This window comes from Somniosus microcephalus, chromosome 13 (genome assembly GCF_052327205.1).
Source record: "Somniosus microcephalus isolate GS21.2 chromosome 13, FLI_Smic_1.0, whole genome shotgun sequence".
In the NCBI taxonomy this organism is placed as follows: domain Eukaryota; kingdom Metazoa; phylum Chordata; class Chondrichthyes; order Squaliformes; family Somniosidae; genus Somniosus; species Somniosus microcephalus.
Genome location: NC_140999.1, coordinates 102276236 through 102346344, shown reverse-complemented (window position 1 = coordinate 102346344; position 70109 = coordinate 102276236). Strand labels below are relative to the sequence as shown.

The window sequence follows — 70109 nt, the reverse complement described above, 5'->3', positions numbered from 1 at the left end:
AATAAGATCCAAGAACTCCATACCCAACTAAACAAAATGACGGAGGCCGTAGAAAGGCTCAGCAGGCAACACAAACCTCTTAAGGTCCAAAAAACAACACACACAAGGACACAGAACCCGTCGGATGCCACCCCACACGAGGACACACCGAAAGCCACAAACCCCGCTCCTGCCACACAGCTCACCACAGAAACCCAGCCAACAACCAGCCCTCAGTCGAGTCCTGCCCAGACTACCGCTACCCAGTCCTCACACACAGGGACGCAGAACCCGTCAGATGCCCCCCCACACGAGGACACACCGAAAGCCTCAAACCCCGCTCCTGCCACACAACATATCCCAGAAACCCAGCCAACAACCAGCCATCAGTCGAGTCCTGCCCAGACTACTGCTACCCAGTCTGAAAAACCAGCCCCTCAGGCGGTCCTGCTGACCGACTCCAACGGAAAGTTTCTGGACCCCCAGAGGCTGTTCCCAGGTCATCAAGTCCTGAAAAAATGGTGCAGCAACACAGAACATGCAATGAAGATCCTGAACAAAGAATCCCTTGGAAGCCCCAAATGGCTTGTGATCCACACAGGCACAAACGACCTACGCACCCTACGGGAAGGCACTGCTAGGGCGGTGAGCAGGATGGCGGAAAAGGCCAGCAAGGAATTCCCCGAGGCGCGGATCGTGATCTCCACACTACTGCCCAGAAAGGACACCCCAGCCTATATAATCCACAACACCAACAGGGAGATCGACACGAGATGTTCTGTCTTCCCCAACGTCTACCTGGCCCATCATCCAAACATCAACACAAGGGACCTCTATGACGAAATACATCTACTCAAACAGCGGATGTGGGTCTTTGCAAAAAACCTCATAAACACTGCCAAAAGACGCAGCCCTCCCACCCCCTCTACCATTGGGAGCCGTAACCCAAACAGGACCACCAATGTCCCCCACCCCCCTTTACAAAACCAACAACAGAACCCAAGACCCCCCTCTAGACCACAGACTGTAGACCAAGAACTGAGAAAGATCATGACGATGCTGAACAGCCTGATAGAAAGCCGGAGAAATTATTAATATTGTTATTTATCATTATCATTATTGTTATCTTATCAGTATTATTACTACTATTAGATAGATATATGTGCATGCCTCATGAAATTTATACTAAATCATCATTTAGCATTATAGAAAATAGTGTTTCCACACTCATCCCACAAAATAGGTCCATTTTATTTCGTTTTATTGAACTATATAAATGCGTTCTTTCCACATAAGCTGCTGGAATATCCAGGGCCTCCGCTCCTCAACTTTTGGGATGAAGAGTACAGACCCTGAATTCCTAAAAGCTATAAAAGACATTGATATAATTGTGTTAACAGAAACATGGTGCCAAAAGGACATGCCGACCCACTGTCCCCCAATGTACCATGAAATTATTGTGCCTTCAGTAAAGAACATTAAGACACGCAAGGGCAGAACCTCCGGGGGAATCCTGGTGTGGTATAAAGGAGAACTGAACAAACACATCTCACCGATAAAACAGGGAAAATCACACGTATGGCTAAAATTAGATAAAAATATAGGAATAGAAAAAAACGATGTTTACTTATGTGCGATCTACATACCTCCAATAGAATCGCCATATTTTGAAGAGGAGATATTTGACACTCTCCACATGGAAATCAGCCATTTCCAGGCCCAAGGAAAGGTGCTACTATGTGGGGACCTAAATGCAAGGACAGGATGTGAACCTGACTTCATAGACCCACAGGGCAACAACCATGTGTTTGGCCAGACCCCTCTATATGTCACACCAGCCATCGCAAACCGAAACAACCTCGATTGTGAAATAAATAAAAGCGGTAGGGAGGTAGTGCAACTCTGCTGAGCCTTAGGCCTGTACATAGTTAACGGTAGGTTCAGAGGGGACTCCTTAGGGAGACTCACATATTCCTCAACTCTTGGGTCTAGTGTGGTGGATTATACAATCACTGACCTGGACCCCTGCGATATCAACGCATTCACTGTCAGGCAGCAATCCCCCCTCTCAGACCATAACCAAATAAATGTGTACCTTAAACTTTCTGCCCAAACTACAGACACAAAAAAGGAACCCAGTAAGCTACATAAAATAAACCAGACATACAGATGGGCCCCAGACAGTGGAGATAAATTCATCACAGCACTAAATTCACCTGATCTCACAAGTAAAATTTCAAAATTTAAAGAAAATCTATATGAGATCACCAGAGATGGGGTAAACATGGCCATAGAGGATATAAATATGATCTTTCATGAGGCAGCTGTAAAAGCCGACCTCGTGAAACAGAAGAGGAAGAGTCACAAAAGACAAAATAAAAATAAGAAATGGTTTGACCACGAATGCAAAAATGCCAGAAAAGACCTGAGAAAAATATCAAACCAAAAGCATCGCCAACCAAACAATCCGGACCTACGTACTAGATACAATGAAACCCTCAAAAGATATAAACACACCATTAGGAACAAAACACAAAACTATACCCACAAAATACTAGAAGAAATTGAAAACTCCACCAACCCAAAACAATTCTGGGAAATGTGGAATAACCTGAGTACAACACAATTGCAAGCATTACCAATCCAAGATGGCGACATCTGGAGAACACATTTTGAAAACCTCTACAAAGACATCCCAATAAACGAAACAAACCCAAGTCAACATCAGGTCACAGAAAAACTCCACACATTAGAAGCAACAATCAAAGACAACCAAAACCCTCTAGACTCCCCAATCACATGGAAAGAAATGGCCACAAAAACAAAATCTCTCCACCTAAAGAAAGCCTGTGGCCCAGACAACATCAAAAATGAAATGCTCAAGTTCAGCAATATGGAGATGCAGGGTGCGGTACTCAAATTATTCAACATCATATTACGTTCAGGCTGTTTTCCCGATATCTGGTGCCAAGGACTAATCTCCCCCATATATAAAAGCGGAAACAAATCAGACCCAAATAACTACCGCGGCATCTGTGTCAACAGTTGTCTAGGGAAGTTATTCTGCAGTATTCTAAATAGTAGATTACTTGATTTTCTTAACAAACATAATATCCTCAGAAAAAACCAAATAGGCTTTCTTCCAAAACACCGCACCGCCGACCATATCTATACCCTTCACACCCTCATTGAAAAACATATACACCAAACAAAAAATGGGAAAATATTCGCCTGTTTCATCGACTTCAAGAAAGCCTTTGACTCTATATGGCACGAAGGGCTCTATTATAAACTCCTTCAATGTGGAATAGGGGGCAAAGTCTATGACCTTATTAAATCAATGTATCTGAAAAACAAATGCGGGGTCAAAATTGGAGACAAACGCACCGATTTCTTCACCCAGAGAAGAGGCGTCCGGCAGGGCTGCAATTTGAGCCCGACCCTGTTCAACATATACATAAATGAATTAGCAGACATGCTGGAGCAAAGCGAGTCACCAGGTCTCCGTCTCCTAGATGGAGAAGTGAAATCCCTGTTCTATGCGGACGACCTGGTTCTGCTGTCTCCCACAGAACAGGGATTACAGCAACAACTAGACCTACTCGACAAATACTGCCAAAATTGGGCTCTAACAGTAAATCTAAAGAAAACCAACATCATGATTTTTCAAAAAAGGCCCAGATGTCAGGAAAACAAATACCAGTTTACCCTCAGTGATACCACTATAGGACACACTATGAGCTACACCTACCTTGGTCTAACTATTACAGCATCAGGGAGCTTCAGCATAGCAGTGAATGCACTAAAAGAAAAAGCCCGAAGAGCCCTATATGCAATAAAAAGAAAATTCTACAACATCCAAATCCCAATCAAAATCTGGCTCAAAATATTTGACAGCATAATCCTGCCCATTGCACTGTACGGTAGTGAAGTATGGGGCCCGCTAAATCACCAAAGCTACACTAAATGGGAAAAACATACAATAGAAGCCCTACATGCAGAATTCTGCCGAAGCATCCTTCGCACCCAAAGGAAAACGCCAACAAATGCATGCAGAGCCGAACTAGGCAGATACCCACTGATAATAAACATCCAAAAACGAGCACTAAACTTCCTAAATCACCTCAAATCTAGCTCCCCAGACACCCTTCATTTCAAAGCCTTTCAGACCCAAGAGCTAAACCCAGAAAAGAGTCCCCTGAGTCAGCTGCTACGGAAACTAAGTACTCAGCCGGACCCTGACCAGCCCCAGACCAACACAGCCGTCCAAACACCAATCCGAGTGAACCAAATCATTAAAAAATGCAAAGAAACCTACCTGGAACATTGGAACAAAATAACCGAAAGCCAAAGCAGATTAGAATGTTACCGGGCCCTAAAAAGAGAATATAAACTGGCAGACTACCTCACGACCATCAGAGACACAAAACAGAGACAGACCCTCACCAGGTACAGACTAAGCGACCACCAACTGGAAATTGAAAAAGGCAGATACAAGAAATCCTGGCAGCCTAGAGAGAATAGAATATGCGATCAATGTCTGGCTGGCGAGGTTGAAACAGAAATGCATTTCCTCCTAAAATGCGAAAAATTCAACACATCAAGAAACATATTATTCAACAAGCTAAGCCAAACAACCCCAGATTTCAAGGAATTGGATGATCTGTCAAAATTGAGATTAGTCCTAGGAGAAGGAGACAGACCATACCTTGGGGCCAAATATGTAACAACATGTCACAACCTGAGGACTGTTTAAAATTAAGACTGTTTAAAATTAATATTGAACGTACCAAATGAAGTACAAAGACTGTTTAAAATTAATATTGTTTAAAAGTAATATTGTATGTACCCAACAAATGTCAAATCGATTGACACCTACAGAATGTTGGAAAACTGTACCTTTTTGCTATGTAAGCTTTGGCAATATGGTTCTCTGTAAACTTTCATGCCAATAAAGCATTTTAATTGGAATTGGAATTGGAATTGGAAGGAGAGAGAGAGAGATGGAAGGAGAGAGAGAGAGAGAGATGGAAGGAGAGAGAGAGAGAGATGGAAGGAGAGAGAGAGAGAGATGGAAGGAGAGAGAGAGAGAGATGGAAGGAGAGAGAGAGAGAGATGGAAGGAGAGAGAGATGGAAGGAGAGAGCGAGAGAGAGATGGAAGGAGAGAGCGAGAGAGAGATGGAAGGAGAGAGCGAGAGAGAGATGGAAGGAGAGAGCGAGAGAGAGATGGAAGGAGAGAGAGAGAGAGAGATGGAAGGAGAGAGATGGAAGGAGAGAGCGAGAGAGAGATGGAAGGAGAGAGATGGAAGGAGAGAGCGAGAGAGAGATGGAAGGAGAGAGATGGAAGGAGAGAGCGAGAGAGAGATGGAAGGAGAGAGCGAGAGAGAGAGGGAAGGAGAGAGCGAGAGAGAGATGGAAGGAGAGAGCGAGAGAGAGATGGAAGGAGAGAGCGAGAGAGAGAGAGATTGGGAGCGTGAGAGAGAGATTGGGAGCGAGAGAGAGAGAGAGAGACTGTGAGTGTGAGTGTGAGTGTGAGTGGTTGGGAGTGTGAGAGAGCGACTGGGCCGCCGCGGCCGCTCACCTGATGGCTTTGGGTCGGGCTCTCGGGTGGGGCTGTTAACGTCGCGGGGAAGTTTTGTGCGCGGCAGCTCCTGGCACGGCCCGCCGCGGCTGGTGTCCTGATGGCTTTGGGTCGGGCTCTGGGGCAGGGCTGTTGACGCCGTGGGGCGGTTTTGTGCGCGGCAGCTCCCGGCGCGGCCGGTGACCTGGTGGCTTTGGGTCGGGCTCTGGGGCGGGGCTGTTGACGCCGCGGGGAAGTTTTGTGCGCGGCGGCTCCCGGCACTGCCCGCAACTCAAGGCCCAGGCTTCCCGGGCTGCTCGGTCTAGCCCGGCGCCGGCACAGCCGCTCGAAACGGCCGTCAAGGTAGGCGAGCCTCCGGGCGAAGGGCAGGGGATCACTTCATTTCCTACTGTTGCTTAATACAATTTAAAACTCAAATAAATTGTTATTTTCCTTAGTTCCCTAACACACAGAAAGTGTGGAGGAAAAAAATGGTGAAGAATCAAGATGGCGGCCACTCACCTCGGTTCAGAATGATAAGGCCCGCCCACACACGCACCGATTGGTCGACCGCAAGGTCACCGAAGCGTAGGATTGGTCAATCGTCAAGTCACTCAACACTCAACTGTAGGATGGCCCGCCCGCACGCATGCACAATGAACCCGCCCCCGCGACGCAGCAATTGGTCAACCGTCGGTCAACTGTCAGGTCGCTCGACCGCACGATTGGTCAACCTTCACGTCACTCAATGCTAATGAGCAAATGAGCGGAACTTTTCCCATTTAATGAGCGGAATTTTGAACGTTTTTTGGATATCGTGGGCACGATTTTTGTCTGACGGAAAAGTAAATACGCCTGTGACCGGTCCGTAATCGTAAGCTTTCTTTTGACGTGACGCGTGTGTAGGTACGCTCTATAACTTTCGAACATATAGAGAACAGACAGACAGGTCTTATATAGATGTAGAAGATGCAGCTTTTGGATCATAAAGGGAAAGGTTCGCTTACAGGAAGTTTTGTGAAACAATTGAAAGAGAAGGCGATACATTTGAAACCTGAACGTAGCAGGTCCTTTAATTCAGTTTTGTTGCCATTGAAACAGCTGATGGTTGCCTCCCATAAAAGAGATACCTGACTGACATGCCTCCCTCACCTCTGCATTTACAATCTAGGTCAAGTTATAAAAGGTTTGAGAAGTAGTCCACTGTTACTGTGATTATCATTTGTGACCTGACTGATTTCCTTACAGATTTTGCTACCTCCGTGCCTGTGGCTGTGTATTCTCGGACCGTGCTATGAAAGAGATAAAGACTGAAGTTTGCCACAAGGTAGGAAATTAGAAGGCTGTGCTCCAATAGACTGACGTCTTGTTAAATGTACACAATGTCAGATTTGCATCACAGGTCACACACAGATTACCCAAAGGGTCTTGGGAGTTGTAAGGCTTTTTATTATCGAGTTACGCTTTAAGTATAATCAGATACTACATGCGATTGAAATAGATATAGTAGACATACAACCCGTGACAGGTGAGGGCCCTGCGATGGAACGGACTGAATGAAATGCACGGATGTTGATGAATGTTGACGGATGTCTCTGTCCGCAACAGCGGTAGCTTCTGTTGGGTCTCTCCTCGAGCTGTTGGAGGTGTTAGACTACCAGCCAGCTCCTGCTCCTATGTTACTATAATTCAGTATTATTTCCTCAGCTGAACTCTTTACATTTGTTCACTGAAGAACCTTGGTTATTGATTTGAGTTTCTGCAACCCTTTTTCTCGTGATGAATTATTACTTGAATTTGTTGTAGTGTAGCCTTCTCCCTTCCGTTCATTCAGCTTTACTTCTTGATCTGTTTTTGATCTTTTTCAAGTTGATCTCAAAGCCATATCTTGATATAATCAGTTAATACACCATTGATATTACAGTAATGTCTCCAAAGGCATCCTTGTAATATAAATTAAGTTGCATATGGAAGTAACTGTAAGTGAGCCTGTATCTCGGCCTGCCTGACTGGCCAGCAATACGATATTTATATTGCTAGCCTGTACATGCCTTCATCCAGCATTGAGGAGGTCTTCAGCCAGAAGCATGAAATTGCAAATGCTAGTTTGCAAACACTGGTTTAAAGTTCATTGATGATGTTTGAACAGACGCGCACACATGGATCTTGCAAGAATGGAGTTATTGCAGTGTTGTGCCAGTAGTCTGAACCTGGTAAAAGTATAAAAAAGGGTGAATTGGAGATGCAGGCAGACATTGCATTTTCTTTATTCATTCCTGAGATGTAGGTGGTGCAAGCAAGGTGAGTGGCTTGTTAGGCTACCTTACAGGGCATTGAGTCAACTGCTTTGGGACTGGAGTGACATGCAGGCCAGACCGAATAGGGCTAGCATGTTCCTTTCCCCGAAGGATGTTCGTGAACCAGTTGGGTTTTTAAATCAGTTTGGCATCTTTCATGGTTATTTTTACTGATACCAGCCCACAAATTACTATATTTATTGAATTCAGTTTCATAGCTTGCCATGGTGAGATTTGAATGAATGAACTCAGGGTTGCTCATCCAGTATCTTAACCGCTACACTACTATGCATGTTGGAAGTAATAATGCCATGTAAGTGGTATATGAAATAGGCTTTGAGATAGATATCTGTATATGGATCAGTTCCTAGGAGTCATAACATCTATACCTTGAGAATGGCAGCCACCAACATCACGTGGTGAACAGCCCAGATCAGCTACAAAGTGAAAAAGTGGGGGTTCTTGCATCAATCGACAATCGGAGGAAATGGGATAATAAGCTGTGTGTGTTAATGAATCTCTTTTCACAAGTCCTGGACAGTCAGTGCAGGCAGACTGTTTGATCACATCCAGTACTGATCCTGTACTCACCTGAGGAAGGGATTGGGATAGCCTATGAGGACTCCCCATTCACACCTTGGTCCACGGGTGCTATATTGTATAGTGCCTTTAACTTAGAAAAAAATGGACACTGAGCAGAAATGGAATTAGGCAAGGTGTTCCAGAGTGTGGGACGAAAGCAGCTCTGCTGCTGGAGGTGGAGCAGAAGGAGGAGGATATATTGGAGTCCATAATTGGAAGAGCAGAGGGTGCGGCTGGGATGTTGACCTAGAGGAGACTGCTGGTGTATGTAATGGGTGGAAGGGGGTGGGGGTGGGTTTGCTATGAAGCCATGGAGGTCCTTTATAAATAAGGACAAGGATTTTGGATTGGGGATGAGGAGTGAATAGAAGTGAGTGAGGACAGGGGCAGTAATGGGGATTAGTGTGGGAAAGGATGTGGGCAGCAGCGTTTTAGACAATTTGGAATCTATGTTGGGCGTACTTGGGAGGCCAGAGTCTAATCATTGTAGCTCTACCACTGCTCTTGCTGAGATCAGCTAAATCGGCATAGAACCCAGGGATAAAACATGGGATCTTCCATATTTGAGCCAACAGCAGAGCTATTCAGTACTTCTAAAGTTTTGAATGAGGGAGGCACCCCTTAGTAATATAGGCGTAGAGCATTAAAACAAAAGCAAGTCGTATAGGTTTTAAAATATTTTTATTTTAATACAACCAAACACATTTAGGAAATGCAAACATTTCAGTGCTGGTTTCCATTGTTGCTGCATCAGTATTATAATGAACTGAGCACGTAATTAGCCTTGAATTTTTCGGTTTTGAAAATCATCCATCCTGAATTTTGCATTGCATTTTTCTGTCATTATTGGGCTGACTTTTTAAATGTTTCATTACCACCTGCATCATGGTGGTGGGTGGATTAACATTTGGCCTGTCCTGCTCCCGTAATGACAGTTATTTCCTGTGATCTGCAGCTTACATTTTCCCTCTGCAAATGTAGCAGGCTTCCCTCTCAAAATCCTCATAATAGGCCGAAAGCATTAGATTCCTGGAGCTGCTGCAATGCCAAATGCTATGACAAGTGAGTCTCAAAGCCACTGCGAGCAATTGTCTATATTTCACTCATAACATTCACTCATGTTAACAGGGTAAAATACCGTACAACAAAATGTAACATTATGACTCATCCAAAGACGAATTAAAGTCTGTTGCCAAACTTGCTTTTGCTATTACTGTACAGTTCCATATACAGTAAGTGCAGACTTCTCAGAGGGTGAATGCAGCAGATCCTTCTCTACAATTGGATAGAAGGGCAAGTGGTAGTCCCAAACCCAAAGTCATCTTGCGGTGTGATAAATTTGATCACTGAATTAATAATAATTGCTTCATTCATTTTGCTACCAGTTGAATAAATTGAGGATGTACTGTGGAGCAGCAATGAAGGATGACAAATATTTATGTAATATAAAGCATAGTTAGTCTTGTGAATGGTGATATGTATTGTATTTCCTATTTACTCCAATTACTTTAAAACGCTTCAAGGCAAACAATGTCACTTGCATGGAAATACCTCTGCAGTTTCCAGTCATAGATGTGCTATAGCCAATAATACTGCACCTGCATATCAAAGGAGCTATGTCTCCACCTACACTCTCACTAGCCATTACTGATGGCCAAAGCATTATTACTAGAGTTTTAAACAAAACTATCTATTCACTGTTTATTAATACCATTGTCCAAGATAATCTATGCACCAAACATAAAATTCTGCTGCTTATTTTGAAAAGAAAAAACTTGCATTTATATTGCACTTTTCAGATCATCCGGACCAATGAATTACTTCTTGACATGTCGTCACTGTTGTTATGTAAGCAAACATGGCAGCCAATTTGTTCACAGCAAGACCCCACAAACAGGCAGTAAGGTAAACGACCAGTTAATCTGTTTTGATGATAGTTGAAGGATAAATGTTGGCTGGACACTGGGAGAACTCCCTTGCTCTTCAACAATTCAGCACTCCCTCAGTACTGCACTGACTGCCGGCCTAGGTTTTGTGCTCAAATTCTAGAATGGACCTTGAATCTACTGCCTTCTAACTTTGAGGTCAGAGTGCTACCAAGGAGGTAAGCTGAAGCTGACCCCAGGCATGGAATTGCTGAATTCTGGAAACCCCGTTTACAGACTATTATCTCCCGCTGTAATTTATCCTTTTCAGGCTTATTATCCACTGAGTGTACATGCATTTAATGGAATTGCAGATTTAACATTAGAAATACTAATTAAGTTTAATTGTATATACATTCATTTTTAAAATGTGATAATTTTAATAAATGCATGTATATAAATATTAAGACCAGATATAAATACCAAGATTCTTTATTGAAAAATTAAAATTACAGCTTGCATGTGAGCCATCCTAAATAAAAGTGTAGAAATTGTCCCAAATGGCATGTACTATTTACATGGATCATAAGGAGCTAACTGGTCACTCACCCAGTTATACATTTGCATTAATCTTCATGATACCCGTGAACAGAAACAGCTACCTTCTAAGATGAAGCTGGATGTGCACTTGAAAACTGTGGCAGTGTATACAGAATATGTTTCAGAATGCCCCTGAGATTAATTTCAATTAGTTGCTTTTGGAGCAACTTTCCTCCTTGTTTGAATCTTCATCTTCATATCAAAATGCCTTAGTCCTGGAGGTACCAGTGTGGCTGTATAGTTGCTGAAGTTTGATTAAGTATCCGATCTCTGTACCATTGCTCCATACACCACACAGTCGGAGGGCACACAGTCAGTTCAAACTTATTGGCAAACATGGCTGGTTGTTGAATGATCCATTTTAGATCTCCGAGGCCATACACACAGATATCTCTGATATAATGCCCTGAAAAATAAAGACATCCTATTTTACAGTACAGATATTCACTACAATAAAACTGATGGTCTGAGACTAGTTGCTCCAGCATTATTTACAGCCAGGCAGTACCTTATTTCTATCTGCAGTTCTCCTCCATAAGAGATAGCCTTGCACAGTGTGAGCTTGCACTCATGTGCAGAGTTCCTCTCCCAACAGTTAAAATTTTAATGTTTTAAAAAGACTGGCAGGGAGTGTCCACATAAAAGCAACACCAAATGAATTAAAAAAGTGTCCAAGGGACCCTGTGAGCACTTCATATTCCAGGTAGAAACATAGAAACATAGGAGCAGGCCATTCGGCCCTTCGAGCCTGCTCCGCCATTCATTATGATCATGGCTGATCCTCTATCTCAATACCATATTCCCGCTCTCTCCCCATACCCCTTGACGCCTTTTGTATCTAGAAATCTATCTATTATCTCCTTAAATATATTCAGTGACTTGGCCTCCACAGCCTTCTGTGGTAGAGAATTCCACAGGTTCAGCACCCTCTGAGTGAAGACATTTCTCCTCAACTCAGTCCTAAATGTCCTACCCCGTATCCTGAGAATGTGACCCCTCGTTCTAGACCCCCCAGCCAGGGGAAACATCCCCCCTGCATCCAGCCTGTCTAGCCCTGTCAGAATTTTATACGTTTGGTACTGGAGTTATACTCCAGGCAGTATTAAGCCCAGCAATTCAATACCATTTGCTCCAGGGATCTTGCACTGCCTTACCTTGAACTGAATCATAACTCCAGAGCTATACTGTAATTTTATTTTAGTGATATGAGAAGTGCTTTATAGTGATGCTCTAGTGGAAATATAAAAATGCCCTTACTCTTACTAATGTTGTCATAATCTGGTAGTTATATTAAGAATAAAATAACAGTTGAAACAGTTTGAGACTAAATGAGAAAGGAATACCTATTTGTGTGCATGTCACTACAAAAGGCATATGCCTGTTTTTCTTCAAACTTAAAATAGCAGCTGAATGGGTAGTTACTCCTTCTGTTACCTTTTCATTTATTGTGAGTTCTCTGATATTTAAACTTAATTTTAAAACTAAATTTGCTCTCCCAGTTCTCCTCCCTTGGCTCAGTAGGTACAGTACTAAGGTACATAAGCAGTACAGAGTTAGTTTTCAAGCCCTGGTCCATGATACGTTTAGCTGATTCAGCCAGGGCAGTAGTGAGAGATGTAGTTGGGCTCTGTGTTCTTGTTTTAGGGAGAGAAAAATCTGCTGCAAGGTCTGCTTGGCTGCAATGTGTTGCGTGATCAGATAATCTGCTACTGCTCATTGTCTTGAGTTTACATGGCTGAGCTACTGTGCCTTTGTGGCACAGTACTCCAATATGAGCCACTGCTGTCTGCAGAGGAGGGGAGAAATTTGGACTTAAAAAAAAAAAAAGTTGCTTTGTAAGCTACAGTCCTCCCACTCTCAAAACAGTAAGTGACTAAAGACATTAACTTTAGAAGTGATGAAGTGGAATTGCAAAAAAAAAATTAAAAGGAGGGAAAAATGCCTGTTGACTGGACATCTAATCTTTGCTCTGGCCGCCAAATTAGCAGCACACTGACCTAGGGAAATCTGATTATGAATCTTGCCCAAAACCGTATTTTCTACTGCAAGGGCAGCTTGTTGATTTTTTTTTTAGGTGTACCTGCGCTGTTAATTTACAATTCAGTGGAGGCATTGTTTATATACAAGCACACACCAGAGACATGTGTGCACACATGCACAGAATCAGGTGTTGACAATAAAATAGGGATATGCATTCTCTGCTGCTTACCTTTACAGCCATCAAATGATGGTCCTACATGGGGTGCCCATTTTACTGCCCGTATATTGCCTTCCCATGTAAGATTTGGGGTTGTACCAGGTGCATCTGGAAAGAAAGAAATATATAAGACGGTTTTCTTTTGTACAGTATATACCCCAAGAAGCCCTAAAAACATGATGATTATTTAAAGAACATATGTTGGCAGCAAACACAGTGTCGATAAAGCCAGATGCAGTTGTTCTATAAGATGGTCAGGTATACCCGAAAGGCAATGAAGAACTTTTTTCCAAAGATGCAAGGATTCAAAAAGTAAGCTGTCCTGCAAAAGTCACTGGAGGATAACTGAAATCAACAGAGAGTGGATCGACAACAGCAGCCAATGGATCTGAATGAAGAGTAAACATGGATAGGGAAAGGCCACTGAACCCATCAACTGGGTTCCTTCCACAAACCATGTGCGATCCACTCTCATTGTGACTTATACCTAACCTAGTCAGTCTTCCAAAGAAAGTTTCTCCCTGGCCCAGCAAAGATAAATGAAGAAAAACATTTCCATTATCTATCATCCTTGAAGTGACAAGTTCCATGATCCCATCAGCTCAGGAACAATCCTATTCCATAAAATCCTTCAATTCTTAGCATCCATATCTTAATGGCCTGGATTTTCAGTAGTAATGACGACAAAATTGTCAGTGTTCGTCGTCATTACCCTGTTAAGTGCGAAAATCCATAAGTTTCTGTCAGTGATTCCCTGCTCCTCCATGGGACATGCTGTTGAAGACCCCGCACTAGGCAGGCTTTCAGAAATCACTGAACCGATGAGAACTTTTACGCTGTAATATCGCAGTTAAAAAGCCTGCATAAGTTGAGCCTTGTTCAACGAGGTGTAACTGTGTTTTAAATGGCATTCTAAGCCATAATAACTGCTTAACAACCACTCTGGTCCTGAAAAACTAATTTTATATTTGTGGAATGTCAATTTTTTCTATAATAAAAATTCCATATTTAATATAATTATTTTTTAACTTTGTTTATGATATTTCAGCTTCTATTTTAATCTCATGTGTATGTCCCAATCTTTATTTCGCTCTCTGTAAAATTTATAAAAAGTGAAGGATGCTCTGCATTTACTTCCTGGTTTGCAGTCTGAGAGAATTCCTCAATGGGCCGAATATTCCGACCCCCCACAGGTGCGTAAGAGGTGTGTACGCACCCGTAGGGGCCTCGCAAGTGCCGGTTTCAGGCATGTGAAGCGCATGAACTAAAACCCGGCACTTACAATCTGTCAATAATTCTGCCCGGGAGATGGGCCTCTGCGGGCAGAGAGTTCTGCTTTCTGCACAACCTCTGCCTGCTGAAAACCTTTAAAAATCTTGCGCCTGGTAAAAAGCAGGCGTAAGGCCTGCTTTTACCAGCATAAGAGTTTAAAAAAAAATGTTTTTTTCACTCCGTTGTAATTTTAAAATACTTTTTTTTAAAAAGGTAAGCTTATTTTAGCCATGTAAAAATAATTTTTTTCAAAAAATTTAATTTTTGTTTAAAATATTTAATTTAATGTAATTTTAACGAATTTTAAATTCGTGATTTAAAAAAAATTATTTAATGTTTAACTTTAAGTGATCCCCATTCATACTTTTGACCGATCTATGCGGAGAGACCTGTCAAAAGTGTGAAGGGGGATTCCCTTCTTTGATTGGTTCCCCATGGCCCACGTGATCCCCGTGGCGCTTGCGAACCTCCTGCGCCCCTGGGATACCTGGGCCTCTGCACGCGCACCAGGATAGGCCCAGGATCGGAAGTCTCGGGACTGCTTAGCCTGCTTGATGACATCTCTGATGCTAGAGATCCCCTAGATTTGGCGCCAGAATCAAATAATGTCGGGAAAGGTGAATTGATGCCACAGAGATCACGAGATCTTTGTGGGCAGCTTTCTGCGCGGTCAGTGGTGAGCGCTGTCTCTTCGCCGCTGACTGCAAAATCTGGGCCAAAAATTAATTTCTGTTCCTAACCAGATGCTTATCTTTTTTTAAAAAAAAAGGTTTTAAATGACTTAGCATTGACTGTAGTTCATCTATCAACTACTCTGACCATAAAGCTATAGGACATGAGCTTCAAGCTAAAATAGAGTGCAATGTTCCCTTCGCTCTGGAGCTCTCGCGCAGCCGACTTTTAAATGGGAAAAACCGTGCATGAATGGGCCACGCACCCAAAATAAATTGAAGGCAACACTGATGGAGAGTTGAAGCATTTTTCCTGCCCCCTCCAAACGCAAGCACAGTAAAACATTTGTGCAATAAACTGTTTAATGAGTTGTTGGAAGAATATCTAGTTACAAAAATTACTGAATGTAGATGAAAATACTACATCAGACTGGAGAGACCTGAGCAAGAGTTTGAATCCTGCCAAGACTGACGGGCCCGGAATTAGCTGGGCTGTAGCGCCACAGTAATGGTGAAATAACGGAGAAGGCCATTGCGATCACCACTGAAGTCCCAGGATATTATGGCATTAGTGAATAATGGCACAGTTCTAGCAACATCATAATTTGCTGAGTTAGTACCGTTCTGCCGGAACCAGCGGCAAAACCGGGAAAGGATAGCAATGTAAGTTCCGCACAGCAGCAACACCCCCCCCCCCCCCCCCCCCCCCCCATTGAAAACAGTGGCGAGGGCCAATTTGCTGTATTTAGGCCTGTTTTATCACCACTTGCGGGAATGTTGTTTCAGAAAGGCACTCGAGAGTCAGGCTCAATAAATCGGTTACTATTGGGACAATTATGAGATAGATAATTGATTAAATTTAACACAGTGCATCAAATGATGCCATAGCAATACTGCAGTTCTTTCAACGACAAGATAGTGTATGCATAGTCTAAAAGTACAAAAATTATACACTCTCCATGGGCTCTTTTTAAAAATGATAATTTACTTTATTCATACGATGGCCAACCAAGACATTGCAAGTAGTGGGCTTTGATAGGAATCAGAATTAATTTCAGATTTACAAGAGATGTTTTTGAACCAATAAGAGAGGTACAGTTAAATTCTAATTACACTTGTGATTTACCCATGATCTTTGAGGATTTATGAATTAACAACATCCTGGATATAACTGCAAGAATATTACAAGGCAGTTTGATGGCTGTTAATTTAGAAGGGCTGCTGTTTTCTTACTGTTTTATAAACTGCAAAAGGATTCCCATTGAGCAGTAGCACCACTGTCTTATACAGCTGGTCTGACTGAGCGCTAGCACCGCTTTAAAGCTCTTTGGATCACTACTATTATCACTATGGCGTATGATGATAAGTTTATCAGGAAATCTTGGCTTTGAATCAGCGCTGGAGGTTTAGGGTGAAGAACGGTCTTACGTGTGGCAATCATCACCAATAACGCCATTGCAGGAAATTCCATGCCATAATATTGAAGTCTCCTGTCTGCACTGGCTAAAAGGGCCCCAAGTGAAATGAATGCTAACCTAGTTCCTAAGGGGCAGTTTGTTAACGATACAAATCTGTTACACATTGGTAGGATCAGAAAGAGAGGACAGATGTAGGAAATAAAAATATTTTTGTATTCATCAAGTTGAGGGTGGATGTTACTGGGGAAGCAACACCTGTCCACTTTGGGCACCAGGCATGCGTAACTCTTGGATTAGGTATAGTACAGACTAGCTATAGGGTAAAGCCACATTGCTCAGCATTACATATCCCTGCTTACCATCGGGGAATTCTTCTTTCCTGCATTTGATCTCTCTTTCTGAAACTACCCGCTTTGTGCCAATTTGTACCAGTTTGGTGCTATGAACAAATTGCCTATTAGGGACTTGGTCCCCTTTATGTAGCACAGAGAATAGACTTTGATGTCAAGCTTTGGTGTTTTATCTTTTTGGTAACTGCACCCCTATGTACAGGCTGAATAATTTTCTTTCAATAGTTTTTCCTCTCCTGAATAATGAGTTTTCAAGAGAAGAGGGAAAAATATTTGCCTTAACAAGAGACAAAAAAACCCTGTTTCAATTTGGACATTGAAGTTGAATTTTGACTATTTAGTAAAATTTCCGAGTGTGTGCTGGTGAGATTACCCATCCACGGCTGATGTGTATTCTGATATGTGGTGGGTAGAATACTTTGCTGTTGGTGCAGATGTAAAAAATTTAGGCTTATAGCTTGAAAGAAAGTTGCAAGTTATTGACCCGAGTTTTCTATTTATCATTTCACATAGATGAGAAACATCAGTGGCAACCAATAGTGTCTCCATTATGGACAGAAAGTTTGTCGGGCTAGAAACTGGGCACACTACCCTTCAGGGCCAATTAGTGTTCCTGGGGTGCATGAAACCTGGGAGGTGTTTCTAAAATGTACCCCATTGTGATCAACTTCATTAATCATGAGAGACCTTTCGCTTAATGTCAAATTAGCTTTCACTCGAGTTGAAGTTACTGATCTTACCCTTTAAGCGATTCAGTGTCACCCAGTAATGTTCATCGGGGCTGTATGTATCTCGGGACCACTCGAGAAGAGCTTTTGCACGCGCATCTTCCAGTACAAATTGCACAAATTTTCTAGTGAGTGTGTAGTATGCACTTCCGAAATAAATAGTGAGCTCCAGTGGTGGTGCAGTTTTCTTCTTGTTAAGTCGATAAATGTGGGCGTTGCCATTATCTATCTGCTCTTTGTGAATGTACTCTGTCCTGTATTTCATATGTGGTGGTTGCTGCATTCCTGGTGTGATATTCTTGCCCTTCCATTTGCTCTTTAAGTACCAAATGATTTCCCTGTTGGTTTTAATTGGGAAATCTTGTCCACAGAGGTTGATGACGTTCTTCCAGTCGACCGCTGAGTTTACAAGATCTTTCATACAATTTATGTCTGCTTGCAGGCGTGAGAATCCACCATAAACTACATGTTCCAATTTTGAAGCTATAAAGATGTTATCAAAGCAGTCAGCCAAGCTCTTTATCTTTCTCTTGTAATCTTCTGGTGACTTTTGGTCAACATGGATGCAATAAACATTCTGTGGACTATAAATTGCTCGCAGAAGTTTTACAAACAGTTCAAGCTCTTTGTGGATAGTGATAATGTAAGCCAGGGGATAGCTGGCTTCTTCTTGTGACAGATAACTTGTTATGAAGTGATGTTCTAGTACGATTCTGGAGCAGTTAACTGGGTCCTGAATGTGGAATGTTTCTGGCTTCTCCTTTTGGCAGACATCTCCAAACTGGCATGCTTTCTCTTCACTGTTTAAAATTGCACTACAGCATATGCTGAAATTATGCTGGAATCCATTTTGCACAGTAGGATCCTTAATGTAATATGAAATTTTGTTCAAGTATACAAGTATGCCCAGAACTATTAAAATAGTGAATATAAAGTACCATTTCACTGCACCAAGTTTGATCATATTAGAATTTTAACCCTCTTGTCACAGATCATGCAGCAATTGAGATTTCAGCTTTCCTGTCCATTTATCTGCAAAGAGTAATAACAGGGTTAACGGCCTGATTTTGTTTGGAATAAAGAATTAATGAAGAACTAATCTTTAATATGAAATATAACAAGTTAATTGCTACTGATTTCAAGGCAATGTATTGTGTTGAATTATCTGATCTCAGCCAGGGTAGTATTCAGGTGCTACAATTCCCCTCGGTGCTCGGGCTAGGGAAATCTTGCAGGGTTCCTGCTATTCAGTGATCTCTACTGGAAAATATGCTCTGTGATATAGTGAGGACAGGATTTGACTCTGTTGTGGTCCCCTGCCCCATGGTAAAATAATCCAATGCCTCTCGGTGGCTAGATTTGGATGAAGAAAGCCCACTTGTGTGAGACAGTGAAGGATGTCAACATTCATGGTACTGTACCCAAGTATGAGTATTCACCTTCAGGAAAAGAAGTGAGAAAATTGAGGGGTGTGCAGCAGAACTATGACGATCGGCTCTTTATTCCAGTTTGCTATATCCGTCTAAATAGATGATGTACATTTCTTTAGAACTGCAAATATTTAATATAAATTTTGCAAGACTTAAGCTCCATTTCTAGTGAATAACATTTTCTATCTCCAAATTATTGAAGAGACCAGCCGCTGTTGTAGAGAAGCTAATTATTCATGTGCAATGGTCTTCCCCAAAAAACGTGCTATATTTTTGCACATTGGTATATCATGAATTAGAGCAAATATCATTCAGTTACCAGCAGGGCTGCATTCTGTACTTGGCCTATGTTCTTGCATTTAAAGGGATCAGAAAGTTACCATATTGATTGACATTTGCTTCATTGCAGTGAGAAGAAACGTAATGAATGACTAGTTGGGATAAAGGTCTTTTCCTGCCTTCAGTAACTGAAGTCTTTGCTCTTCGAAGTTTCAACATTCCAATGTTCAAACCTTCCATAATAAAATGGAGATGAAGATGCAAAACTGGAAATTACTGATTAATTATTAGTCAACCGTATTGGTAGCATTGCAATTTTTTTGGGAGGGGAATATGAAAGTGTAGAAGTATGTGTGATATATGTTTGTCTGTTCAAGTCTCAAATTGACATGATTCCAGAATTCACACAGTGACTTGCAAAATTAGTTAGCCACTATAGTTAAAAGATTGTTGCAGTTGTCAAACAGCCAGCAACTTTTTTTAAAAGCTGAACTTTTGCATAGATCTGTGGGATTTACATTTAGGAACTTTTGCCTGTTTCTGCTTAAAATATTTAATTTTTAAAAATGCAGCAAACTAGAATATTCCTCCTGATCAACAGTGGAAAAAGCTGAGTGAAATACTTGGAAAAACTATATAAAAGCCATCCTTCCCTGCTGCGTGTTGGAAATAGCCCTCGCGGAGCTGATTTCAAACCTACATTGATTTTAGTTATTGCAAAGAATGGGAGGTGCTGAGACCTTTTGGTGAAGATATTTGTAATTTGAAGGGCAACTACAAATTTGGTTTTGCAATATTGACTTCTGTTAATGTCAGGCTTCTCCCTTTTAGTTTCCAAGAGTTAGTGAGCAAGGAATGGAAATCTGTCAATAAGTGAAGAAAACTCATCCTGAAGGGGGTGCATTTAAGGAGCACCTCAAAGTACATCAGAGAGAAAGGATCGAAGGATATGTTGATAGGATGAGATGAAGTAGAGTTGAAGGAAGCTGGTGTGGAGTATAAATGCCAGCTGGGCTGAATGGCCTGTTACTGTGCTATAAATTCTATGTAACCTTTGTGTCACCTTACCATTACAGGTAGACTATCCTTTATCCGAAAACCTCGGGACCAGCCGTGTTTCGGTTTTCGGAGAATTTCGGATTTCGGAAGGTGGGTCGGCAGGGGTCCGCGGGGGGGTCGGCGGAGGGTCGTGCGCACGACCCCCCGCCCGGACCCCCGCGGACCCCCACCGACCCCCCCCCCCCCCCCGCGGACTTACGGGCGGGGGTCGGGGCCGGCGGGGGGTCGTGCGCACGACTTACGCTGACGCTCAGCGTAAGTCGGCGGGGGTCCGCGGGGGGGTCGTGCGCACGACTTGCGCTGACGCTCAGCGTAAGTCGGCGGGGGTTGGGGCCGGCGGGGGTCCGCGGGGGGGGGGGTCGGCGGGGGGTCGTGCGCACGACTTACGCTGACGCTCAGCGTAGGGGGTCGGGGCCGGCGGGGGTCGTGCGCACGACTTACGCTGACGCTCAGCGTAAGTCGGCGGGGGTCGGGGCCGGCGGGGGTCCACGGGGGGGCCGGCGTGGGTCGTGCGCACGACTTATGCTGGACTTACGCTGACCGAAAAAACCTTCGGTTTTTAGAGGGTTTCGGTTTTTGGAAGTCCGGATAAGGGGTAGTCTACCTGTACTACCAAAATAGAACCATCTGTAACACTAATCTTACCAAGTATGTACAGTTTGGAATGTTTAGTTTTGCCCTTTTCATAGGACCTTAAATAGCAGCCAAAGAAACCCAAACAATTATTGAAGGAAGGATCACTCACGCAATGTACAGGCTTAACTGTTAAACATAAGATTACATAGAATGTACAGCACAGAAACAGGCCATTCAACCCAACCAGTCCATGCCAGTGTTTATGCTCAACTCGAGCCTCCCCCTGTCTTTCCTCATCTAACTATCAGTATAACCCTCTATTCCCTTCTCCCTCATATGCTTAGCTGTAAGAAGTCACACAACACCAGGTTATCGTCCAACAGCTTTATTTGAAATCACAAGCTTTCGGAGCGCTGCTCCTTCTTCAGGTGAAGTGGAGAAATGCATTTCTCCACTTCACCTGAAGAAGGAGCAGCGCTCCGAAAGCTTGTGATTTCAAATAAAGCTGTTGGACTATAACCTGGTGTTGTGATTTCTTACATTTGTCCACCCCAGTCCAACTCCGGCATCTCCACACCATATGCTTAGCTAACCACCCCTTAAATGCATTTATACTATTCGCTTCAACTACTCCCTGTGGTAGCGAGTTCCACATTCTCACCACTCTCTGGGTAAAGAAGTTTCTTCTGAATTCTCTATTTGATTTCTTGGTGACTATCTTACATTGATGGGCTCCAGTTTTGCTCTTCCCCACAAGTGGAACCACTCTCTCTCTATCTACTTATCAAAACCTTTCATGATTTTAAAGAACTCTATTAGGTCACCCCTCAGCCTTCTCTTTTCAAGAGAAAAGAGACCCAGCTTGTTCATCCTTTCCTGGTAGGTGTACCCTCGCATTTCTGGTATCATTCTTGTAAATCTTCTCTGCACCCTCTCCAGTGCCTCTACATCCTTTTTTTAATATGGCGACCAAAATTGTACACAGTACTCCAATTGTGGTCTGACCAAGGTCCGATACAAGTTTAGCATAACTTCACTACTTTTCAATTCTGTCCCTCTAGACATAAACCCTAATGCTTGGTTTGCTTTTTTTATGGCCTTGTTAACCTTTGTTGAGAAGGCAGGGACAGGGTACTGAATTTGGATGATCCGCCATGATCTCATTGATGCCTCGAAATTTGTTGCAGTCCTCCTCAGTATTAACTATCCCCACCAATTTGGTGTCATCTGCAAATTTAGAAATTGTGTTTCTGATTCCAAAGTCTAAATTGTTAATATAAATTGTGAACAACAGTGGTCCCAGCACTGATCCTTGTGGAACACCACTTCCCACCCTCTGCCACTCTGAATAGCTACCCTTTACCCCTACTCTCTGCTTTCTGTCTTGAAGCCAGCGAACTATCCATTCTAACCATCCATGCAGAGTATGCCATATTGAATGTGCGTAGATGAAGTGAAGCTAACTTAAGAAGAGTGCATCAGCAGTGTTTGCTGAAAAAATATTTCAGATTGTAGCTTTGTCCTGCTAAAGGCCTCACTTTAGAAAAAAGAACAGGATGGTCAGTCGCCGTGGATAAGTTCCTCTTGTGACAAGGATTATGTTTTGCATGGAGAAGAGAGTGTTTAATTTTTCAAGCACAGGAAAGACTAATGCGCATTGACTAGGGATTAGAATGTATAGCCTTTGTTCTGACGGGAAATAATTTGACATAAGAAATAGGAGCAGGAGTAGGCCATATGGCCCCTCGAGCCTCCTCTGCCATACAATAAGATCATGGCTGATCTTCTACCCTATCCCCATATCCCTTGATTCACTTAGTGTCCAAAAATCTATCAATCTCAGTTTTGAATATACTCATCGACTGAGCATCCACAGCCCTCTGGGGTAGAGAATTCCAAAGATTCATAATCCTCTGAGTGAAGACATTTCTCTCATCTCAGTTCTAAATTGTTGACTCCCTTATCCTGACGTTGCATTTTTTCTCGAACTGTATACTGAACTCCTAAGTTGAGGCGAAGTGATGTTTTCTATGCAATATTTGTACTGGCAGGAAATTACAGTAAATATAATTCAGTGACTTTCACAGCACTGGTCAGCCTTGCCAAGGCAGAATGATAATCATATCATAGAATCATAGACATTTATGGCACAGAAGGAGGCCATTCAGCCCATCGTGTCAGTGTCGGCTGAAAAATAGCTATCCAGCCTAATCCCACTTTCATTAGCTCTTGGTCCGTAGCCCTGTAGGTTATGGCACTTCAAGTGCATATCCAAGTACTTTTTAAATGCGGTGAGGGTTTCTGCCTCTACCACCCTTTCAGGCAGTGAGTTCCAGACCCCCACCATCCTCTAGGTGAAAAAAGTTCTCCTCAACTCCCCTCTAATCCTTTCACCAATTACTTTAAATCTATGCCCCCTGGTTATTGACATTTCTGCTAAGGGTAGTATGACCTTCCTATCCACTCTATCATAATTTTATACACCTCAATTAAATCTCCCCTCAGCCTCCGCGGTTCCAAGGAAAGCAAACCCCAGCCTATACAATCTTTACTCACAGCTAAAATTCTCCAATCCTGGAGAACTTAACGTTATAAATTCTACCGGTTTGTGCTTTGGAAAGTATATCCGTCTGAGCAGCATCAAATCTGGTCCCAATCTTGAGGTTCTGATGTAAGGGAATTAATATATATCCCCATATATATGATGATGTGGTTTCACAAACTTGCTGGTATGGATAACATGCCCGTCACTATCTTGCTTTCCCACAGATATTGGCCCAGAAATTCGGGTCGGGGGCTTCCCGCGGGTGCAAGCCCCCGATCTGCACTTACCTTGCGCGCCGGCCGTTGAGCTGTGGGCCCCCGTGGAATTCCGATCCGGGGCCTGGTCCAGCTGCCGGCGTGCAGTGCTTGCGTATCCCAGGGGCGCAGTTAGTTCGATGTGGGCCATGGGGAGCCAATCAGAGCAGGGAATGCTCCATTCATAAGTCTGACAGGAAGTGCTGTCAAGACTTCTAAATACTACGGCCCCAAAACATCACTAAATCTTCAAATAAATTTTTTTTTTTAATCACATTTTTAAAATAAACTATAAATTACATGAAATAACTATTTTAAACAATAATTTAAATTTTTTAAATTTTTTTTAAATTTTCTAACGTGGCTAAAAAAGTATTTAAAAATAATAAACCTGTGGAAAAAATGTTTTAATTTTAATTAATTCACCACTTACCTTGCCTTTTTACATTTCTAACTTCTGGAGACTTACCTTCCCGGGAAAACCTGTATTTAAAAAAAAAAAGACCGAAGTTCGATGCACACGCGCAGCCTCTCCTGCGCACGCGTTCGACCTCTTAACCCCTCCTTTCAGGGGAACGGAAGTGCCGGTTTCCCGCGCATGCAGGAAACCGGCACTTCCATTGGGTGTACGGGTGAGTACCCCGTGCGTACTCACCCGCGGAGACCCGAATTTCTGGGCCAATATGGTGACACTCTTGTAGTTGGGTGTGGCAGTTTTCTTCAGAAACAGTACATCAATACTGGCCCCCCAACATACTCACTTTCATGCTTGACTACATACATCTTTGAGTTTGAAAAACAAAAATCTGTTGAACTTTTCACACAGCCTTCCATTACTGCTGTTTACAAATGAATATTGGTGTTGAATTTGTCTAAATAGTTACATGAATCTGACACATCCCTTTCAGTTGGCCCTGGCCACCTCTCCCCATATATGATGATGTGTTTTCACAAACCTGCTGGTGTGGATAACATGCCCATCACTATTTTGCTTTCCCACAGATATTTTGAAAGATATTATGGTGACACTCCTGCAATTGTGTGCGGCAGTTTTCTTCAGAAACATTATTGGCATTTTTCTCCCCTTTTTTTTTAAACCTGAAGGTACTGACTCCAGGGATATGGGTTCACGGACACTAGTTGCCATCTAGTACCTCGTCCAAGTGGCCACACTTTGTTTGTGAATCTATACAGTAGGTTGGCAGACCATGGAAGAGTCACAGCTAAGCCTGATCCTGTTGTGGTCCCATGTGCACACATCCACTTTCCAGCAGGAACCTCTGATATCAATCAGGAGGGGGAAAGGAACCCTAGCCATTCAGAAATTTAAATGCTGCCCAACTCGATATCTTAAAAATAAATTCACCCTTTTTTTTGAATATTTTATTAAAACACTGAGGAGGAAATCTGGGGGAATGTAGCCTGTATGGAGGGGTTTGTGTTAGTGGCATGGAGGAGCTGAATTAATATATACACACTTGTAAGAATAATCTCTGAAGTATCCTTGGTTAATGGTCATTCACTGTTCTTTCAATCCCCTCTCGCAAACATGCTCAGTAGCTTCTCCAAGTAGGTATCCTCTGATGCTGAAGCTCATAATTTCAACAAAAGGATACCATAGGAAACACTTAACAATTTAAAAAAAATTGTTGCATTAGGAACTATATTTTTAAAAAGTAGCCCTGAAGGTGAGTTTCTTTTTAAACCTACTACTAAAGTGTACTGTAGTCCTAAAGTACAGTAAAAGTGTTTATACTTTACTATTACATGACCAAGGGTTAAAATCTAGCACCAAATATTGCTGGCAGAGCAGATCCATGTCTGCATAACCTAGAAAGTGAACCTGTTCAATCATTACGTCAATTTATTATATCTATATAAAACATTCCTTAAGTAAAAAAAATAAAATCTTCAAGCACTTAACAAGATAGTGAAGTTGTCACTGAGTAGAACAAGGAGAGAAATTTTGTGGAAGGGAAAAAAGCCCAAAACATCAGAGGCACAGGCCCTAAAGAGGTTTTTAAGACAGGGTGGTAGCAAGATGCATTCGCTTACGGAAAGAATTTCTGAGGAAAAGGTGCCTGAATCAAGGGAAAGTGATGATGGTGGTTTTGAAACGAGCTGGGGAACCCTGTCAGAGGTTGACGGTGTCTGTGAGCATGGGGCTAAGAATGGGATGTTTTTCGAAGGTTGAGAGTCCAAATAGTTGGTGTTATGTTCATTAATAACTAGACATTCTTATTATGAACACAGCTAGCTTCTAGCTAGTCATTTATTCAGTACACGTTCTCTAGGTACAGTATCTGTAGAGATGCAGCATGTGTGCTCCTGTGTGCAGGCTGCCATCTTGACTGTTGCCTTGTGGGTAGCCTAGTGCCTCATGGGTAATGTAGTCTTAATGTATATACAGCTGGGTAGTGTAGTCTTATACATACAGCTATATACAGCTCTACGGCTCCACCTAGTGTCCACTATAGAATGACATGTTATTGATCGTTACAGTTGCGACATCGTGGAAGAGATTAGTTTGATGATCCTGAGAAGAGATAAAGTAGGTGGTGGTAGCGGTATCTCTGGATTGCTTCAGTTTTGAAAACTAAGTTGTGAGCTCTTTGCTTTTAGATGGGCAGTTCAGAAAGTCCCGCATAGGAGACTGGTCAAGAAGGTAAGAGCCCATGGGATCCAGGGTGCCTTGGCGAGTTGGATCCTAAACTGGCTGAGTGGCAGGAGGCAGAGGGTGATGGTCGAAGGTTGCTTTTGTGACTGGAAGCCTGTGTCCAGTGGGGTACCTCAGGGATCGGTGCTGGGTCCCTTGTTGTTTGTGATCTACATAAATGATTTGGATGAGAATGTGAAAGGTATGATCAGTAAGTTCGCAGATGACACGAAAATTGGTGGGGTGGTAAATTGCGAGGAGGAAAGCCTCAGGCTACAGGACGATATAAACGGGTTGGTCAGATGGGCGGAGAAGTGGCAAATGGAATTTAACCCTGAAAAGTGCGAGGTGATGCATTTTGGATGGACAAATAAGGCAAGGGAATACACAATGAGTGGTAGGACCCGAGGAAGTACAGAGGGTCAGAGGGACCTTGGTGTACATGTACATAGATCCCTGAAGGCAGCGGAACAGGTAGATAAGGTGGTTAAAAAGGCATATGGGATACTTGCCTTCATTAGCCGAGGCATAGAATATAAGAGCAGGGAGGTTATGATGGAGCTGTACAAAACGCTGGTGAGGCCACAGCTGGAGTACTGTGTGTAGTTCTGGTCGCCTCACTATAGGAAGGATGTGATTGCCTTGGAGAGGGTGCAGAGAAGATTCACCAGGATGTTACCTGGGATGGAGCGCCTCAGCTATGAAGAAAGACTAAACAGGCTGGGGTTGTTTTCCTTGGAGCAAAGAAGGCTGAGGGGGGACCTGATTGAGGTGTACAAAATGATGAGGGGCATAGATAGGGTAGACAAAGAGGAACTTTTCCCCTTAGTAGGGGGGTCAATAACAAGGGGGCATAGATTCAGGGTAAGAGGCAGGAGATTTAGAGGGGATTTGAGGAGGAACTTTTTCACCCAGAGGGTGGTTGGAATGTGGAACTCAATGCCTGAAAGGGTGGTAGAGGCAGGAACCCTCACAACATTCAAGAAGCATTTGGATGAGCACTTGAAATGCCATTGCATACAAGGCTATGGACCAAATGCTGGAAAATGGGATTAGACTGGACAGGGATGGATGGGCGGCGCAGACACGATGGGCCGAAGGGCCTCTTTCTGTGCTGTAAAACTCTATGACTCTCTAAACTCTATGAGGGTGTATATAATCTAGAATGTGGTCTTTTATGAATGACTGACTGAAAAATTTATGCTCAACCATGTTGAATCGTGCAATACATTGTTCTCTTCAGCCAAAATCGTCAACTGCTCCAGGATCATCCTGGAAGGCAAGGCCAATCCTAGGCTCTTGTTTTTCCTCATGACTAACTGCCTCCTTAAATCCTCTCCCTCTTCCTCTGGCCTTCAAACACCAAATGCGTGCTTGTGGATTTCTTTGTTTCTAAGATCCAGACCACTTTCTTGCCTCCTCCCAGTTCCCAATGTTTTCCCAGTCTCGCTCTGAACTTGTATTTTTAAGATTATCCCCATCTCTTGCTCTCCACACTTTACAAGGTCATTTCATCTTGAGACCCACCTGATTCTTCCTCGATTTTTTGCTGACCCAATGCTTAACCACTCAATTATCCTAGCTGGTCTCCATTCTAGTTGACATGTTTGGTGTTTCCCTTTCCAAGGGCATCACCCCACTCCCTTACAAACCAGCATCATCACACTCCTCCTGAAAAGCCCACCCTCAACCCATGAGTCCTCTTCAACTACACCCCGTTATCCAGTGTTCTATTTTTCTCAAGTTCATGAACATGTTGTTGACTCCCAGCTGTGTGCCCATCTCATCCATAACTCTCTGTTCAAAAACCCTCGTGTCTTGCATCCTTCTCATAGCACCAAAATAGCCTCCACTAAAGTCACAAATTACATCCTCTGTGATTATGACCATAGTGTAGTGCAGTATCTCCTCTTGTCCTCCTCATTATTTCTGCAGTACTTAATACAGTTGACAATACCATCTTCTTCCAATGCCTCCTTTCCATCATTTGGCACCATGGGACTGCCTTTGCATGGTTGCGTGGCAGGCATAGAGTCAGCTCTACGTCCCCACCATTTATCTCAACTCCTTGACTGCCTCTACACTGTCACATTCCTTGTCCAACATCCAATTGTGGATGAGTTTCAAGTTCCTCCAGCTCAACATCGAGAAGACTGAAGCCATCTTCTTTGGTCCTGTCGCAAACTCTGCTCCCTTGCCACTGACTCCATCCTTCACCCCCAGTTACTCACTCAAGCTGAATCGGACCAGTAACAAATTAAGTGTTCTGTTTCTACTGAGCTTCGCATTAAACTCGCATCCCATCTGTTTTCTCCACCTCTGCAATATCGCCAACCCCTTCCCTATCTCCGTACCTTTGCCCCTGAAACCTTTATCCATGCCTTCAGACTTGACTACTTCAGTGCTCTTTTTGCTGGCATCCTATTCTTCACGCTTCATACACTCAGACAAAAATGCTCCCCTTTTCCTGTCTTGCACTGCATTCTGTTTGTTCTCTCTGATCTGCACTGGGTCCCAGTCCACAACATGTCCAATTTAAAATCCTTCTCTTCATCTGAAGATCCTTCCTCGACCTGTCACTGACCAGAAGCATAACTGGACCAACCATATCAACACAGTGACTGCAAGAACAGGGCAGAGGCTGGGTACTCTGCGATGAGTGGCTCATCTCCTGACCCCTCAAAGCCTCTCCCATCACCTACAAGGCTCGAGTCAGAAAGTGTGATGCAAAACTCACCTGGATGAGTGCAGTTTCAACAATACCGAAGAATCTCAACACTGTCTAGAACAAAGCGGTCTGTTTGATTGGCGCTTCTTTCACTGGGCTTAAAGAAAGCAAGACCTGCAATTATATAGCACCTTTCACGACTTCAGGACGTCTCAAAGCGCTTTGCAGCTAAAGAAAGCGCTTAATAGCCATTCATCACAAGCAGACTGTGGCTACAGTATGTACAATCTACTGGATGCACTGCAGCTATATTCACCAAGGTTACTTGAACAGCACCACCCTCCCCTGCAACCTCCACCAGTGAGAAAGACAGGAGCAGCAATGTCATAGGAACATCCCCTCCAAGTCACACACTAACCTGCTTAGACATATATCGACATTCCTTCATTGTCGCTGAGTAAAGATCCTAGAATTTTATGCCTAATACAATCATGGGAGCACAATCGCTACAAGGACTGCAGCTGTTCAAGGAGAAGACCCACCACCACCATCTCAGGGCAACTAGGGATGGGCAATGAATGCAGCCTTGCCAGCGTAACCCACATCCTGAGAACAAATAATAAAATATCATGTTTGCAGCTTTTGAAGTTAAGTTAATGGACCTCTTCAGAGTGCTATGGGAAGGCATTAATATGATGCAGAGTTAACAGGAAATCCATTACTGAAATTGGAAACTAGCTGTCTGGAACACATTAAGTACTTCACATCCAAGGTATTGATCTCTGCTTTTAGCTGTGTGTTGGCTGACTGGATTGGCTAAATAGTACAATTTAATCAGTTGAGAGTAGGAAGATTGCATTGTAAAATGAACTGTGCAGTGTCTTAGCATAGACTTACAGATCTCTACAATAACAATAGTACTATAAGAAACTTAGTTTTCAACTCTACGTGTTGCCGAGAAAGTACTTAAAAGCCCAAGATAACCTCTTCGGAACAAAGCCATCTTGTGGTTGCAGGTGATGAGAGTTTTTGCACACCAAGTCAAAAAAGGTTGACCAAAGTCTTTTCAAAACACTGACTGGAAAAATAGCAATTCCACAGTGCACTGGGCAGGTACACTGGCTCGGTAAAATAAATCCCTTGGCCTGGGATTAAAAGCAATTGAGACTTCCCTTGTAAGTAAAGCTGAGATTGCTAATGATCTGTGCGAAGCTGCAACATGAAATTCGATAAAAGTTACAGTGTGGGAAACTGTAAATCCTTGGGGAATCCATTTGGATGCAGCATTAACTGACCAGTCTCCAGCAAAATGCAGTCACTGTCTCTGCCCATTTAATGAAGGGTGCAGCCATTGCAGTGTTTCAGTAAATGGAATTACTCAGTGCAATGGCCATTTAAGCATCAGTAAAAGAGTCACACATTATCCTGATTTAGATGTAGGATAGGGTGTGTTGTTAGGTATGATATCATTGCTATGAAGAAGGAGCAGAGTTATACAACAGCATCCTGATAAACTTCTGAGTTAATGGGAAAAGAGTCTGATAAACCATCAAACATAGCACATTGATGAATTTGAGAGAAATCAAGACATTCATAAACAAAGCCTTGTTAGGAGGCTGTATGATGATTTGTTTAGAAATGCACATGCCACACTGTCAAGGCACGTCAAAGACAATGACCGATTCACTAAAGAGCTTGAGAGTAGAGTTTCTGAGGTGCGGATCAGCAGTAGAAAGACCATGCTAAAACTGTCCTGGATCAGGCCAGGTTTTTTAAATGATGGGCAATTTGGGAGGTAACAGCATTACGGCAGCCTCAAAAAAAACTTTAGCAAGTACAGGGCACTAGGAGGTAGTTTGAAAAGTTAATGATCTTTTTTCCGATATGGTGAATATGATCAAACTGCCAGTAAGGAGAGACTTGAAACAAGAGAGATTGAAGTAGTGGTACAGCATAGGTGTAGGGACAGTGGAATGATTCTAGCAGGACAAGAGATCTTATTGGGGTCCAGGGAGCAGAAGATCTTACAGATCTCAAGGAAATGAAACCTAATGTCTGTCATAATTGTCGAACAAAATAGAATAGAATATGAAGGGAAGTTCTTAACCAAGATTACTTCAAGCTATGATTAGCAAAGTAAGACAGAAATGCCAAAGGATGGGTAGGAGGATTCATAGAAGTTATGCGAATCCAAAATAAGAGTGAAAGTAGCATTTAGACCAGGGACAGGCAGCAAAGAATTATTCACAGAATGTTTGTTTATATTTCCTTGCTGGTTAGCTCATATAAACCATTTCTGAATACTAGTTAATATAGCTGTTAGTAAGATTTTCTAAATGTTATGATAGCAATTATTTAACAAAAGCAGCGCAGGTTTCTCTGCTCCCTCTGCTAAATGTACTGTCTGGTGTACTGATGATACATATAGGCCAGGAATATTGCAGGTTCAATCTCTGCTCTGTTAGCTGATCTCTATGCTCCTGTGTGAAGGAGGGAAAACATAGGGTTTCCCCTCCTGATAACTATTGAGCGACTTCTGGACAAACGTTTGCGTGTATGAATATTAGTGAGGACAAGGTTGGACTGTGTTGCCTTCACGGCTGAACAGTTTGATGACACTCACTACTATGGCAATGGATTCCTTGGGCCTCTTTCAGAGACTTTGATACACAGGTTGATTTGTCCTCTTCTATTGTCATGTAATTTCCCAGCACCATAGCAACATATGTGTTATTGTCATTGTCCCTTCCTGTTACATGATATGATACACTGGAGGTTCTCTTGCCCCACCTATCCTATTGCCATCAGAAAATAGCTGTAATCAAGCATTGCAACTACTCTTGGTTCAGAGAGGCAATACAACCTTGTGCTTTAACTAGCATTCACTGATTGATTTTTACTCTTGGTTTCGTCATCCAAACTTTTCTATTGGTATAGTCCATGTGTGCGTGATGCTTCAAGAGTCTGTGGGCCTGGATTCAAAGCCTGCCAAAACCAATATATCCTTCCTGAGGTTCAGTACATAAGAACATAAGAAATAGGAGCAGACCATTCGGCCCCTCGAGCCTGCTCCGCCATTCAATAAGATCATGGCTGATCTGATCTTGGCCTCAACTCCACTTTCCTGTCTGTTCCCCATAACCCTTGATTTCCCTGTTTTTCAAAAATCTGTCTATCTCCGCCTTGAATATACTCAATGACTCAGCCTCCACAGCTCTCTGTGGTAGAGAATTCCAAAGAATCATGACCCTCTGAGAGAAGAAATTCTTCCTCATCTCTGTTTAAAATGAGCGACCCCTTATTCTGAAACCATGTCCCCTAGTTCCAGATTCCCCCATGAGGTTAAATATCCTCCCTGCATCTATCCTGTCAAGCCCCCTCAGAATCTTACATGTTTCAATAAGATCACCTCTCAATCTTCTAAACTCCAATGAGTATAGGCCCAACCTGCTCAACCTTTCCTCATAAAACAACCTCTTCAACTCAGGAATCAACCTAGTGAACCTTCTCTGAACTGCCTCCAATGCAAATATATCCTTCCTTAAATAAGGAGACCAAAACTGTACGCAGTACTCCAGGTGTGGCCTCACCAATACCCTGTACAGTTGTAGCAAGACTTCCCTACTTTTATACTCCATCCCCCTTGCAATAAAGGCCAATATTCCATTTGCCTTCCTAATTACTTGCTTGTATCTGCATGTTAAATTTTTGTGTGTCATGTACGAGAACGCCCAGATTCCTCTGTACCGCAGCATTCTGTAGTTTGTCTCCATTTAGATAATATTTTGCTCTTTTATTGTTCTGTGGATAACCTCACATTTTCCCACATTACACTCCATTTGCCAAATTTTTGCCCACTCACTTAACCAATCTATATCCCTTTGCAGACTCTCTGACCTCCTCATAACTTGCTTTCCCACCTATCTTTGTATCGTCAGCAACTTTGGCAACAGTACACTTGGTCCCTTCATCTAAGTCATCAATATAGATTGTAAATAGTTGAGGCCCCAGCACTGATCCCTGTGGCACCCCACTAGTTAAAATTTGCCAACCTGAAAATGACCCATTTATTCCAACTCTCTGTTTTCTGTTAATTAGCCAATCCTCTATCCAATCTAATATATTACCCCTAACACTGAGAGCTTTTGTGCAGTAACCTTTTATGCAGTACCTTATCGAATGCCGTCTGGAAATCCAAATACACTACATCTACTGGTTCCTCTTTAGCCACCCTGTTCGTAAATGTTGGTCCCTTAGAGGATGAGACCGGAAAATGAATGGTGGGAAATATGGAGATGGCAAAAACACTGAATATTTTGTATCAGTCTTTACAGTAGAGGACACTAAGAATATCCCAACACTGGACAAACAGGGGGCTATAGGGGGGAGGAGCTAAACACGATCAAAATCACTAAGGAAGTGGTACTCGGTAAAATAATGGGACTCAAGGTGGATAAATCACCTGGACCGGATGGCTTACATCCTAGGGTCTTGAGGGAAGTGGCGGTAGGGATTGTGGATGCATTGGTAATCATTTTCCAAAACTCCCTGGACTCGGCAAAGGTCCCGGCAGACTGGAAAACTGCTAATGTAACACCCTTATTTAAAAAGGGCAGTAGACAGAAGGCTGGAAACTATAGATCGGTTAGCCTAACATCTGTGGTAGGTAAAATTTTGGAGTCCATTATTAAGGAGACAGTAACAGGACATTTGGATAATCATAATTTAATAGGACAAAGTCAGCATGGTTTTATGAAGGGGAAGTCATGTTTGACAAATTTGCTGGAGTTCTTTGAGGAAGTAACATATAGGGTGGATAAAGGGGAACCAGTGGACGTAGTGTATTTAGACTTCCAAAAGGCATTTGACAAGCTGCCACACAAAAGATTATTGCTTAAGATAAAAAATCACAGGATTGGGGGTAATATTCTGGCATGGATAGAGGATTGGCTAACAGAAGGCAGAGAGTTGGGATAAATGGTTCATTCTCAGACTGGCAATCAGTAACCAGTGGTGTTCCGCAGGGGTCAGTGCTGGGTCCCCAACTCTTTACAATCTATATTAACGATTTGGAGGAGGGGACCGAGTGTAACATATCAAAGTTTGCAGATGATACGAAGATGGGAGGGAAAGTAGTGAGTGAGGAGGACATAAAAAACCTGCAAGGGGACATAGACAGGCTAAGTAAGTGGGCAGAGATTTGGCAGATGGAATACAATACTGGAAAGTGTGAGGTTATGCACTTTGGCAGGAAAAATCGTAGAGCAAGTTATTATCTTAATGGCAAGAAACTGGAAAATACTGAAGTACAAAGGGATCTGGGGGTCCTGGTGCACGAAACTCAAAAGGTTAGTATACAGGTGCAGCAAGTGATTAAGAAGGCCAATGGAATGTTGGCTTTCATTGCTAGGGGGATAGAATATAAAAATAGGGAGGTATTGCTTCAGTTGTACAAGGTATTGGTGAGACCGCACCTGGAATACTGCATACAGTTTTGGTGTCCATACTTAAGAAAAGACATACTTGCTCTCGAGTCAGTACAAAGAAGGTTCACTCGGTTAATCCCGGGGATGAGGGGATGGACATATGAGGAGAGGTTGAGTAGATTGGGACTCTACTCATTGGAGTTCAGAAGAATGAGAGGTGATCTTATTGAAACATATAAGATTGTGAAGGGGTTGGATCGGGTGGATGCGGGGAGGATGTTCCCGATGATGGGTGAAACTAGAACTCGGGGGCATAGTCTTAGAATAAGGGGCTGCTCTTTCAAAACTGAGATGAGGAGGAACTACTTCACTCAGAGGGTGGCAGGTCCATGGAATATGCTGCCCCAAAAAGCTGTAGAAGCTACATCATTACATAAATTTAAAACAGAAATAGACAGTTTCCGAGAAGTAAAGGGAATTAAGGGTTACGGGGAGCGGGGCAGGAATTTGGACATGAGTCTAGGTTCGGATCGGTCATGGCCCTGTGGGTAGCGGAGCGGGCCCAGGGGCCGTGTAGCCTGATCCTGCTCCTATTTCGTGTGTCTAATTCTGTTAGATTCAGGAGATGGTTCTGTGATAGTGGATTGACGGTTAGGATCAGATCAGCCATGATTTTATTGAATGGCGGAGCAGGCTCGAGGGGCCGATTGGCCTACTCCTGCTCCTATTTCTTATGTTCTTATGTACATCCTCAAAGAACTCTAGTAAATTTGTCAAACACAATTTCCCTTTCATACAATCAAACAGAGTCAACATGGTTTTATTATGATTCAGTACCCAAAACTGAATGCAGTATTCCAGATGAAGTCTCTGTACAGCTGCAGTATAACTTCTTTCCCTTTGTATTCCAGCCTCCTTTGAGATAAAGACCAACATTCCATTAGCCTGTTTGATTACTGTACATGTGCATCAGCTTTTAGTGATTTTTGTATACCTCAGCACCCAAATCCCTTTCCTCCTCCACAGTCTCTCTCCATTAAGGAAATATTCCGATTTATCTTTCTTGGATCCAAAGTAGATGACCTCATAGTTCCCCACATTGAGCTCTGTTTGCTACAGTTTTGCCCACTCATTTAATCTGTCTATGTCCCTTTGTAACTACCTGCTCCCATCTACACAACTTATTGTGCCTCCTGGACTCAACAACTTTTTCAATAGTAATACTTGCATTTATATAGCACTTCATCACACTGAAATGTCACAAAACCTTTCTTAGGATTAATATTTGAACGATACCATGGTTTATGTTATGTACACATACAATATTGGATGCTAAAGAAAATGCTCGTGGGGACAGAGGAAAAATAGCCTTTGTTGGTGTCAAATTAGATCAGTATACTGTTAGTAGCTGCTTTATCCTCTGATAAGATTTTCGTATTTGTTTCTGTAGCTTTTCCTCTGCTTATTGTTTGGTAACATCCAAGGTTAACAATTGCAGTGTTGAATATACTGAAAACAGAACTGTAAAATTCACTATGTACATCAATATAATTAACCTGTGCCCCACTGTGTTAGAGCTTTCAAGTCCAAGTAATCAATCAAATTTTCATTCAAATTCTAGCCACCCAAATATGTTTAAACGTTCTACACTCTCCAAATGCAGCTTTACATATTTTTTGTAAAGTTGAAATACCTGGTGTCGATGTGAAAATCGCAGTTATTTGCACTTTCTGCACTTAAGTTAAACTACGAAGAGGTGCTGGCAGTATAGGCTGGCTCCCACCATATAAGAGTCGCAGGTATTTTCTTATCCTGTCTAAGATGCCAACCATCTGAGGAGTGCTGGCTGATTGCAGTAAAAGCTACCGGTAAAAGCATGCGGTCCTAACTGCAAAGCACATGTCATAATTCTGTGACTCATTACTTCTTTCCTTTTATAAGCACAGTCATGGAGGTTGGAGAGTATCTGTATTGAAATGGTGGTCAAGTATATATTGCCCTTTCTTTTAAATTGCTATTTAAACAGAACTGCTTTCAAACTGATTGTGGTACTGGAATATTGTGTGCAGTATTATTTTGGGGTTGTTTATTTTACCTTCCTGTGAGCCCACGCTTGACTTCTGGAATAGTGTCGGTTACCTAACAGGAAATAGTACCTAAAAGTACTATCTTCAACAGTATATAGCACCAGAAATAATGCCCCAGAAAGTCAAATAATACAAAAATCCGATCACTCAACAATAGAAATGTGATGACCTTGTGGTCCCCTCGCAGACCCCAGTTTGAGGGCCTGTACTTTAGAGGAGCCAGCAGTTTATACAGCAAGTCCTATGTGAGGCGCTGCAGGCTTTTTCTCTACAGTGGTGTGCTGCTAACTATGTCACTTCTTTGCAGCTGAAGAGGTGGCTGTTGACAATACGGATATAAAAAACAAACTTGTCAAATGTCGCGTTTCAGAATCTTTGGCCATTTTGCCACAAGGAGCTTTGTATAATTTAAAGAAAGAACATGTCTTTCTTGTATAATTTGTATAAAAATGTTAGTTAAATTTTCTTCTTAAGGGGTTAAATTCTTTGAACAGAAGAGCTGGAAGATCTGTATTCGAGGCTGCCAGACTGGTTTGTAGACTAAGGCTTCTCGTGTATTACTTTGGCTCAAAATGTCGAGCTTTCTGTAACTCCTGGTACCTGGTTTTGTTCTATATTGAATACCATGGTTTCTTCACAATAACTGGCCCACCCCCACAATTTTTCTTGCGTTGGCTATTTACAGTTCATGATTTCTTGAAGGGTGATGTCTGCTCCCAGCTTAGCAAAAGACCGAGCTGTAACCACTGAATTCAGTGGAAGGCTGTCCTTCATATAAGGATGGTGTCACAAATTTAGATCTGCTTTAGATACTTTCTCGGGTTTAGTGACGTCAGTCCCTCCTGTAAGCAGTCTGGGCATTTACTTTTAAGGGAGTTGACTCAACGTGCCCTTCATCTACTAGAACAACAACTTGCATTTATATAGGGCCTTTAACAGAGAAAACATCCCAAGGCCATTATCTACTTGCACAATTGTGTAACTGGGGGTGGGGGGAGCGGGGTTATAGCAATAGTACTCCCTTGTGACCTGAACTGGATATTCATGTCTTTTGCATGTACTTCAATCTTTCTGAAGGTGGTCAATCAAACACTTGGTGAGACAAGGCATGATAGGAATTGTTGAGCTGCTTTATTTCATAGTACAGAACTACACCTGGAGTACTGTGCACCGTTTTGGTTTCCTGTGTCAGCTGTGACTCAGTTGGTAGCACACTTACCTCTGAGTCAGAAGGTTGTGGGTCCACAGTCCCATTCCAGGGACTTGAGCACATAAATCTAGGCTGACACTCACTCCAGTGCAGTGCTGAGGGAGTGCTGCACGGTCAGAGGTGCCGTCTTTCGGATAAGACGTTAAACCGAGGCCCTGTCTGCGCGCTCAGGTGGACGGAAAAGATCCCATGACACTATTTCGAAGAAGAGTAGGGAGTTATGCCTGCAAGAGTAGGGAACTTGCAGCACTTCATTCTCTCAGATCCAACCCCGACATTGTCAGTAAACCTGCTGACAAGGGTGGTGCTGTTGTTACGATAGCAAAATACTGCGGATGCTGGAAATCCAAAATAACAACAGAAAATGCTGGAAAAACTCAGCAGGCCAGGCAGCATCCGTGGAGAGAGAAATAGCCAACGTTTCGGGTCGAAACCCTTCTGGTGCTGTTGTTTGGCAAACTGACCTCTACCTAGCGGAAACTGAATGCCAACTCTCCGACACCACCTCCTACCTCCACCTGGACCATGACCCCACTACCGAACATCAAGCCACTGTTTCCAAGACTGTCACTGACCTCATCTCCTCTGGAGATCTTTCCCCCATGGCCGCCAACCTCATAGTTCCCCAACCCCGCACAGCCCGCTTCTACCTCCTTCCCAAGATCCACAAACAGGACTGCCCTGGTAGACCCATCGTTTCAACCTGTTCTTGCCCCACGGAACTTATGTCTTCCTATCTCGACTCTCTTTCTCCCCTTGTCCAGTCTCTTCCCACCTACATCCGCGACTCTTCCGACGCCCTCTGCCAATTTAACAGTTTGTGGTTGTGAAAGGCGTTGTATGCAAGTCTTTCTTTCTCCTTATCTGAGGAAGGACATACTTGCCTTAGAGGCGGTGCAATGAAGGTTCACTAGATTGATCCTGGGATGAGCGGGTTGTCCTATGAGGAGAGATTGAATAGATTGGGCCTATACTCTCTGGAGTTTAGAAGAATGAGAGGTGATCTCATTGAAACATATACGATACTGAGGGGGATTGACAGGTTAGATGCTGAGGTTGTTTCCCCTGGCTGGAGAGTTTGGAACTAAGGGGCTTAGTCTCAGGATAAGGGGTCAGCCATTTAAGACTGAAATGAGGAGGAATTACTTCACTGAGGGTTGTGAATCTTTGGAATTCCCTTGATAGGGCTGTGGATGCTGAATCGTTGAGTATATTCAAGGCTGAGATATAGATTTTTAGACTCTAGGTAAGTTGAGGTCGAAGCTCAGCCATTATCTTATTGAATGGCGGAGCAGGCTGGAAGGGCCATATGGCCTACTCCTGCTCCTAATTCTTATGTTCTTATGAGCGTGAATATACAGAATTCAAGTCATGGTGAGATTGAATCAAATTCTGAGGGAAAGTATTAATCATCATTTAGAAAGACACGGATTAAGGGAAGATCGTGTCTGACTAACTTGACTGAATTTTTTGAAGAGATAACAAGGAAGGTTGATGAGGGTAGTGCATCTGATGTAGTCTACATGGATTTCAGCAAGGCTTTTGACAAGGTCCCATATGGCAGACTGATCAGAAAAATAAAAGCCCATGGGATCCAAGGGAAAGTGGCAAGTTGGATCCAAAATTGGCTCAGTGGCAGGAAGCAAAGGGTAATGGTCGATGGGTGTTTTTGTGACTGGAAGGCTGTTTCCAGTGAAGTTCCGCAGGGCTCAGTACTAGGTCCCTTGCTTTTTGTGGTATACATCAGTGATTTAGACTTCAGTGTAGGGGGCATGATTAAGAAGTTTGCAGATGATACAAAAATTGGCCGTGTGGTTAATAGTGAGGAAGAAAACTGTAGACTACAGGAAGATATCAATAGACTGGTCAGGTGGGCAAAAAAGTGGCAAATGGAATTCAATCTGGAGAAGTGTGAGGTAATGTATTTGGGGAGGGCTAACAAGGCAAGGGACTACACAATAAATGGTAGGATATTGAGAAGTGTAAAGGAACAGAGAGACCTTGGAGTGCATGTCCACAGATCCCTAAAGGTAGCAGGACAGGTAGATAATGTGGTTAAGAAGGCATATGGAATACTTTCCGTTATTAGCCGTGGCATAGAATATAAGAACAGGGAGGTTATGCTTGAACTATATAAAACACTAGTTAGGCCACAGTTCTGGTCAGTTTACAGGAAAGATGTGATTGCACTAGAGAGGGTACAGAGGAGATTTACGAGAATGCTGCCAGGACTGGGTAATTGTAGCTATGAGGAAAGATTAGATAGACTGGGGTTGTTTTCTTTGGAACAGAGGAGGCTGAGAGGAGACTTGATTGAGGTGTACAAAATTATGAGGGGCCTGGATAGGAAGGACCTATTGTGGTGCATGTGCCTTTAAGAGCCCCCTGTGTACTGTAATGCCGGTAATGGCCACTCGGGCTACATAAGCCTGTATATTGTCTTGTATCTGTTAGTTCACCTCCAGACTTTGTCCAGTAAACACCTGTAAACCAACTCCTGCATTCCGTGTCTTCATTAACACACGGATACAACACCTATTTCCCTTAGCAGAGAGGTCAATGACCAGGGGTCATAAGAACATGAGAAATAGGCGCAGGAGTAGGCTATTTGACCCCTCGAGCCTGCTCCGCCATTCAATGAGATCATGGCTGATCTGATCTTGGCCTCAACTCCACTTCCCTGCCTGCTCCCCATAACCCTTGACTCCCTTATCATTCAAAAATCTGTCTCTCTCCACCTTAAATATATTCAATGACCCAGCCTCCACAGCTCTCTGGAGTAGAGAATTCCACAGATTCACGACCCTCTGAGAGAAGAAATTCCTCCTCATCTCCATTTTAAATGGGCGACCCCTTATTCTGAAACTATGCCCTCAGTTCTAGATTCCCCCACGAGGGGAAACATCATCTCTGCATCTACCTTGTCAAGCCCCCTCGGCATCTTATATGTTTCAATAAGATCACCTCTCATTCTTTTAAACTCCAATGAGTATAGGCTCAACCTTTCTCCAAAAGACAACCCCTTCATCTCGGGAATCAACCTAGTGAACCTTCTCTGAACTGCCTCCAATGCAAGTATATCACTCCTTAAATAAGAAGACCCAAACTGTATGCGGTACTCCAGGTGTGGTCTCGCCAATATCCTGTACAGTTGTAGCAAGACTTCCCTACTTTTATACTCTATCCCCCTTGCAATAAAGGCCAACATTCCATTTGCCTTCCTAATTACTTGCTGTACCTGTATGCTAAGTTTTTGTGATTCATGTACGAGGACCCCCAGATCTCTCTGTACTGCAGCATTTTGTAATCTCCCACCATTTAAATAATTTGCTTTTTTATTTTTCCTACCAAAGTCGATAACCTCACATTTTCCCACATTATACTCCATCTGTCAAATTTTTGCCCACTCACTTAGCCTATCTATATCCCTTTGCAGATTCTTTGTGTCCTCTTCACATCTTGCTTTCCCATCTATCTTTGTATCATCAGCAAATCTGGCTACATTACACCCAGTCCCTTCATCCAAGTCATTAATATAGATTGTAAATAATTGAGGCCCCAGCACTGATCCCTGTGGCACCCCACTAGTTACAGTTTGCCAACCTGAAAATGACCCATTTATCCCAACTCTCTGTTTTCTGTTAGTTAGCCAATCCTCTATCCATGCTAATATATTACCCTGTAAGCTCTTACCTTGTGCAGTAACCTTTTATGTGGCACCTTATCGAACGCCTTCTGCAATCCAAATCCAAATACACCACATCTACTGGTTCCCCTTTATCCACCCTGCTCGTTACATCCTCAAAGAACTCCAGTAAATTTTCAAACATGATTTCCCTTTCATAAAACCATGTATGACTGTATTATGATTTTCTAAATGTCCTGCGACTACTTCATTAATAATGGACTCCAGCATTTTCGCAATGACAGATGTTAGGCTAACTGGTCTATAGTTTCCTGTTTTCTGTCTCCCTCTCTTATATAGATATATAAAGTAATTGGTAGAAGGATTAGAGGGGAGTTGAGGAGAACTTTTTTCACCCAGAGGATGGTGGGGGTCTGGAACTCACTGCCTGAAAGGGTGGTAGAGGCAGAAACCCTCATCACATTTAAAAAGTACTTGGATATGCACTTGACGTGCTGTAACCTACAGGGCTACGGACCAAGAGCTGGTTGGTGGGATTAGACTGGATAGCTCTTTTTCGGCCGGCACAGACATGATGGGTCGAATGGCCTCTGATGTAAGAAAAAGGAGACTTACCATCAAGTAACTTTAAAGTAAGCTTTAAGTAACTTATAAACACACTATATACAAGAGAGGTCTTTACCATGCCTCTGGTAGAAGCCTCTTACAATACTGAACAGACCAGTATTTATACCAGTCCAACAGGAAGTGAGGTATGTACACAGTTCATAGTTCACAGGAAGTGATGACATAACTTCCCGGAAGTTAGCATTTTTATCACAGCCTCCTTTTGTGCTGTAAATTTCCATGATTCTATTACAGTAATCTGCATCTCTCCTTTTGCTGCAGTAAGTGAAACAATGTAGCAAATGACCGGAAGCCTGAGGTTTCACTTGCAGACAACAGAAGTTGGTATCTCTGATATAGTGAGCAGTGAATGCAACATACTAGGTTGGAGGAAGTACATGTAAATTGCTGTTTAATGCAGAAGTAGTGTTTGGAACCGTGTTAGTGGTGTGGGAGTAGGTAAATGAGCAGCTGTTGTATCTCGTGTGCTTGCGTGGAAAGGTGTTGGGGAGGAGAGCAGGTAATAGGAGTGAACCAGAGTGTCAGAGGGAACAGTCCCCTCGGAAAGCTGAGGGGAGGGAGGGCAAGATGATTTGGTGGTGGACATTGTGCTGGAGGCGGTGGAAATGGCAGAAGACAATCTTTAGAATGCGGAGGCTGGTTGGGTGGAAGTTAGCGCCAAGGAGGACCGTATCACGGTTCTGCAAGGGAGGAGAAGGGGTGAGGGCAGAAGCATGGGAAATGGGACAGACTCATTCAAGGATCCTGTCCACCGCGATGGAGGAGAAACCTTGGCTGAGGAAAAAGGAGGACCTTGCAGAAGCTCTGGTGTTGAATGTGGCATCATCAGAGCAAATGCAATACAGCGACCCATAATTTGCTGTCAAATTATTTATGCACAAATGCTAAAGCAGCCTCTGGCGAGGGCAGATGCGCAGTTAAAATCCAAAATTTGCTGTCCAAGGTGCTCCGCTCACTATTCTTTGTGAAAATGGCATCTCGCTATCTTGGTCACCATTGAAATGCACTGAGCGGCGTGAAGTTGCTGTACTTTCATGGCAGATATGAACTAATCTCGCTGCAGAAAGTTAGAGCTGATCTGAAGTGATGCAAGGAGTCTGTTTTGGAGACATTTAAAGTCTGTGCATATTTAATTAACCCTAGATTTGCAGTCCGATTCTTTGTACAATGTGTTAATTGTTAATTACTGCCAATGAACCTCTGGCACCGAAAATTAACTATTATAAGTGTGGAGTCTCATTCCTTCAAGTTTTAATCGCTGTTGGATATTTTAAAGATGTGAATTTTTTTTTAACTTTTCCTTTGTCTCTTAATCCAACCTTTCTTTCCCTCTCTATTTCTCTTTCAATACCTGATTTGGCATTGAATTCACCCTCTCTAATTGACACTTCCTTCTTGGTCCTTGTGCTGTAATAAAAACAGAAAATGCTGTAAATACTCAGCAGGTCAGGCAGCATCTGTGGCGAGTGTCTCACCTCCCGACTCCCCAAAGCCTTTCCACCATCTACAAGGCACAAGTCAAGAGTGTGATGGAATACTCTCCACTTGCCTGGATGAGTGCAGTTCCAACAACACTCGTGAAGCTCTCCACCATCCAGGACAAAGCAGCCTGCTTGATTGGCACCCCATCCACCACCTTAAACATTCACTCCCTCCACCACCGGTGTACCGTGGCTGCAGTGTGTACCATCTACAAGATGCACTGCAGAAACTCGCCAAGGCTTCCTTGACGACACCTGTCAAACCTGCGACCTCTACCACCTAGAACGACAAGGGCAGAAGTTGCATGGGAACACCACCACCAAGTCACACACCACCCTGACTTGGAAATATATCCCTGTTCCTTCATTGTCGCTGGGTCAAAATCTGGAACTCCCTCCCTAACAGCACTGTGGGAGTACCTTCACCACATGGACTCCAGTGTGTTCAAGAAGGCGGCTCACCACCACCTTCTCAAGGGCAACAAGGAATGTGCAATAAATGCTGGCCTTGCCAGCAATGCCCACATCCCATAAATGAATTTAAAAAATACTATTGTAATGTCGAATTCGTGATTTAGTGTCTCTGCTCCACTTCAGCCTTTGCTGCATGCCCTTTTGTGGAATATTGAGAAGTGCCCAATAAGGAAAGTCATCCTTCTCCAGATTCAGTGAGCCCTGTCATGCTATTGATTGCTTTTGCTGATTCAGGTCCTTTATGTTATAAAGCAGTCTGATTCGTTGATGAGCAAAACTGTTCTCGGGTTATGGCATTTACAACGTGCTCTGCCTAAGATTCTGAGATTGATGAGGGCCCTGAGCTTCCACTCTGTGAAGAAGGATTCCGTGACCATTCAAAGAATGTGCTCGCTGAACTGCCCACCAGTGGTTTGGTGCCGTTCTTTCTGGGTGTCCCCGTTGTGGAAAAGGCAAACAATTTTTTCCCTGTAATGTTCATAGTTCACAGCACAGTAAAAAAGAAAGACTTTCAGTTATATAGCGCCTTTCACGACCACTTTTTGAAGTGTAGTCACTGTTGTTCTGTAGGAAACGCAGCAGCCAGTTTGCGCACACGGTCTCACAAACAGCAATGTGATGATGACCAGATAATCTGTTTTTTAGTGATGGTTGATTGAGGGATAAATATTGGCCAGGACACTCGGAGAACTCCCCAGCTCCTCTTTGAAATAGTGCCATGGGATCTTTTACATCTACCTGAGAGAGCAGACGGCGTCTCGGTTTAAAGTCTCATCCGAAAGACAGCACTCCCTCAGTACTGCACTGGGGTGTCAGCCTAGATTTTTGTGCTCTGTGCACTTTGAAGGCAAAGACAATGGTGTCTGCTTTACGTCTGTGGATTCAGCACTGATTTAAAAATATCTTGGGTTGAAACCGACATGTTCAGACTCTGCAGAAGTAAGCTGAATTTATTTTCTTTGGAAATCCTTAAGACAACAAAAGTAGTCTTTGTTCCTGTGATAGCTCTGGTTTTTTGTATATTTTTGTGCCTCGACACTTGTTCGATGGAATTATTAGTAAAGCCTAAATAGTTTTTTTTCAAATCTCATTTTCTTTCTATCCCAGTCCATTTATATCTTTGACAAATCAGGCGTAGTTTTGTAAGACAGGTTGTTAATCTTTGTGACGCATTTCAGGTTAATTGTGATTGGAAAGTTTTGGATAGAATTGGATTAATCACATTGAGGTTTTTCACTTCCTGTTCACAGACAGATGGAGCAATAGCTTAATGTACCAGTGCTGTTTTTAGTACTTCCTAACATACAACATTCCCATTTAATCATTTCAGTGCCTTTAAATGGATACATGTCACATTGCACTTGTAGTTTTAGGAAGTGTTCCAGCTTTCAAAGATGGAGACTGATAGATTTTAAATACTGAGTTTAAAAATGGAAACCTTACCTTTCATCACAGTAATGTGAAATGACAGCAAGCTTTATGATTAGTCATTTCCGTGTAGCACCACTCTGGTAAAGCATTTGAGTTTGATGTGAATCCAGACTGCTTTCACATATCAACTACATGCTGCATTTCACCTTAGAAAAGCTGATTTTGTCACAAGCAAACAGCCCGTCCCTAGCTGGCAGATGGAGCCTACATCGGCAGTTTGTTGATTTTTATGAAAGATTCGCTTCCGAGAATTTGCTCAAAGGGGAGGAGCTTTTCGCGCAATACAGATTGGCTGCCATCGTTGACATCAGTTCAATTACTTTGAGTGCTGGCTGTGTAAGTAACATGTTTATTGATTAGATTGTGACTGGCAGCAGTTTGCTTTAAAAAAAAAATTGGACTTGCTACAAGGAGCTTATGATCTATATAATTCTTCTCTCACCTCCAACTACTGTCTTTCTCCACCAGAGTCTACCTTGTTCTCCGGATACTACCAAAGTTAGTGCTCCTTTGAACTTTCCTCGCATCGAAACTCTTTACATGCTATTTTAACATGCTTTCATGTTTGTCGCCTCTGTCCAGACTATGGGAGATCAATGCCTGTGCTCTGGCTCCCTGCCATTAAATTGCCAAACCAGCTCTTTTATTCCAGGCAGCAGAATGATGGTCCCACATTTTTATGACCTTCCGATTCTGCCCTCGTGTTAAGGAAGCTTCTTTCAGCAGTGTAAATGCAAGGATGTCGTCGGCCTCCTGCAATCTGAACGGCAGAAGCACCAAATGTTTGTGTCTCGCTGCACGTTCCTCCTCCTCCCTGCACTGTGCTGAAGGCATGACTCTTTGTCTCCTAGTTTAACTTGTGCTTTCCCTAAATTTCAAATCCTTGGAACCTTCAGTTTCCCTTCCTCCTATAGCCTTAAACCTTTTTTTAAAAAGCTCACACGTGATGTCACCTAATTACTGCTTTCTGTTTTACGTCGTCTTCTCTCCGACCCGATTCGACCTTGGTTGAAACTATCCTACTCTGCGCACCTCGGTTTCTGTAAAGGCCCCTTGTTGACAGTTTTACTGTGCAGTAGGTTGAAGAATGATTAATAACGGTAAGGGCCACAACAGGCTGTTGTAAAAATACTGTGCAGATGTAAGATGAAATTTAAAACACCAAGCAGGAGTGAGACGGTCCCTGAGCTGGATCCATATTGATTTAAGAGCAGTTCTTTAATTTTTAATGTAATGTTAGCAACTCTAACCAAAAGCAATTGAGGGAAAAGTATCTTCAACTTCTACTGTTAGTGGTAAAACAATGAGTGGAAACTGAACAGAGGAAATCTACTGTTGGAAATAAACTCTCAATACTAATTGAAAAAAACCTTGAATTTTTGAGTGGATTAACAAGTTAGCCTGTGAAAATATTGACCCAAAATGGCATAAAAACATTGGCGAATGATGGCAGCAGTGTTGATGTTTAACTACTCTGTAACTGAAATTAATTAGTAGGGATCAGCACACCTTTATCATTGCTGCTCTGTCCAAAGCTCGAAAGTTTGCAAATGTCTGCAGTACTGGCTACTTGCAAAGTACATGCCAAACGTGCTCACGCAGGCACATCTTGAATTTCAAAATTACAATCTGGGTTCTTTATTGTTTCTGAAGTTTTGCATCTCTTTGATTTGGCTCCCTACTGAGAAAACATCTCCTGTGTTTGTGTTGAAATTGTGATAAGCAGGAAAAGACCAGGCTTGAACCATAGCTCCTGACATTGCTGCTGCAGTGAATACCCTTCAATTGTTGAAACTGCCCAGTATGAACACCATGCCAGCTTCCAATGCAGGTGGGGTCCAGCTAGTGATAACACCAAAGTTACATACAGCCTGGAAAACTAGCAGAAACTGACCAACAGCTGATGCCTCAAGAATGGCCCTGTTTATGAATCTGTCGTGTGTAAACAGTTACGCAGGCTTTGTAACTTAAGTGGTTGCAACATTCCTTCATGAATTGGAGGGTGAAAAAACTAAGTACATGAAAGCCTGTGGGGGAAATCCAAATGTTGAAGGCCCAGAATTGGTGGTGTGTTTCTAGTGGGGTCTGGGACATGCTCCTCCCACATCATTTTGAATTTTAAGTACTTCTAAAATGTAAAAATTTTTTTTTTTTTTTTAATAAAGAGAGGAGACCTTATTGAGGTGTATAAAATTATGAGGGGCCTAGATAAAGTGGATAGAAAGGACCTATTTCCCTTAGCAGAGGGGTCAACAACCAGGGGGCATAGATTTAAAATAATTGGTAGGAGGTTTAGAGGGGATTTGAGGGGAAATTTCTTCACCCAGAGGGTGGTGGGGGTTTGGAAGTCACTGCCTGAAAGGGTGGGAGAGGCAGAAAACCTCATCACATTTAAAAAGTGCTTGGATATGCACTTGAAGTGCAGTAACCTACAAGGCTACAGACCAAGTGCTGGGAAGTGGGATTAGGCTGGATCGCTCTTTGTTGGACGCGCAGACACGATGGGCCGAAATGGCCTCCTTCCATGCTGTAAATATCTATGATTCCATGAACTGATATTTGGCTTTTCAACAGGCCAACCAGGTTACCACTTCTGAAAAGTGACTTAAGCAGTCACTCCTATATCCAAAATCATCCTCCCAAGTTTACAAAGGCACTCCAACCAAAGGCCCTGACCAGTATCAGAGATACTGGACCACAACAAACACTCTCTCCTTTCACTGAGATGCTGTTGCCTCTTCCACCCCTCCCAGTTCATATTCTCTCCCCCTCAAGTCAATCCGACACTCTTCTCCCCCTCCAACCCAGTTCAAGCAGGTACTCATCTTTCAGCCTCCCATTCAAGCTTAATCAAGCACATCCTTCTCCCCTCCCATTAATGTTGATAATCTCTCACTCTACTGCTCCCATTAATGCTGACATTTCCCTTCCTGCCCCGCTCCGCCCAAAGTGCTGCTCCCAGCTTTTTCCATTTCCCTTTGCCTTTCATTACCCCATTCTTTCATTACTGTGCATTGTCCTTCCCCTCCCCTCCCCTCCCCCTTTCCACTCGGCTTCATTGCCATCCATTTCCCACTGAAGGCCATTCATTCCCCCATTGCAATCCATTACACCATTCCTTCCCTTTTCCGTCCTTTCATTGGCATTCATTGCCACTTTTATTGGTCCCTTTCTTTACCATCTATTTGACCTCTATTGTCATCCATTTCCAACCCTTCCCCCACTCCCACCTGAGTCGAGCTACTAATGGATCAGCCGCCCCCAATACTCAAAGCCACTTGCTGTCGCTGTATACTTAGGTGGGAGCTCATGGTCATTGCCGCCTACAGTATAGAGTGGCTGGGATCACTATCATTAATGCTGTTGAGAGAGGGGCCCCTGATCTAGTCCATTTACAGTGGACAATGGGAATGGAAGGGCCACTGGGAGGAGTGTAGACTTAGAGTCACTGTTGGGATCATGTTGAGGGAATTGGGGACTGGTAAAGAGAGATGCAGCAGTACTGAACGGTAAGGGTGTGATTTATGCTGTTTGTTGTCAATAAATACTGACCAACCCCGGAAACACCGAAGATTAACATTCAGCAACTTGCCAAATTTGCTTATTCTGTGTGTTCACTTAATATAACTACAATAAACCAGTCTTCTGATTTACTTTCAGCTTTGTCTTGAAAATTAGTCCAGTGTTAGGAAGATTGGAGAAGTACACATGCAGGCACATGTGATATAACGAGGCAGTTTTGTTGTTAAGACCCTACATCACACCATTGTATGAGTAGACATTGGGCGGTGGCTGTTGTAAACAAAACATTTTTTTTAAAGCATGGACACGAACCTGCTCATGCCGGGCACCTCAGCCTGCCCTAGAATATCGAGGATCAAGATACCAAGGTGCTAAAACTGGAATAACAACCGAAAATGCTGGAAAAACTCAGCAGGCCAGGCAACATCTGTGAAGAGAGAAATAGAGTCAACGTTTCCGGTCGAAACCCTTCGTCAGGACTGAGAGAAAACACAGGAAATGAAACAGATTAAAAGGCCAGTTTGGGGGCTGGGAAATGGGGATGAAAGAACAAAAGAGAAGTGAAGAGACATTAAGAGGTTTTCAAGACGAGACGAGATGGTGATAGGACTAGTAAAGAGACAAAAGACGGCTCTAGATGTTTATTAAATGGATGCGGTGTGAAATGCGCTGGCAGAATAAGAGACAGCTGCCATGTGGTAAACTGGAGTTTGGAGTCTTTCGACAGGCTGGCATTTTACCTGGCTCAGGCCCTGGTATAGATTCATAGAAACTTACAGAAGGAGTCCATTCAACCCGTCATGCCTGTGCTGGCTCTTTGAAAGAGCAGTCATGCTTAGTCCCACATCCTGCTTTTGGTCCATAACCCAATAAGTTGCTCATCTTCAAGTACCTGTCCAACTCTGTTTTAAAATTATTTATGGAATCAGCTTCCACCAACTTTTCAGGTAGTGTTCTGGATCCCAACAACTCTGACCTTTTTTCAATGATTTTGAAATTGCAAAGAGTAATGAACCTAAAACTGACCCTTGGAGAACACTACTGCAAACTACCTCCCAGTTTGAAAAACATCCATCCACCACCACCCTATGCTTCCTGCCACTGAGCCAATTCCGTGTCTATACCACCACTTTCCCCTTCATTCCCATGGGATTCCATCTTCTTAATAAGCCTCCTTTGTGGCACTTTGTCGAATGCCTTCCGAATAGTATGCAATGCGGAACTGGTTTAAGGAGGATCCCAGTGGGAAGATTGTGGTTCTGGTAAAGGGAGCCTGCCTTTGGAAGGAGCACCTCTTCAACCTGGAGAAGGATCTGAAAGCAACCAGTGATGGGTTCAGTGTGTGCTGCAGGGAACTGGCATCTGAGAATAAGTCTGGAATAAAGCTAGGATCACTAAAGGTGACCATGAAGCTATCGGATTGTTGTAAAAGCCCAACTGATTCACTATTGTCCTTTAGGGAAGGAAACCTGCCATCCTTACCCAGTCTGGCCTATATGTGACTCCAAGCCCTCTGAAATGGCCGAGCAAGCCACTCCGTTGTATTAAAACTGCTACAAAAAGTTACAATAAGAATAAAACCTGCCGGACCACCCAGCATTGACCAAGGCATCGGATTCAGAGACAACAAAGGCACACCCAGCCCAGTCAACCCTGCAGAGTCCTCCTCACTAACATCTGGGGACTTGTGCCAAAATTAGGCGAGCTGTCCCACAGACTAGTCAAGCAACAGCCTGACATAGTCATACTCACAGAATCATACCTATTAGCCAATGTCCCAGACTCCTCCATCACCATCGCTGGGTATTTCCTGACCCACCAGCAAGACAGACCCATCAGAGGTGGTATTACAGTGGTATACAGTCGGGAGGGACTGGCCCTGGGAGTCTTCAACATTGACCGGACCCCATGAAGCCTCATGGTGTCAGGTCAAACATGGGCAAGGATACCTTCTGCTGATTACCACCTACCGCTCTCCCTCAGCTGATGAATCAGTACTCCTCCATGTTGAACACAACTTGAAAGAAGCACTGAGGGTATCAAGGAAACAGAATGTACTCTGGGCAGCAGACTTAAATGTCCATCACTAAAAGTAGCACCACTACTCCGAGCTGGCCAAGTCCTGAAGGACATAGCTGCCAGTCTGGGCCTGCGACAGGTGGTGAGAGAACCAACACGAGAGAAAACCTTACTTGACCTTGTCCTCACCGATCTACTTCTCGCAGATGCATCTGTCCATGACGGTATTGGTAGGAGTGAACACCGCACCGTCCTTGTGGAAGCGAAGTCCCATCTTCACACGAAGGACATCCTCCATGGTGTGTGGCACGACCACCATGCTAAATGAGAGAGATTCAGAACAGATCTATCAGATCAAAATTGGGCATCCATAAGGCGCTGTGGGCCATCAGTAGCAGCAGAATTGTATTCCACCACAATCTGTAACCTCATGGCCTGGCATATCCCTCACTCTCTACCATTACCAGCAAGAAGGCGACCAACCCTGGAGTGTAGAAGAGCATGCCAACAGCAGCACCAGGCATACCTGAAAATGAAGTGCCAACCTGGTGAAGCTACAGCACACAACATGCATGCTAAACAGCAGAAGCAGCATGCTATAGAGAGCGCCAAGCGATCCCACAATCAATGGATCAGATCAAAGCTCTGCAGTCCTGACACATCCAGTAGTGAATGGTGTTGGATAATTAAACAACTAACGTGAGGAGGAGGCTCCATGACCATCCCTATCCTCAATAATGGCAGAGCCCAGCACGTGAGTGCAAAAGTCAAAGCTGAAGCATTTGCAACTATCTTCAGCCAAAAAGTGTTGAGTAGATGATCCATCTCGGCCTCCTCTTGAGGTCCCCACCATCACAGAAGCCAGTCTTCAACCAATTCAATTCACTGCACATGACATCAGGTAATGGCTGCGCTCACTGGATACAGCAAAGGCTATGGGCCCAGACAACATCTCCGCTGAAGACTTGTGCTCCAGAACTAGCTGTGCCTCTAGCCAAGCTGTTCCAGTCCAGCTACAACACTGGCATCTAACCGACAATGTGGAAAATTGCCCAGGTATGTCCTATCCACAAAAAGCAGGACAAATCCAACTCCATGGACTGCAGCGTTTCAAGAAGGCCGCTCACCACCACCTTTTCAAGGACGATTAGGGATGGGCAATAAATGCAGGCCTTGCCAGCGACACCCACATCCCGAGAATGATGTTAAAAAAAAAAGAACGGTATCACTACTGGGGGAATGGCATGGGGTAAAAGATGAAGATATCTCTTCTTTCAGGGAGATTCCCGGTCGTTTCATGTCCGGTCTCACTCGGCAACTTTAAGCCCAGGAACTGTTTAAGAGGCGGCCAGACTGCGATGGGGGTGAGCAGAAGGTGTCTGTAGGCGAGTGAGTTAAACTGTCCGGGTCCGTTCGCCCATCTTACTGTTCATATTAATTTTTAAACTGTGGCTGTCATTCAAACAAAAGGGCTCGCAGCAGTGGCAGGAATTCTGGAGGCCACGGGGAATTAGGACTTTTAATGACGGGTAATCATGAGGTGTGAACAGCTGCTGGACGCCCAAAATAGTTGATGTGGTTTAAGCGGAGCCAATATAATATCCGCTTTTGACTGGCAAATGGTGAGTGCCATTTACCCGATATAGGCGGCTGTTCAGAATAAGTGGGGATGGTGTAAGTGATGGGGATATATATATTCCTTTGCCTATGCACTTATCCCATTACCAATTTTAAGCTTTAAAATATATAATAAGATGATGTATGAGGTGCTCCAGTAGGAAGTAGATATCTGGTATTCAGCAAAACTGGGTAGGGAGAGTTGGATTTAGAGGCACTGGGAACGATCCTGGCTGCGTAGTGGTATGGATGCTCCTGGATTTTGGTAGCTCTAGGGTGATGGTCCTGCGCTTTGCTGGCACTGGAGGATTGGGCCTGTGCTTTAGCAGAACTGGGGTAGCAGCACTGTGATGGGGATTCTGGAGGAGCATTGGGGAGGCATCTTTGGTCTGACATCACTTTGGAGGTTTAGCCAGAACTTGGGTGAAATGTAGGTTTTGGCTCAATGGTGGATTCTTGGTGTTTGTCAGCAGAGGGGAAGGGCTTATGCCTGTAGCACTGGATGGGGGTAGGGACATCTTGGGTCTGGTAACACTAATTATAACAAAATTCAGATAAGAGCTTTTGTTTGCTTTCAAAATTCAAATTTCAAAAAATACAAATGATTGAGGAGTGAGAGAACGTGTCTCTCCCTCAGCTCTGAGATTCGAGAGTACTTACACATCAAAAGCTGCAGCAGCTGTGTAATCTGTACTGCCTGCCACGTTTTTAGCTCTCACACGCAGACAGAATCTCTCTGAAATTTGACCACTAGCTTTTCTTTGAAAACAACCAAAAACATTTTATTAGAGATTGAGAGAGAAGTATTCTATTATTTGACTAGCTTAAATGCAACTTGTGCATCTTGGGAAGTTGTGCACTGCAGTTTAGATGTCAGGATCTGCCTTCAGTTCAGAGTCACCATTCTGGGCAAAAATATCCATTCTAAGCCAAGGATATTGAAAGAGACTGAGGCCTTGTTCTCAAAACTTTAATGAAGATACTAAATGCAAAAGAAAATTCAGTGGTTAAGTTTAATCACATTCTTGTCTTGTGATATATGTTGGAAAGTTCAGTCAGTAAGGAAAAAAGGCAAGAATTGTTTTTCAAAAAGCATTTTGAGTGATTTGGTTGGTTCATCAATGAAGTTCAATGGTGAAATCTTTAAGATATTCCCTTTTATAAATGCTTACGTAGGAAGTTGGCAAAGTGTAACAAGTTGTAGCATTTGTGGATGGAAAGTACATGGATACAAAGATCTTTAATATAGATTTAAGAACAGTTTCAGGTTTAGAACCTAATTTGCTCAACCAGCCCTTCAGTTTACAATTCACATATACTTATTTAAGAAAGAATCAGCTGGAGTTCCTGCTCTTGATCGCTATCCAATGACTCCTGCTGGAAAGTGCAGTTGTACTGATGTTGGGCGAGGGCAAGATTGGGCTTGGTTGTTATTGTCTCTCCAACAGCATGCTGTCGAGGCTCACATATGAAGAATGGTCATTTGGGGTAGTCCTAGAGGGCAGCCCAGGAGGAACCAGACACTCCAAGGTTATTACCTTCAGGGGGAAAAAGGGAGAGAACTGGTGAGGAAAATAAAACTTAACTTTTTTGTTAGTGATAATTTGGACATTTTCAATAAAACTGTTGCAATAAAGTGTGTTAAGTTTAGTATTGGTGGCGTGGTATTCTATTTGTGTTAACTTTTCTCATTTAAAAAAAAAGGTTATCTACTAAAGTACCAGTATATACCATTCTAGTTGAAACGAAGTAAATTGGTAATCTTTATTCATACCTTCCATTATTTAATTATTTTCAGTGATAAGTGGTTAAAGACTTGCTTTTACAGTTTGATCTCATCAGTGCTGCAGCTACTTTCTGCCTCTTTACTGAGCACGATAGTATTACATGAGATGTTAAATAGGATAACTCCCAAGAGTGAGATTTGCTTCTGTCCGGGCACCCAGAAAGTTCAGACTTACATAAGAACATAAGAAATAGGAGCAGGAGCAGGCCAATCGGCCCCTCGAGCCTGCTCCACCATTCAATAAGATCATGGCTGATCTGATCCTAACCTCAAATCTACTATCACTCTCCATCCCACCCGAACCCATGTGATCTCCCGGGAGAGGTGAAAAACCAGATTAAAAAACCCAATGGCCAATTTGGGAGAAAAAATCTGGGAAATTCCTCTCCGACCCATCTAGGCGATCGAAACTCTTCCAGGAGATCACTCTGTCCCTATATTTTCTACAGTACTTACCTTCTGTAAAGGCGATCTCCACCCCAGCCAGGAACAGGAATAAAACCATCTCCTGAAATCTAACACAGAATTAGAACACAAGAAGTAGGAACAGAACCAGGCTACACGGCCCCTGGGCCCGCTCCACTACCCACAGGGCCATGACCATTCCGAACCTAGACTCATGTCCAATTTCCTGCCCGCTCCCCGTAACCCTTAATTCCCTTTACTTCTAGGAAACTATCTATTTCTGTTTTAAATTTATTTAATGATGTAGCTTCCACAGCTTTCTGGGGCAGCAAATTCCACAAACCTACCACCCTCTGAGTGAAGAAGTTTCTCCTCATCTCAGTTTTGAAAGAGCAGCCCCTTATTTTAAGATTATGCCCCCTAGTTCTAGTTTCACCCATCATTGGGAACATCCTCACCGCATCCACCCGATCAAGCCCCTTCACAATCTTATATGTTTCAATAAGATCGCCTCTCATTCTTCTGAACTCCAGTGAGTAGAGTCCCAATCTACTCAACCTCTCCTCATATGACCACCCCCTCATCCCTGGGATTAATCGAGTGAACCTTCTTTGTACTGACTCGAGAGCAAGTATGTCTTTTCTTAAGTATGGGCACCAAAACTGTATGCAGTATTCCAGGTGCGGTCTCACCAATACCTTGTATAACTGCAGCAATACCTCCCTGTTTTTATATTCTGTCCCCCTAGCAATAAAAGCCAACATTCCATTGGCCTTCTTGATCACTTGCTGCACCTGCATACTAACTTTTTGAGTTTCGTGCACCAGGACCCCCAGATCCCTTTGTACTACAGTACTTTCCAGTTTCTTGCCATTAAGATAATAACTTGCTCTATGATTTTTCCTGCCAAAGTGCATAACCTCACACTTTCCAGTGTTGTATTCCATCTGCCAAATCTCTGCCCACTTACCTAGCCTGTCTATGTCCCCTTGCAGGTTTTTTATGTACTCCTCACTCACTACTTTCCCTCCCATCTTTGTATCATCTGCAAACTTTGATATGTTACACTCGGTCCCCTCCTCCAAATCGTTAATATAGATTGTAAAGAGTTGGGGACCCAGCACTGACCCCTGCGGAACACCACTAGTTATTGATTGCCAGTCTGAGAATGAACCATTTATCCCAACTCTCTGCTTTCTGTTAGAGAGCCAATTCTCCACCCACGCCAGAATATTACCCCCAATCCTGTGATTTTTTATCTTGAGCAATAATCTTTTGTGTGGCACCTTGTCAAATGCCTTTTGGAAGTCTAAATACACTACGTCCACTGGTTCTCCTTTATCCACCCTGTATGTTACTTCCTCAAAGAACTCCAGCAAATTTGTCAAACATGACTTCCCCTTCATAAAACCATGCTGAGTTTGTCCTATTAAATTATGTTTATCCAAATGTCCCGTTACTGTCTCCTTAATAATGGACTCTTAACATTTTACCAACCACAGATGTTAGGCTAACAGGTCTATAGTTTCCAGCCTTCCGTCTACTGCCCTTTTTAAATAAGGGTGTTACATTAGCAGTTTTCCAATCTGCCGGGATCTTTGCTGAGTCCAGGGAGGTTTGGAAAATTATTACCAATGCATCCACAATCCCTACCGCCACTTCCCTCAAGACCCTAGGATGTAAGCCATCAGGTCCAGGAGATTTATCCAGCTTAAGTCCCATTATTTTACCAAGTACCACTTCCTTAGTGATTTTAATCGTATTTAGCTCCTCTCCCCCTAGAGCCCCCTGTTTGTCCAGCTTTGGGATATTCTTAGTGTCCTCTACCGTAAAGACTGATACAAAATATTTGTTCAGCGTTATTGCCATCTCCATGTTTCCCACCATTAATTTCCCAGTCTCATCCTCTACGGGACCAACATTTACTTTAGCCACCTTTTCTTTTTATATAACTATAGAAACTTTTGCTATCCGTTTTTATATTTTTTGCTAATTTACTTTCATAATCTATCTTCCCTTTCTTCATCAATCTTTTAGTTATTTTTTGCTCTCTTTTAAAGACTTCCCAATCTTCTATCTTCCCACTAGATTTGGCTACCTTATATGCCCTTGTTTTTAGTCGGATACTATCCTTAATTACTTTACTTAGCCACGGATGGCTATCTTTTCTTTTACACCCTTTTTTCCTCAGTGGAATATATATTTTTTGGAAGTTGTAAAATAACTCTTAAATGTACACCACTGATCATGTACCGTCTTACCCTTTAATCTATTTTCCTAGTCCACTCTAATCAATTCCGCTCTCATACCTTCATAGTCTCCTTTATTCAAGCTCAGCACGCTTGTTTGAGATCCAACCTTCTCACCCTCTACTTGAATATGGAATTCAACCATGTTATGGTCACTCATTCCAAGGGGATCCTTTACTAGGACATTTTTAATTAATCCTCTCTCATTACACAGGACCAAATCTAAGGTTGCTTGCCCCCTGGTCGGTTCAGTTACATACTGCTCAAGAAATCCATCCCTAATACACTCAATGAACTCATCCTCAAGGCTGCTCTGCCCAGTTTGATTTGTCCAGTTAATATGATAGTTAAAATCCCCCATAATTCTAGCTGTTCCCTTATTACAAGCCTCAACTATTTCCTGATTAATACTCCGTCCAACAGAGTTGCAACTGTTCGGAGGCCTATAGACTACGCCCACTATTGTTTTTTTCCCCTTATTATTCCTTATCTCTACCCAAACTGTTTCACTATCCTGCTCCTTTGACCCAATATCATTTCTCTGTATTATAGTGATTCCTTCCTTTACTAACATAGCCACCCCACCTCCCCTCCCTTCCTGCCTGTCCTTCCTGATTGTTAAATAACCTGGTATGTTTAATTCCCAGTCATGGTCACCCTGCAGCCATGTTTCTGTAATGGCCACAAGATCATACCCATATGTAGTTATTTGTGCCGTTAACTCATTCATTTTGTTACGAATGCTACGTGCATTCAGATAAAGAACTTTCAAATATGTTTTGTGACACTTAGTTCCTGGTTTTTCCCCTTTTACTACTTTACCTTTTACTCCATACCTTCTGCCCCTTCCTGACACATTCTGTTTTTTAATTTCCCCACTGCTACCTAAGTCTATGACCTTCTCCGTTGTCATTTCTGTTATTTGCTCTCTAGAAACCTACCCCCCCACTAATTAGTTTAAAGCCCTCTCTACAGCCCTAGTTATATGATTCGCCAGGACTCTAGTCCCAGCACTGGCCAAGTGGAGTCCGTCCCAACGGAACAGCTCCCTCCTGTCCCAGTACTGTGCCAGTGTCCCAAGAAGCAAAACCCATTTCTCCCACACCAGTCTTTGAGCCACGCATTTAACTCTTTAGTTTTATTTATCCTTGCCAAATTCGCTCGTGGCTCAGGTAATAACCCAGAGATTATTACCCTTGAGGTTCTGTTTTTTAAGTTGACCCCTAGCTGCTCATACTCCTTTAACAGAACCTTCTTCCTTGTCCTATCTATGTCGTTTGTACCAACATGGACCACGACAACTGGATCCTCCCCCTCCCACTCCAAGTTTCTTTCCAGCCCAGAAGAGATGTCCTTAACCCTGGCACCGGGCAGGCAACACAGCCTTCGGGACTCCCACTCTTGACTGCAGAGAACCCTATCTATCCCCCTAATGATACTATCCCCTACCACTACAACATTTCTTTTTACTCCCTCCACTTGAATGGTCCCCTGCACCACGGTGCTGTGGCCAGGTTGCTCATCCTCCCTGCAGTCCCCGCTCCTGCCCTCACAGGGAGTAAGAACCTCAATCCTGCTTGACAAGAGCAAGGGCTGCGGCTCCTTCAACACTACATCCTGGATCCCTGTACCTTCCTCACTCGTAGTCACACCGTCCTGTCCCTGACCACGGACTACATCTGCAGTAATTAATTTCATAGGTGTGACCACCTCCTGAAACATAAAGAGTCCAGGAACTTCTCCCCCTCCCTGATGTGTCGCAGTGTCTGAAGCTCGGTCTCAAGCTCTTTAACATGGAGCTTGAGTTCCTCTAGCAGCAAACACATCGCAAATGTAATCACCATGAGCCTCAATGGGGTCCACCAGCTCCCACATTTCGCAACAGTGACACATCACCTGTTCACCCATATCTGTGTAATTAATTAAATTTCTTATTATTAGTTATGAAGACCCTCTGCCCCGATATAGATGATAATATTACACCATTATTTAATAGGACTTGCCAACTTAAAGGTATAGAAGAGAAGGAAGAGAACCTACCAACCAGTTGATCACCAACCTCCCTCATGGAAGCTGTCTGGGAGACCTATCCGGTTGAGTTGTCTCACTGTTCCACGTCCGCAGTGTTGGATTAGCCTGAGAGATGGAAGCAAAACAGAGCAACAAGCAACCCCTCACTTCCCACTTGCCCGAACTCTGCCACTTACCAAACTCTACTTACACTCAATGCGACCGCACTAAGCCCGCCCCTTTTTATACCTGGATTCTACTTCTGGTTTGAACTCCCCAACAGCTTAATTTACTCTTTAAAAAAAAAAAAAAAAATTTTTTTTAACTTACTTCAAATAATTCACTTTTTTACTCACTAAAATTCAGTAAATGCACTTAAAAGACTTTTTCTGCCACTTAGCAAAGTCTGCTTAAACTCAATGCGATTGCACTTTGAACCATGGAATAAACCATTTTCTACTCATTTGAGTAGTTTTACTTTCAGCGCTGGAAAAATACCATGCTTCTGAAGTGAAAACAATCAACTGTAAAGTATGAACAATTGAAGAATGTTTAACAACACTGTGTCCTTGAATCAAGGAGAATAATCTCCCAGTTAGAGGTTAAAAGCAGAAATAAACCTTTCAATGTACAGTAACCGATTAACATCAGCAAATCTCAAGTTGAGAAGTTAATACTTAACTTAAATAAAAGCAGAAAATGCTATAAAAATAACAAAATACACAGCAGGTCCTTCAGCATGTGTAGCCAGAAAAGGCAAGTTAATGTTTTGGGTATGGACCTTTCATCTCAGCTGGAAGATGAGTGAGCCCTTTAATGTAACTGAACCAAACAAAAAGGGGGAAGAAGAGATACTGGGTAGGATGCCCAAAGAGGCTTTTTCAAAACTGTAAAGAGTTGAAAACTGGCAGATGTGTTTGAAGATCTTAATGAGGCAATGAAAATGTATTAAAAGAGCAAAAGGGTATGAAAATAAGTTGGTGAGATAAATAGGGAATAAAAGGAAAAATCAATGCCTACAAAAATCTCAAATAAAACACACAATTTTGGAGTATGGAACAAATCCTAAAAAAGAAAATGCCTCCCAACATCCTGAGCTGTAATTCTACTGTAATTATCACAGTTTTTGGATTTTTATGCTAGATATTCTCTCTGGTCAGTGTTCACTCCCATAAGCGAACTATGTGTCCTCTACTACCTGGAGTACACCTTTTTTCTGCTTAATATCTTGTTAATTGATAGCATGACCCAGGGACTGTAACAGACAATCTTCACTCCATATACTAGCATGTGTTGCCATGTGATTTCACCTCAGTTTACAGAGACTGGACTGAAAGAACATATTACCTGTCGGATGAATAGCTTCAGACAACAGCTGGTGTATTTAAATAATAAATACAAGAATGAGCAGTAAAGAAAGAACAAAGACTTACATTTATATAGCGCCTTTCACGACCATCGGACATCTCAAAGCACTTTACAGCCAATGAAGTACTTTTGAAATATAGTCACTGTTGTAATGTGGGAAACGCGGCAGCCAATTTGCGCACAGCAAGCTTCCACAAACAGCAATGTGATAATGATCAGATAATCTGTTTTTGTTATGTTGATTGAGGGATACATTTTGGCCAGGACACCAGGGAGAACTCCCCTGCTCTTCAAAATAGTGCCGTGGGATCTTTTACGTCCACCTGTGAGAGCAGACGGGGCCTCGTTTTAACGTCTCATCCGAAAGACTGCACCTCCGACAGTGCAGCACTCCCTCAGCACTGTACTGGAGTGTCAGCCTAGCTTTATGTGCTCAAGTCCTTGGAGTGGGACTTGAACCCACAACCTTCTGACTCGCAGGCGAGTATAGTTTTCATACAGTTTTTACAGTAAGAGCAAACTATTTCCTGATGCTCCTTGGTTATGAGAAACAATAAAGCCTCAACTTACTGGACTTACCTTTTCTAGTTTAAGCTTTTGAATTTTTAAGAGTTTTTTGTTGCTGTTGTGAGATCACAGACATTCTGTGTCTCTTCGAGCAAGAAGAGACACTTTGTGTGAACTGCCTCCTTGTTCCTCCACACCGCCCCACACAAATCTCTGAGATGGGAGGGGTTGCTTGGCCCACTGAACTTTCAATCATAGTTACTATGCTTTTGATGTCTGAGCAGAAGACAAGTCTATCTAGCTAAGTCCTCTGCTATGTGAATATAATGGAACAGTGCCTGGACCCTCAGATGCTGTTAGGCACCGCCCTTTCACAATAGCCTGAAATATTTGAGATTATACTCCAGAATCCTCCCTTTCAATTACTAACACTTCAAATCACCATTGTAACCAGCTTGGCTCTATGCTGTTAGCTTACTATTGAGAAAACAATGCTCTGTGCAGCCTTGGGGAGTTCGCCAAGTTAGCTGAATCTAACATTAAAGAAATAGTCTGTAAAAGAAAAGAAGCATCTTGGGCAAAATCTAGGTGCCACTGTAGTGTTGTATGAAATGATTTTTCACAGTAAATGCCCTTTGAATCTGTGTGTGTAACCTGGTTGATATCTTTGTATGTGGCAATAGGCGTGATCTGCTATTTTGAAATTGCAGATGTAATCAGACCTGAAGTATGATGATAAATGTAAACTGTGGCTAAGCTGGTGCACTGTGGGGTGTGTGTGTACGTGATGTGTGTGGGGTGAAATTACAGCTATATTTTTACTTATTACTGATATATGAAAAGTAGATTTTCTAGGAAAATACGTGTGTTTTGGGGATTTTCTGGCCATGTTGCTATAAAATTGGATTTGGGAATGAGTTACATTTAAGTGTGTAACTAAGTTCAAATTAGTGAGTTCGCACAGGTTTAAAATCCTCCTTGTGCTGCAGATACTGAGACACCGAGAGGATTGATAGGTTAATGAGTTAGGCATTGAAAAAGTTATCCGTAATGACGAGGACAACAAGTAATTCATTGGCTCATCTCAGATTCCAATTAGGCATTTGATTTGAAGTTGGAAGGACAGGATGCATACATCAGAATGGGCTCGCTTGCTGAGAATCCACTCTTTAGGGATGGGGGAGGAAGAGGTAGCCATTATAATTGACGAGCCTACTGGCCAACCCCCTGGTTGGAGGAGAAGTTGGAGGGACAGCTCCCTACTTCCCATGAACACAGGGAGAAAAGAAAAAAAGGGACACATATTAAGAGGTTAGTTCCAACAAAGGCTACAAGAGGCAGGCTTTGGCCTGATTGGAAGTTTAAATATAGCTGGTTGGTCTTTGCAGCTAGAGGCTAGCCAGAACAGAATTGGCAACAATCAATAACTTGCATTTATAATGGCCTTAAATGTAGAAAAATTTTCCACGGTGCTTCACAGAAGCCTAATCAGAGAAAAATTGACACTGAACCCAAAAAATATTAGGAGGGATGACCAAAAGCGTGGTCGAAGAGGTAGCTTCTAAGCACGGTCTTAAATGAGGAGAGAGAGGTGGAGAGGTTTAGGGAGGGAATTCTAGTGCTTCGGTAGCTAAAGGCACAGCCACCAATGGTGGGGTAAAGGGAGGGGGGGATGGACAGACAGAAGGCCAGAGTCTCAGGAACAGAGTTCAGGTTGTACTGCTAGGAGGAGGTTACAGAGATGGAGAGCGCTGAGGACTTGCAAGGATTTAAACATGAGGATTTAAAATTTGAATCATTGGATGACCAGGAGCCAGCGTGAATGAGAATAGCTGCCATGATATCAAGGCAGCATTTGATCATCTATGTAACCAAGGAGCCTTAACAAAACTGAAGTCAATAGGGGTAAAAAGGAAAACTCTTCAGTGGCTGGCGTCATACCTGATGCAAAGGAAGATGGTTGTTTCTGTCGAAGGCCAATCATTGTAATCACAGGACATCACTGCAGGAAATTCTCAGAGAAGCCTCCTGGGTTCAACTGACTTCCTCCATAATAAGGTTCGCTGATGATTCCACAGGGTTGAGCTCCACTCATAACTCCTAAGCCAGCCTACAGCAGGACCTGGATAACATCCAAGCTTGGGTTGCCAATTGGCAGATAACATTCGTGCCACGTAAGTACCAGGTAAAGGTCATCTTGAACAAGAGAGAACCCAGTCACTGCTCCTGGAATTTAACATCATCTCTGGGTCCCCCGCCATCAACATCTTGGACATCACGACTGAGCAGAAGCTGAACTGGATCACCCATATCAACACTATGGCTATAAGAGCATGACAGGCTGGGTACTCTGCAATGCATAGCTCACTTCCTGACACCCTCAAACTCTTACAGCCATCCACAAGAATGAAGTCAGGGTCGTGTTGGAATACTCCCCACGCACCTGGATGTGTGCAGCCACAACGATACTCGAAGCTCGACACCATCCAGAACCAAAATTGTTGGTGCCCCTGCCACTGGACTCCATATCCACCCCCACTGTGGCTGCAGTATGTACAATCCACAATCCACTGCAGCAACTCGGAGTTAACTTCGACCACACCTCCCTCCCCTGCGACCTTGGTTCTGAGTAAGACGAGAGCAGTAATGTCATGGGAACGGCATCACGAAGTCACACACCATCCTAACTTGGACATATATCTCCATTCATTCCCTGTCGCTAGGTCAATTCCCTACCTAACACCATTGTGGGAGCACCATCGCCACAAGGACTGTAACTGTGCAAGGCCCACCATGACCTTCTCGGGGTAACTAGTGATGCCCAATGAATGCAGCCTTGCCAATGATGCCGACATTCCAAGAACAAATGAAAAGGTCAATGAGGATAAGGGTGATAGCCGAGTGAGACTTGGCACGTGATAGGAAACGGGCAGCAGAGTCTTGGATAAGCTGAAGTTTAGATGGTAGAGGATGGGAGGCCAGTCAGGAGTGCATTGGAATAGTCAAGTCTGGAGATGATAAAAGCAGAAATAACAGTTTCTGCGGCTGGGACAGGGGCAGAGGTGGGTGACGTTGTGGATGTGCAGGTAGACAGTCATCGTGATGGAGAGGATATGGGGGTGGAAACCCAGCTCAGGATTGAATAGTGCACAGAGGTTGAAAACATTCTTGTTCAGTCAGAGATAGTGGTCGGGGGTGGATGGAATCAGTGGTGAGGGTATGGAGTTTGTAGCAAGGGCTGAAGACAATGGGGTTGAAATTCAAATTCAATTACATTTTATTCCATTCTCGGACGAAGAATCGATGCTCCACTTACTAATTTTGTGATGAACGTCCCACACCAGATGTGCGTACAAAATGCAATGGCTGCCGTATTGGTTAAGGCGATCCTTCGGCGTCCCTGCCGACCATCTGAAATAAACACTAAGCTCATTAAAATATTTAAATAGGGGTCCTGCGCCTGAATTCAGACCCTTCTGGGAAATTGGTGCCGAGGAATGTTTGATTCGCTCGTTCTTGAGACTGCCCAGAAAAACATGGAGCGAAATCTCGGCTAACTGGTGAACAGTAGTGGTCCCAGCACCGATCCCTGTGAACACCACTTCCCACCTTCTGCCAGTCTGGGTAACTACCTTTAGCCTCGACTCTCTGTGTTCTGTTTTGTAGCCAGCTTGCTATCCAGTCTGCTACTTGTTCCCTGACTCCACATGCTCTGACCTTAGTCATGAGTCTACTATGCAGTACATTATCGAAGGCCTTTTGAAAATCCAAGTATATTACATTACCCTTGTCTGCTCTTTCTGTTAGTTGTGATTTATCAAATGTGGACTGGAAACAGCTACTTGAAGGTAACTCCGTGTCAGAGCAGTGGGAGGCATTCAAGGTTAAATAGTAAGGATTCAGAGCAAATATGTTCCCACAAAGAAAAAGGGTGGGACTCCCAAATCTAGAGCCCCCTGGATGTCAAGGGGCATACAGGGTAGGATAAGGCAAAAAAGGGAAGCTTATGTCAGATACCGAAAGCTAAATACTGCAGAAAGCTTAGAGGAGTGCAGAAAGTGCAGGGGTGAAATTAGGAAAGCAAAGAGGGAGCATGAAAATTTTTTTCAAGGAAATCCCAAAGATGTTTTATAAATACGTAGAGTAAGAGGATAACTAAAGAAAGCGTAGAGCCTATTAGAGACCAAAAAGGAAGCTTGTGTGTGGAGGCGGAAGACATGGGTATGGTTCTCAATGAGTACTTTGTGTCTGCCTTCACAAAAGAGGGGCGATGCAGGCATTGTAGTTAAGGAGGAGTGTGAAATATTCGATGGGATAAACAGTGTGAGAGAGGAAGTATTAAGGAGTTTAGCATCTTTGAAAGTAGATACATTGTCAGGCCTGGATGAAATGTATCCCAGGCTGTTCAGAGAAGCAAAGGAGGAAATAGCAGAGGCTCTGACCATCATTTTTCAATCCTCTCTGGCTACAGGTGTGGTGCTGGAGGACTGCTAACGTTGTACCGTTGTTTAAAAAGGGAGAAAGGGATAGACCGAGTAATTACAGGTCAGTCAGCCTAACCTCGGTGGTGGGAAAATTGTTGGAAAAAATTCTGAGACACAGTATTAATCATCATTTAGAAAGGCATGGATTAATCAAGGACAGTCAGCATAGATTTGTTAAGGGAAGGTCGTGTCTGACTAATTTGTTTGAATATTTTGAGGAGATAACAAAGAAAGTTGATGAGAGTAGTGCATCTGATGTTGTCTACATGGATTTTAGCAAGGCTTTTGACAAGATCCCATATGGCAGCCTGGTCAGAAAATAAAAGCCCATGGAATCCCAGGGAAAGTGGCAAGTTGGATCCAAAATTGGCTTACTGGCAAGCAGCAATGGGTAATGGTCGACGGATGCTTTTGTGACTGAAAAGCAGTTTGTTAATGATACAAAATTGTGGTTGATAGTGAAGAAGAAAGCTGTAGATTGCAGAAGATTGCAGAAAGATATCAATGGACTGGTCAGGTAGACAGAAAAGTGGCAAATGGAATTCAATCCGGAGAAGTGTGAGGTAATGCATTTGGGGAGGGCTAACACGGCAAGGGAATCTATCTTCTTCTATCTATCTTTATATATAATATATATATATATATAATATCTATCTATCTATCTAGATATCTATATAAGACCTTGTCTGTCTGTCTGTTCTCTATACGTTCGAAAGTTATAGAGCGTACCTACACGCGCGTCACATCAAAAGAAAGCTTACGATTACGGACCGGTCATAGGCGTATTTACTTTTCCGTCAGACAAAAATCGTGCCCACGGTATCCAAAAAACGTTCAAAATTCCGCTCATTAAATGGGAAAAGTTCCGCTCATTTGCTCATTAGCATTGAGTGACGTGAAGGTTGACCAATCGTGCCGTCGAGCGACTTGACAGTTGACCGACGGTTGACCAAGCGCTGCGTCGCGGGGGCGGGTTCATTGCGCGTGCGGGCGGGCGGGCCATCCTACAGTTGAGTGTTGTGACTTGACGATTGACCAATCCTACGCTTCGGTGACCTGACGGTCGACCAATCGGTGCGTGTGTGGGCGGGCCTTATCATTCTGAACCGAGGTGAGTGGCCGCCATCTTGATTCTTCACCATTTTTTTTCTCCACACTTTCTGTGTGTTTGGGAACTAAGGAAAATAACAATTTATTTGAGTTTTAAATTGTATTTAGCAACAGTAGGAAATGAAGTGATCCCCTGCCTTTCGCCCGGAGGCTCGCCTACCTTGACGGCCGTTTCGAGCGGCTGTGCCGGCGCCGGGCTAGGCCTAGCAGCCCGGGAAGCCTGGGCCTTGAGTTGCGGGCCGTGCCGGGAGCCGCCGCGCACAAAACTTCCCCGCGGCGTCAACAGCCCCGCCCCAGAGCCCGACCCAAAGCCATCAGGTCACCGGCCGCGGCGGGCCGTGCCAGGAGCTGCCGCGCACAACACTTCCCCGCGGCGTCAACAGCCCCGCCCGAGAGCCCGACCCAAAGCCATCAGGTGAGCGGCCGCGGCGGCCCAGTCTCTCTCTCACACTCCCAATCTCTCTCTCTCTCACACTCCCAATCTCTCTCTCTCACTCCCAATCTCTCTCTCTCTCTCTCTCTCTCTCTCTCTCTCTCTCACTCCCAATCTCTCTCTCACACTCCCAATCTCTCTCAATTCAATTCAATTCAATTCAATTCAATTCAAATGCTTTATTGGCATGAAAGTTTACAGAGAACCATATTGCCAAAGCTTACATTGCAAAAAGGTACAGTTTTCTAACATTCTGTAGGTGTCAATCGATTTGACATTTGTTGGGTACATACAATATTACTTTTAAACAATATTAATTTTAAACAGTCTTTGTACTTCATTTGGTACGTTCAATATTAATTTTAAACAGTCTTAATTTTAAACAGTCCTCAGGTTGTGACATGTTGTTACATATTTGGCCCCAAGGTATGGTCTGTCTCCTTCTCCTAAGACTAATCTCAATTTTGACATCATCCAATTCCTTGAAATCTGGGGTTGTATGGCTTAGCTTGTTGAATAATATGTTTCTTGATGTGTTGAATTTTTCGCATTTTAGGAGGAAATACATTTCTGTTTCAACCTCGCCAGCCAGACATTGATCACATATTCTATTCTCTCTAGGCTGCCAGGATTTCTTGTATCTGCCTTTTTCAATTTCCAGTTGGTGGTCGCTTAGTCTGTACCTGGTGAGGGTCTGTCTCTGTTTTGTGTCTCTGATGGTCGTGAGGTAGTCTGCCAGTTTATATTCTCTTTTTAGGGCCCGGTAACACTCTAATCTGCTTTGGCTTTCGGTTATTTTGTTCCAATGTTCCAGGTAGGTTTCTTTGCATTTTTTAATGATTTGGTTCACTCGGATTGGTGTTTGGACGGCTGTGTTGGTCTGGGGCTGGTCAGGGTCCGGCTGAGTACTTAGTTTCAGTAGCAGCTGACTCAGGGGACTCTTTTCTGGGTTTAGCTCTTGGGTCTGAAAGGCTTTGAAATGAAGGGTGTCTGGGGAGCTAGATTTGAGGTGATTTAGGAAGTTTAGTGCTCGTTTTTGGATGTTTATTATCAGTGGGTATCTGCCTAGTTCGGCTCTGCATGCATTTGTTGGCGTTTTTCTTTGGGTGCGAAGGATGCTTCGGCAGAATTCTGCATGTAGGGCTTCTATTGTGTGTTTTTCCCATTTAGTGTAGCTTTGGTGATTTAGCGGGCCCCATACTTCACTACCGTACAGTGCAATGGGCAGGATTATGCTGTCAAATATTTTGAGCCAGATTTTGATTGGGATTTGGATGTTGTAGAATTTTCTTTTTATTGCATATAGGGCTCTTTGGGCTTTTTCTTTTAGTGCATTCACTGCTATGCTGAAGCTCCCTGATGCTGTAATAGTTAGACCAAGGTAGGTGTAGCTCATAGTGTGTCCTATAGTGGTATCACTGAGGGTAAACTGGTATTTGTTTTCCTGACATCTGGGCCTTTTTTGAAAAATCATGATGTTGGTTTTCTTTAGATTTACTGTTCGAGCCCAATTTTGGCAGTATTTGTCGAGTAGGTCTAGTTGTTGCTGTAATCCCTGTTCTGTGGGAGACAGCAGAACCAGGTCGTCCGCATAGAACAGGGATTTCACTTCTCCATCCAGGAGACGGAGACCTGGTGACTCGCTTTGCTCCAGCATGTCTGCTAATTCATTTATGTATATGTTGAACAGGGTCGGGCTCAAATTGCAGCCCTGCCGGACGCCTCTTTTCTGGGTGAAGAAATCGGTGCGTTTGTCTCCAATTTTGACCCCGCATTTGTTTTTCAGATACATTGATTTAATAAGGTCATAGACTTTGCCCCCTATTCCACACTGAAGAAGTTTATAATAGAGCCCTTCGTGCCATATAGAGTCAAAGGCTTTCTTGAAGTCGATGAAACAGGCGAATATTTTCCCATTTTTTGTTTGGTGTATATGTTTTCCAATGAGGGTGTGAAGGGTATAGATATGGTCGGCTGTGCGGTGTTTTGGAAGAAAGCCTATTTGGTTTTTTCTGAGGATATTATGTTTGTTAAGAAAATCAAGTAATCTACTATTTAGAATACTGCAGAATAACTTCCCTAGACAACTGTTGACACAGATGCCGCGGTAGTTATTTGGGTCTGATTTGTTTCCACTTTTATATATGGGGGAGATTAGTCCTTGGCACCAGATATCGGGAAAACAGCCTGAGCGTAATATGATGTTGAATAGTTTGAGTATCGCACCCTGCATCTCCATATTGCTGAACTTGAGCATTTCATTTTTGATGTTGTCTGGGCCACAGGCTTTCTTTAGGTGGAGAGATTTTGTTTTTGTGGCCAGTTCTTTCCATGTGATTGGGGAGTCTAGAGGGTTTTGGTTGTCTTTAATTGTTGCTTCTAATGTGTGGAGTTTTTCTGTGACCTGATGTTGACTTGGGTTTGTTTCGTTTATTGGGATGTCTTTGTAGAGGTTTTCAAAATGTGTTCTCCAGATGTCTCCATCTTGGATTGGTAATGCTTGCAATTGTGTTGTACTCAGGTTATTCCACATTTCCCAGAATTGTTTTGGATTGGTGGAGATTTCAATTTCTTCGAGTATTTTGTGGGTATAGTTTTGTGTTTTGTTCCTAATGGTGTGTTTATATCTTTTGAGGGTTTCATTGTATCTCGTACGTAGGTCCGGATTGTTTGGTTGGTGATGCTTTTGGTTTGATATTTTTCTCAGGTCTTTTCTGGCATTTTTGCATTCGTGGTCAAACCATTTCTTATTTTTATTTTGTCTTTTGTGACGCTTCCTCTTCTGTTTCACAAGGTCGGCTTTTACAGCTGTCTCATGGAAGATCATATTTATATCCTCTATGGCCATGTTTACACCATCTCTGGTGATCTCGTATGGGTTTTCTTTAAATTTTGATATTTTACTTGTGAGATCAGGTGACTTTAGTGCTGTGATGAATTTTTCTCCACTGTCTGGGGCCCATCTGTATGTCTGGTTTATTTTATGGAGCTTACTGGGTTCCTTTTTTGTGTCTGTAGTTTGGGCAGAAAGTTTAAGGTACATATTTATTTGGTTATGGTCTGAGAGGGGGGATTGCTGCCTGACAGGTCAGTGATTGTATAGTCCACCACACTAGACCCAAGAGTTGAGTATGTGAGTCTCCCTTGGGAGTCCCCTCTGAACCTACCGTTAACTATGTACAGGCCTAAGGCTCGGCAGAGTTGCACTACCTCCCTACCGCTTTTATTTA

At 43.2% G+C, this 70109-nt stretch overlaps 1 protein-coding gene and 1 long non-coding RNA gene across 2 annotated transcripts; both read right to left on the bottom strand.

Annotated features, from left to right (window-relative positions):
* Positions 1-9736: 9736 nt before the first annotated feature.
* On the bottom strand, positions 9737-45666 carry LOC147108503 (putative beta-1,3-galactosyl-O-glycosyl-glycoprotein beta-1,6-N-acetylglucosaminyltransferase 7). Its single transcript, XM_086005148.1, has 4 exons — positions 45382-45666; positions 17533-18552; positions 13094-13189; positions 9737-11290 (listed from the first exon to the last, which is right to left on the bottom strand). The coding sequence occupies exons 2-4, from the start codon at positions 18482-18484 to the stop codon at positions 11094-11096; spliced, it is 1245 nt and encodes a 414-aa protein (XP_085861274.1). The 5' UTR covers positions 18485-18552; positions 45382-45666; the 3' UTR covers positions 9737-11093.
* A 7815-nt stretch (positions 45667-53481) lies between these two features.
* LOC147108502 (uncharacterized) lies at positions 53482-59454 on the bottom strand. The gene is made up of 2 exons (XR_015080603.1): positions 59008-59454; positions 53482-54065 (listed from the first exon to the last, which is right to left on the bottom strand). It is a non-coding gene; the product is annotated as an uncharacterized LOC147108502 (long non-coding RNA).
* Positions 59455-70109: the final 10655 nt, after the last annotated feature.

Coding starts and splice junctions, on each gene's coding strand:
- LOC147108503 (XM_086005148.1), bottom strand. CDS start 18,484: ATGATCAAACTTGGTGCAGTGAAATGGTACTTTATATTCACTATTTTA. Junction 13,190..17,532: donor GACACTGAATCGCTTAAAGG/GTAAGATCAGTA, acceptor CTTTCTTTCCAG/ATGCACCTGGTACAACCCCA. Junction 11,291..13,093: donor ATCATTTGATGGCTGTAAAG/GTAAGCAGCAGA, acceptor TTTATTTTTCAG/GGCATTATATCAGAGATATC.